Source organism: Rousettus aegyptiacus, unplaced genomic scaffold (genome assembly GCF_014176215.1).
Source record: "Rousettus aegyptiacus isolate mRouAeg1 unplaced genomic scaffold, mRouAeg1.p scaffold_m13_p_12, whole genome shotgun sequence".
In the NCBI taxonomy this organism is placed as follows: Eukaryota; Metazoa; Chordata; class Mammalia; order Chiroptera; family Pteropodidae; genus Rousettus; species Rousettus aegyptiacus.
This window is the reverse complement of record NW_023416287.1, coordinates 39,615,824-39,687,912: the sequence shown is the minus strand read 5'-3', so window position 1 is coordinate 39,687,912 and position 72,089 is coordinate 39,615,824. Positions and strand designations below refer to the sequence as shown.

Here is a 72,089-nt window from a genome sequence, read left to right as displayed (position 1 = left end):
TTGACAGCCAGTTACCTCCTGACTCAGGACGACAAGCACCCTGGGGAAGGAGGGTGGGAGTTTCAGCCTCAAAGTGGGTCTGAAAAACATGTGTGAAACTTTGAGGACTTTAACCATCATCCATCAACACCTGTCCACCCGAGCTGAGGAAGGGCCAGATTTCACTGTGAGGTGATTTTGATCTGTCTTCATTTCCAAATTTAAATTCAGTTCTTTCCAGTAGACAGCGTGGAATTTTTCTGTTATGATTCCCATCTGTCATTTTGATTTGGTTCTCGGGCTTGTCCATTCTGCTATTCAATCTTGGTTGAGTTTTCATGAAAACTATTAAGTATTAAATTTTCAAGAATTCTATCTTGTTCTCTGAGTGTCTCTTTTCACAGCAGTTGGTTCTTGTTTTATGGGTTCATTATCCCCATGGAGATCACAACAGTGCCTACAGCACAGAGAAATTATGTGTTAAGGAGGTGAAAATTTTAAAGCATCTAAAACAGTGCCTAGCACATAGTAAACTTATAAGTATTAGCCCTAAGGGCCTGGTATATAACAAACACTTACTACAGTCACCTACTGTATTAGCCAGCAGTTCACAGACAGTTTTCTGGGGCCGTATCAATGGCCTGGGGTGGATTGCTTGCCCTGGCCTCATGGCACAGTTAAGGGAGCCGCGCATAGCTTGATTTCACCTTTCCTTCCCCAAGTCTGTGCTTCAACTGCCTCAGAAGACCTGTAGTTCAGAGTGCTCTACTAAGGACCCCTGGGACTATTTTAGCCACATTTTTGGTCAGAAGAGAAAACAGACCCATTGTGTGTAGGGACTTGCTATGACCTCTGCAGTTAGAGATGGGACAGGGCTCTAGGTTCTGGGTATCCAGATCCACAGGCAGAGAGACACAAACCCAACCATTTACCTCATGCCTGGACTCTGTTTTTTTTTACAGTAATGGTGGCTCATTCAGTGTAGTTGCCTTGAAGGGCAGGGGCACGTCCTCCTCTCCCTCTTACCACTTGTTACAGACTGGAACGTGCATGTGACTGTGAGTCATCAAGTGGAAGGGGGCAGTGGCCAGCAATGGAAGAGTCTGGGACCCTGGCATTGAGACACACCATACAAGCCTACCAGTCAGCACCTTGGACCGGTGGCTGGGCACAAGAGAGATCCTTCTCTTATTTATTACACCACTATTCTGAGTCTCTGAGGCAGCATAGGCATCTTTGTCCTGACTCTTCACAGTGGACTAACATGCTTGTCTCAACCCCAGGTCTGTGCTGCCTAGGTTGCTGGCCACAGCTTGGATCTCCAGAACTGTGACATTTGTGCCTCAATCCCTAGGCCAAGGTGAAGCATGTTCTTCCAGAGGTGTGTGTGTATGGACAATAAGAACCAAGTGACAGAAGACACTGGACAAATGAATGCCCGGAGTCACTGCCTGAGCTGTGCTTCAGCCATTTCCTGCTCTGGGAATTGCTTGGTGCTCCCATACCTCAGCCTTTCCCCTGTGAGCTCCCATCTCCACCTTGTGGGAGCCCCCTCTCTAGATCCTTTCCCTATCCACCTTTCAAGGCTCTCACGGCCTTCTCCAGGAAGCAGCAGACACCTCCCAAATTCCCACTATTGTATTATTATCTGAGTTGGAATCTGGGCACCACGTCCTGCCAACAGCATGATCCTAAGCAGGTGATCTTTCCATGCCACTGTTACCCCATCTGTAAAATGGACCCAGCAGGAGAGGAGTTACGACAATGAACTACAATAATCTATTTGATGAGCTTAACGCAGCACTGGGCTCACTTTTCTGCCCTCCCTTCTCCCATTTAACTTTTGCCCAGGGGGATTTTGCTCTTTCCAACCATTAAATTCTTTCAGACACAAAGTTGCAGAGTGTTCTCAAGAGGGATCTTTTCTCCTCTACCAACTTTTGGGGCCAGCAACCAGTTTTGACAATGATACTTCCCCTTTCTGTGACATATCACTGACCATTTTGGTGGTCTGATCCGAACTGCAGGTGGAATGAGGTCTTAGGTGGGGCTCTGCCTTCGCTGCATCCAACTGTTCGTACTGTATTCATCCTTACTTTTTAGGGGAAGTCATCTGTGGGTGACAGGGGTTCAGCTTGATTGGAAGGAGTTGTAGGGTGGAGCAGGACTGTGGGCTGGTCCAGAGCCAAGCTCAGCAGCCTGGTGTTAAGAAAAAAGAATGACCTGAGTGAGGAGTGAAGAGGTCTGAGTTCTAGTTCTACCTCTGCTACTGCATTTGCTGTGTGACTTTGGGTGAATTGCTCCACCTCTCTGGCCTCAGTTTTCTTTTCTGTAAGTGGGAAGAATGGAGGCATACATGACTGTCCTGCATGTTAGAGTGCAGGGCCCAACACACAGTGAGCCCTGCCCTTCTGTCTCAGAGGATATGGCTGTGAGGTACTCAGCATAAGCCAGGCACGTGGTGAGTCTAACCTTTCTCTGCCCATCTCTTCAGCAACTGGGAACTGGGAAGGCTGCTTGAGACCCCTGCTGTGAGGCAGATAGGGTTTTCTTCCTTCACCGGTGGTGGTGGGCATCAACAAGAAGTGATGTTTAGGAAAGGGCTGGCCACTGTGATTAGCACTGCTGCCACTGTGACTTGATTCCTCAATATGATTCTCACTGAGGGGACCAGGAGCAGGGGTTTGAAGACCTCTTCTATGTGGTGGCTTGGCTTATGTGTCAGGGATGGGGCACACATCCACGAGATCTCAGCAGACCACAAATTCCTCCATTAAAGGAGAAGGTTGCATTGTGCTACATCCACCCTAAATTTTCTTCTAGCTCTGACATGCACTGTCCAATATGGGGGCCACCAGCCTCCTGTGATGCCATATTGGACAACAGGGATATATAGAACATTTCTTTCATCTCAGGAAGTTCTACTGGGAAGGGTTCTCTAGAATTTTAGCTAATTCCAGGCTGGGTGCTACAAGAATTACTGAAATGACTAAGAAATGGCCCAGACTCCAAAGAACTCAATCATCCATTCATCACACATTAATTGAGGACCTCTTAGGTGCCAGTAGGATGTTGTGATAACCAAGATAGTCATGCTCCTGTCTTCACAGAGCTTCCTCTGCGGCAGATGGAATCATCTGCAATAACAGAGACTCAAAATAATATTGGCTTAAACATACTAAACTTGTTTTTCTATCCTGGAAAGCCCATGCTGGTGAGACAGCTCTGCTCGGGGAGGCTGTCCAGGCCTGTGTTCCTTCTACCTTTTACACACCCCACCCCATCCCAATAGCATTGCCCTTGTCTTTCTGCCCACAGTCCAAGAAGTCTTCCCTGAAGAAGTGATATTTGCAATGTGACGTAGAGAATGAGTAGGAGCTGATGGGGAAGAATGAGTGAGGGTGTCCCCAACAAAGATGGCAGGGATGCAAGGTTCTGTGGTCAGAGAGAGCATCGCACAGTCAGAAAACTCAAAAAGCCTGGATCTCTGCGAGGACAAACAGGAATCTCTCTGAGAAAGGTGGGTGAAATCCCTGAGGCTGGCCCCAAAGGAGGGACACCATGGAGCTGGAAGTCGGATTTGTCTATTCTGTTCCAGGCACTTGTTCAAGGCTCTGTACTAATTTATTTAATCTTTGAACAACCTAAGATATAGCTGTCTGTACCAGTTCTCATCTTCAGAGAAGCAGATGGAAAGAGACATGCAGGAGGCTTATGGGGGAAACATCCACAGAGGATAAAAAGAAGATGTGGAAGTAGGAGGAGGTGGGAAAGCCCCAGTCTGGGTACAGGGCTGACACCTGAAAAAGAAGAGGGGGAAGGAGGAAGGATTGGGAGGAAGAGCCTCAGAGTGTAGTACAGCCTGGAGACACCTTAGCCACATTTATGGGGAGCCCCAGATCCCAGACTGTCCGTGGGGGCCGTGGGTCAGGCAGGAGCGGTGGCGCCTCGGCTTGGATCTGGAGGTGTGGCTGCTGGGGACTGTCAGCCAGCAGTGCTCCTCACAGCAGCACTTTGAGAGGGATTGGGTAGGATGCCTTTCTGGCTAAAGTACTACGGCTGTTGTCCCATTTTATAGACGAGAAATAGTGATAAAGAAGCCTAGCATTGAACAGCTGAGAGGTGGCAGCACCAGGAGGATTTGAGCCCAGACAGGCTGGTCTGGAGTCCTTGCTCTGACCGAAGTGGGCTGTCTAAAACAAGTATGCCCTTTGGGATGAGATAAGTGGGAGCAAGTGGACACTTGGCAAGGGCATGTCACACAGAGACTTGAACACCAGGGTAAGTTAGGGTATGTACCTTTTGTTGTGGCTGTGAAGAGCTATGCTGGGCTCTCAGCCAGGAGACCCTTCTGACTGGCCACCTGCATCCCACCATGGGAGGCCAAGGAGGTGAAACAGGGATAGTGGCAGAGGGGTGACTATCAGTGGATGGTCACATGGATACCTTAGTGGGAGTCACTGGATGTGGCTCTGGGTGAGGTAGATGTGAGGGTGCTATTGATCGAGCTGGCGCACCCCAGGGGGTTATGGTGTTACTGTGCCCCCCTCCCCAATTCACGTGCTGAAGTCCTAATTCCAGTACCTCAGATGTTACCGTATTTGGAGACAGGGCCTTTAAAAATACAATTAAGGTGAAATGAGATCACTACGGTGGCTTTAATCCAATAGAACTGGTGTTCTTATAAGATTAGGACACACACACACAGAAGAATGACCACATGAGGACACAGCGAGAAGGAACCCATTTTGCCAACAGCTTGATCTCCAACTTCCGTCTTCCAGAACTTCAAGGAAGTATGTCTACTGTTTAAGCCTTCCTGTTTGTGGTATTTTTTATGGCAGCTTGGGCTGACTAATACTCCGGGGCAGAAAGGGCAGGCTTGATGGGTTTAACTGGAATCCTTGGGATGCTTTGCGATGCCTGTAAGATGCTCAAGGGGAGTTGTCTGGGGAAGAGTCAGAGGTGGAAGCTGGGGCAAGGAGCGGCGCGCACCAGCGCTGCAGATGCTCTGTGGCTCATGGATGCAATTTATGCAGCAACTAATAGGATCCGGCGGGTGGAGCAGGAGTGGCGGAATTGCTGACGCCTGCGAACATACTCGGGACAGGCCTTGCATGACCATGTGTCTCGTCCAAGCTAACCTGGCTGTGGGTATCCTTGGGCCCGACCTTGGGCTCAGCCGCATGTTCAAGGCTCATCACCCAGGCTTCAGGAGCCCATCAGGGTGGTACTGGTATGAGTCTGAGGGAGCAAGTGCATGAAGGCCCCACCATAACCATGTTATCGGAGCCTACATATGGTCCCTCAAGGTGACTCTCTCTTTGAGTAGCATTTCCTCATCTACAATGCTGACTTCTCAGGCTGTTGTGAAGATAAAAGAGAATGAGTGTCTGTGAAGTGCAATGCATGCACTACCATTATTATGAACCTGTGAGTTGAAGATATCCAGCAAGGAGGGTTGCCCCAGACATGTCTGTGGAGGGGTGATTGGGGTGAGGCTGGAGGAAGTGAAAGGTAGAAGCATTCTGGGCAAAGAGCAGAGGAGGAGAGGCTTTGGGAAGCTCTGCCAAGCTGCCTGGTAGGAGCTGTGGCCGTTGGTTAGAGATTTGTTCCCCACTTCCAGTGACCTGAAGGACACAAATGGAACTTCACATTCCTCACATCCTCTACTCTGTCACCAGTCTGTCGGCTTCCACTAGGTAAACCCACTCAGAAACCAAAGGGCCCTTGTTCGTGGTCTGTGCAGATGGGCTTCTGGGGGCACAGAGCAGATGAAGAGGGCAGAGAGAGAACTGGACTAGTGAACATGGAATCCAGCACACAGGGTAGAGGCCATATGCCTCCTCTATAGACACAAAAGAGACAAGCACATTATTTGTAATTAGGTACTGGGAAAAACGAAATACAAATGCTTAGTGGGACTGGAGTGGGGTAGAATTACTTTCCATTTCATGCCTTTCTGTAGTGTTTGAACTTTACAACAATGTGCAGGTGTTATTTTTAAAAGAATTACTCAAGTAAATGGCCTGGATGTTGCTCTGAGAGGCTTGGGCTGGAACTTGTTGGGGACAGAGGTACCCTTGGTCCCATGGGCAACATAGTCACTGTTTCCTGGGCTTCTTGCATTTTCCTGCTCAGTCTGCCCTGAATGCCTCCTCCACAGCGACCCAGACATGTGCTCCTCTGCAAAGGCACTCCCTGTTCTTGCGGGTGGAGTCCTCACGGTCCTGTTAGAGCTGTTATTCACCCTTTACACTGTCATCATACTGCTGCTCCTGGGACTGTGAGCCAGTGACCCCCACTCTACAGCATTGCCCAGCACTGGGCCAAGGCGAGTGGGGATTGAGGAGCTGAATAAACACTGGAAGGAGTGATAACAGCCTCTTCTCAGTCTCAGTACTTTGCAGCACCTTCTCCCAACAATTACTTTATTTGATCCTCAAAAAACCCTGTAAGGCAAATAGGACAGGGGTCTTGGCACCCATTTTATAGAAGAGGAAACTGAGGCTCTGGCATGCAAGCCGACTCGCTCACTGCCACTCAGCTGGCTAGAAGGACCCAGGACTAGAGTCTGGGCTGCCATACATACAGCTCCATGGAGTTGAGGACCAGGCTGCCTTTCAGTCTGGAAATTTTGGCAGGTGCCAGAAAGACCACCGTTCATGGCAGAGATGAAGAAAAGGGAGGCCAAAGAGCTCTCTGTTCCCCAGAGCGGGACCTGTGTACACAGTCTTGAAATAGAGAGTGTTGGAGGCCTTGCCACAAAGTAAGCCCCAGTCTAGTCCCTGGGGCCTTTGCCACTAGTCAGGACTTGGGGCATAGTCTCCTGGGACTCAGGCCCTGTTCTGGTTTCTTCCTGATAGCGATGTTCCCAGGTCTCTGGGCTGATGTCCCTCAGAGCTGAGTGTGCCCAGGGCTGGGGTCCTGGGACTCGAGCGTTAGCTGTTCTCCGTGGAGCAGAGACAAAACTGGCTATTCTTGCCTACGCATAAACTTCAGGGACTTGTCTGATGGGGAAAGGGTCCAGACCCCTGTCTGTGGGACCCTGCTCCAGTGTGTTTCTTACCCAGCCTCTGACAAGTTCCGCGGCCTTCTCCTTGTGCCTGCCTGCTCTTAGCTCCCACCTTAAAACCGTTTTCTGAGTCTACAACAGATGGGGTCTCTTAGCATCCTAGCCCTTCACTAACCAGAAGAGGTGGACATTGACTAGAGAACCCTGAGTCTCAGCTGGGGGCCATGGGAGCTGAGAGTGAGAGGATTTGTTGCTCCGCACCTGAGAAGGGGGAAGAGGAGTTAATTACTGCAGGAGGTCACAGGGTTGATGGCCTCAGGTTTTCCCTTTGTGCCCAGACCACACTGGCTGAGAGCAGCCTGGGCTCAGCCTGGGGCAGGTGTGAGTTGAAGGAAAGGCTGAAGGTCATGGGGGTGCAGCAGGGAGGGTGCAAGCATGGATATACTATTGGACGCGATGAAGCCAAGATTGCTAACTACGGTGCTGTGGGATGATGCCAGTGCTCCAGGAACTTCTTCAAAGACTCATTATCAATCTACTAGAAACTTTAGAAGGAGAGAACAGAAATGATTTTTCTTCAGTTGACAGATATTTCTGGAGTACCCTAGGTTGTGGAGACAAGGCAGGGAAGAAAAAAAAATCCAATTCCGCGTTCTTAAAGGAGCTTGTCAGCTAGTGGGAGACATAAGCAATAAACAAACAAAAAAGTGAAGAATATAAAATCAGGACTGCAAAATAAAATAAACCAAGGCCAGGGAACAGAGAGCAGTGGAAGTACTGTTTTAGATAGGGTGATCCAGGAAGGCATCTATGATAAGGTAGCATTTGAGCAGAGGCCTGAATAAGTGAGTGAGCAATTCATGAAGATATCTAGGGACAAAGGGGAAGAAATGATAGAAGAAAATTTCCCTGAACTGAAGAAAGACTTGAGTTTTCAGATTATAAATATGCAGCAAGTGTAAAGCGGGAGTAAGAAAGAGATAAGAGTCTATGGCCATGCTACTCTGAACAAGCCCGATCCCATCTGATCTCGAAAGCTAAGAAGGGTTGGGCCTGGTTAGTACTTGAATGGGAGACCAGGTGATGTAGATGTAAAAAATAAACAAAATAAGGGATTGTAAGCTGACAAGGTCCTTGCAATCTGTGAGGTCAACCAAATGTTGCTTCGCCTAAACAAACAAACAAAAACAAGAAAAGAGACAAGAGTCCAGAGTTAGAAGCATTTTGGTAAAATGTGAGAAATCTAAGGGAAGAGAAAAGATCACCCTGTACCCCACCCAAAAGAAAACGCCAAGCCCAAATGGTCTTATAGGCAAGTTCATAAAATATTTAAATAACATAACTTATATCCTTTTAAGGCCTCTTTCTATGTATGACGATGAAGGGAAGAAATTAATTTGTAGGTAAAGGATATTAGAGGTTTCCACAGCTGAAAAGAAATGCTTCTTTTCCTTTGCCATCTCTGCTTTGAAGAGCACCACTTGGCTTCTTTCTCTTCTTCTTGGCAAGGAATTCTAGTAACAGATCATCCCCACTGTATTGGAAAGTTTTTCTCCCTAGATATGGCCTGGGTAAGTGCTAGCAGCTCAGGGGGACTTCCAGCTACTTAGGATAACAGTGTCCCCATTTACTTATTCATTTATTCATTTATTTACTCAAAACAAGTTTATGGAGTCCCTACTATATTCCAGGCACTGTGCATGAAGGACAGGCATGTGAGATCTGATCTGTCTAACCTGGAGGTGGAAGATAAGGTTGGTATGTGCCTAAGAAAGTTAAGTGTGAGATGATTTTTGAAGGATGACTGGAGTTAGCCAGGCCAAGGTGGGTGCTGGAGGAAGGGTGAGAATGAATCAGGTAGGAAGCGCCTGATACAAAAACAGTCCCTGGAAACTAGTTTGGGACTTTCTGGGTCTCTTTTGGAAAAATTATTTTTCTAATTGCTCCAATGACCATCTTCTTTGCCTTTTTGGGGTAGGTTCCTCAGCTCTATTTAATTTCTCTCAAGGGGACCCTCTTTGCTTTCATAAATTAGTTCAATAATTGAGCACCTACTCGATTGGTGATAAAGACAAGTAAACAACTGGATAGAAATCACTGCTTTGGTGGAGCTTACATTCCATTGGAGGAGACAAAAAGCAAATAAAAATAAAATGTAAAATACATAACATATTAGTAGGGGATAAGCACCAAGAAGGTTAAACAGGACAGGAAATAGGAAATGCTAGTGAGAGTGTTAACATTTTAGATTGGGTGGTTAAGGCAGGTCTCCTGAGAAGGTAATGTTCACTGTGAAACAAGTCAATTAAGTATTCTGCCACCTAACGGATTTTTTAAGGAAAAAGAAGGGATTGCAATGTGGTACACACAGACATGACAAGCCATGTGCACAAAGATAGAGGAAATATTTTATAGAGGAGACAAGGAAGATGAGGGGAAGGGCTATTACAACCATAAAGCTCTGTTGTAAATATAGAGTTCTTTCCGTAGGGCTCTCATGATGACATAGCTGTGATAGCTCCTCCCACAGCCCCTCCTGACTGCTCTCTATTTTGTCACTTTCCCCTTTCTGACCAAGATCTTCTTCTGAAAGCATTGCTGATCAACATAGTCAGGTCTTCCAATTTCAGCAGACTTTTGGCCCTACACGTCCCAAAGGATCTCTTCTGGATGTCATGTCTCATGCAGAGGGAAGGTGCATGAATTGAAAACGGGTCATATCCAGGGTTAATGAGCAACAAGTGCAGAACTTAATAACAAGAAGATTACAATAGAAAATATAAAACAACATAATAAAGAGTCCAGATGGTGATTCTACAACAGGAGCTCAAACCTATAGGTAATGAAATAAAGGTCATTATTGTCTTGGACAGATCAAAGTTCTCGATGTCAGATCCAATAACTGGAAAAGTTTCCCCTTTCACATTAGATTGGGAGATGTAAACAAGGGTATTTTTCTTCCAAGAAAGAGAGAGAAATAAAATCAGAAGCAGTAGAAAGGAAAAGAGTTGTACAGACCTGGTCTGGTTGTTTTAGGAAAGCCGTCTCCTTTAGAGGCTGCCTGCTTCAATTTTTGCCAGTTTTAATTTCAGGTCACCGGACTGTGTTTAGTTCCAATGAGGATGTGGTACCTTCTTTAAATGTGACATGTAATCTTGCTATGGGCGGTGAACATACAATGCAAAATATACACGATTTGCTGTTGAATTGTGCACATGAAACTTACTGGATTTCATTAATCAATGTCACCATAATAAAAAATTAAAACAAATAAATAAATGTGACACATGTATCTAAGAGTCTACTCCCAAGAGTTTAGCAGCACAGGGATTACAAGTTGACAGTACTTGATAGGAACTCTTCCAGTGAGGCTGGAGGAAATTTTCTTTTTTAGCATCTTTTCCACCCAAAAGAGGTGGATCTGAGATTTAAAAGGATCAATAGCAATGCTTTTGGCCAAGGTATTTGGAGGATCTCTACAAATTTTGCCATTTGAATCTTAAAAATGCAGTTAGTGCATTCAACTAAACCTGAGAATTGAGGGTCATAAATGCAGTAAAAATGCTGTAACACTGACCAAACAGCACAGACTTGTCAAAGCACCTGACCAGTAAAATGGGGTCCTTCATCACTATGGAGTTTGAGAGGGACTCTTCAGGGAGGGATAATCTTTTCTAACAGGACTTGAGCCACAGAAGAGGGATTAGCCTGTCTACAAGGGAAAGCTTCAGTTCAGCGAGAAAACATAGAGATCATGACTAAGACATATGTATATTTATGAGACAGAGAGAGCTGTATGCAATATGTTTGTCAAGACTCAAATGGTCCATTAGGCAATTTAAAAGATCCAGGACCAGTGCAAACAGTCTTCCCTAGGTTGTACTTTGGACAAGTGGAACAAGTGAGGTAGGTGTTTTTTATGGCCTTTTTAAGATTTCCCCATCAATACTGAATCATGAATGCTATCATTTTGTCAGTGGGCCAATGGTTTGATGCATGTACAGTAGTTAGGAGAAAACATTTTAGAGTCTCAGGTAGGACTGGGTTGTTATTTGGCCCGAACCAGAGATTTCTCTTTTTGTCAAATCAACAATTGTTGGATTTCCGATCTTTTTTTCTTTTTCTGAAGCCAATTGTTGGGCTCCCCTGGCCATTTTTTCTAAGTTTTATGCTGGAGAAATATCTCTTTGGACCATAACGGAGGTTTGACTGCTGCTGGTTCCTTTAAAGGCAGTGTTTCTTACTGAAGGGTCAGCAAGGTGATTTCCCTTAGCTTCCAGAGAGTCAAGTTTAGAATACTCCAGGCTCTTAACAATAGCTAAAGCAATAGAAGTATAACATTCGATAATTCCTGAACATACTGGCCATTTAAAATTTTATTTCCACTGGAAGGAAAGCCATATTGTTTCTACAACACTCCAAAGTCGTGAGCTAAAACAAAAGCATACCTTCTGTCACGAGAAATGTTGGCAGTTTTGCCCTTGGCTAAAATACAAGCCCGAATGAGAGCATATAATTCAGCCTGCTGGGGTAAGGTAGCCAAGATAAAGATGCTGCCTCCTTGACTTCAAAAGAGGTTACAACAGCATAACCAGCACAGTCTTCCCATTTTCATTTTTAAAATATGAACCATTTGTAAAACATGAGAAATAAGCTTTACCCAGAGGAGTTTCCTGCAGTTCATCACGAGGGGTCAGGAGATGATCTGTCATTGTCAAGCAGCCTTGAGGGTCTTTGTCGGAATCAGAGAGAAGAACAGCTGGATTAAGGCTATTACAACATGAAAGAATGATGTGAGGATCAGTTAACAAAAAGACTTTACAGGAAGCCAGGCAACTAACTGCAGATTATGGGTGTCATGAGAATTCAGGAGGGCTTCTACTGCATGGGGTACAAATACAGTTAAAGAGAATCCCACAACAATTTCATTTGTGGCCTTAACCAAAAGTACAGTGACAATAATACCTCTAAGGTGAGTGAAGGGATATCCCTATGCCACAGGGTCCAGCTGCTGACTATAATACCCTCAGGGCCCATGTTTTGGGGTGAGTACCACAATGGCATATTCTCTCTCTCTATCTCTCTCTCTCTCTCCCCTCATAAAATTGGATCAAGACTGTCATTCTTTAGTAAAATATACAGAGGTTTTTCAAAAGAGAGATATGTGGGATCCAACTTCGGCAACGGTCGACTAGTCCAAGAAAGCTTTGAAGTTGATGCTTAGTTTTGGGCCTTGGAAAACTTAGGACACCATGAAGCCAATCTGGATCCAGGTGCAATGCTTGTTCCAATATCAGATGTACCAAATATCAAACGCGAGTTTAGACAAACTGCAATATTTCTTTAGAGACCTTATGCCCCTGGAAAGCCAAAAATTCTAACAGGTAGATGCTGTCGTCTTTTGAAGAAACCTTAGAGAAAGAGTGAAGAAGCAAGTCTTCCACATATTTTAACAAAGTAGAACCTTTAGGGAAGTTTATCTCCAAATCAGCCTTAAGAATTTGTGAGAAATAAGAAAGGCTCTTCATAAAACCGTGAGACATTACTGTCTAGGTAAATCGTTCTGCTTCCCAAGTGAAGGCAAAAAACGTATTGGCCAGCTTCATCAACTGGAATTCTAAAGAATGCAAGGCATAAATCCATTACAGTAGAGAATTTACTTCCAGTTGAAATGGATGTTAGTAGTGTACGAGTGTTAGAAACAACAAGATGTTGAGGGATAATGATGTAGTTTATTATTTAAAGGTCCTGGAAAAACCTTCTCCCTTTTCCTTTGGTTTTCTCTCAGATAAATTGTAAGTGTTACAGTATTACAGGTTCTGAATTGTGTAATGTTCTATTATGGACTTTATACCTTTAAGAGCCTCTTTACTTATGGGGTATTGATAAATTCTGGGAAGGGGTTTTGAAGGATCTATTTGAATCTTGATAGGAGGTACACAAAGGACAACAATTGATCCAGTGGAGACAATTGATCAGTGCTCCCGGAATTCAGCTACAGTGCTATCAAAGATAAAATAAATAAAAGATGTTGAAAGGTTATTTAGTTCACATAATCTGTTATTTTGATAACTACTGTTAAATTCTAGGATTATTTTCCCCTTTTGGGAGGAAGAAATTCTGCAATGATACTTCTCTAGGAAGTCTCGCCTTAATAAATGAACAAGTCAGAGGAACTAAGGAGAAAAAGGTGAAAACTCTCAAAGAGCCTAACCAAAAAAGGATCAGTTCAAAGACAGGAACCTGCTGAGGTTCATTTGAAATTCATACTATTTGAACTGTTTTAGTACTCCACAGCAGGTGCTAGTGTCATAAGGACATTGAGAGTCATCACCAATTTGAAGAAAAATTTCTCCAAACTGATTAAGAGGGACGAATTGGGAAAAGCCCTATAGTTCCTTGGAGCCTGTCATTGGGGATTAGGAGACCTCAGGAAGGCTGGTGAAAAGGCTGAGGGGTACCTGAAGCGCTGAAATTTGTGACACTCCCTTTCTTAATGTTCTTGCTCTTTGCAATGATAGCAGAAGCTAGGAGACATTTGGTTTTGTATAGGGAGGGACCTTCATTTGTTAGGGCTGGAAATTCAACATTCTGCCAATCTTCTAGGCAGCTCATGTAGAGCACAAGCAAGCTGATTGGCTGAATTAACCAAATCTGGGTGGACATGGTTTCCCATTTCATCCTGGTCCTTTTATCTAAAAGGTAAAGAGCGCAGTTCAGTCCATTAGTCAACAAAGGTTTATTGAAGGTCACTTTAGTGTTATCAAATCTGAAGGAAGACAAGAATTTTCCTAATACACAATCTGAAGTCAATTATAATAGTTGTAAACAGATTTCTCAGATTTTTATAAGCAAGTCTGAATTTCACTCCAATCAACAGGCTTTGGAAAAGCTTCTGTAAATGCTCAGGGAAGTTCTCGAGAAGTCCTCTAGCTTCTTTCCAAAAATTAGAGGTTTGTCTAAATCCCTCCTGGGATGTTCCCATTGAGCAATTCCAAACCAATGTTGTGGCTGGCCTCCACCAACTAACATATAAATTAGCTGCCATAAATCAGAAAGCCCAGGCTGATAGTTCTGAATAACTATATCAAACTCGGCAGCAAATATGTGAGGATCCTCAGTTACCTTAGAGAATTCTTTAAGTATGGCTTGTAATTCAGCTTTAGTCCAGGGAGCACATATAAAACTTGAGGTCCATTGGGATCCTCGGAGGGCTTAACTTTAAAGGGACAGTTACTGATATGTTCGGAGGAGAAGGAAGTGAAAGTTCAGAGGAAGATGGCACCAAAGATGAGAGAAGGAAGCCAGATAGTGGAAAGCCATGTGGCTTCTGAGATGCAGCTTAAAACAAAGTTGAGGGAGAAAGGCAAGACAGCACGGAGGTGAAGATCATGAAGCTTCACAAGCCATCTTTTCTCTCTTTAAAAGTTCAGTAGCCTCAGTTAATTCTAAAACTTTATTTTGCAAAGAGGCAACTTCGGATTCTTAGTACCGTTTGGGAGCCTCAAAATAGCACTTGAAATAGGCATTCCATTCCTCTTTGCCAGTTTCAGTACTAATATTGTCCAATTAGATTTTAAGAAAAGTAAGTTTGGGAATTTCAAAAGTTCCCCAGGGCGGCCGTTGATATTCTGAATTACTTTCAACCAGATCTGCCCATTTAGTTAAATATGCACATGAAGTGCGACTGTGGCTTTTAAACATGATTTCAACTGGAGACCCTGAAGGAGGGACGGTCTTGAAATATTTAGATAACTGAGATCCCATTTTTTAGAGAATTTTCTCTAGAGCAAGGGCTCAAAATGGCCTAAATAGCTTGAGCAAACTGCAGGTTAGATACCAGCCAGTCTCATTCTAGAACAGCCTGATCACAGAGGGGTCAGGTCAAAGTTAAAAAGCCAGTTCCAGTTGGATAGCCAGATCTCAAAAGAGAAAAGTCAAAGGCTGATGAGACAGAGCTTCCCAACAGAGCAGTCTAGTTCCAGAATCAGACCAAAGCCTAGCCTCAGTTTCCCGGTTCCAGATCGAATCTGTCAGGAAGCTAGTGCAGCTTGGTGAAGCAGCCTAGCGCCTTGGGGTAGTCAGGCCAAAGTGTCAGCTGAGCTCACAAACACACAAACTAACAAGCAAGGCCCTTTAACAACAACAGCAACAACAACAAAAAATTCCCTAAACAGTTCCAGAACAAAGCCTGGAGAGCTTCAGAATGCAATATCAATAGCTGGATTCCAGAAGAACGAGCTAAGCCTCCAAGCCAGAAAGCAGTGAGCCCACAGTGGACTCTGTGGGGTACCAGCTGCTGGTTGCTCACCTGCTCTAAAGCTGTCAAGGTTACTTCTCTGGATACCAGAGGGACCCCAAAAATGTTGACCATGAAACAAAAGTCAACTAGGTATTCTGTCACTAAAAGGATTTATTCAGGAAAAAGAAAGGATTGGAATCATGTACGTGCAGACATGATGAGCCATGTGTACAAAGACAGAGGAAGTACTTTACAGAAGGTTTAGAAAGTTAAGGGGAGGGGCTGTTATAACCATAGAGCTCTGTTGTAAATAGAGTTCTTCCTGTAGGGGTCTCATGATGACAAAGGTGTGATAGCTCCTCTCACAGCCCCTCCTGACTGCTCTCCAGGTTAAGGTCTCTGTCATAAATTTTAATAGTAAGTATAAAATAAAATCCTGAGGGAGGTTATAGAGCCATGTAATATGTGGGGGAAGAGATTATACAGGTAGCAGGAACAATGAGTCCAAAGGTCCTGAGGTGGGATTGTGTACCTGGTGTGTCGAAGGAACCACAAGGTGGCCAATGAGGCTGGAATAATGAGAAGAATAAAGGATAAGGCCAGAGAAGTAATGGGGGCCGGATCCTGTAAGGCATTACAGGCTGTAGTCAGGTGGGAGCCACTGGAATGTTTTGAATCAAGAAGGGACATGATCTGACTCTGTAACAGGAGCGTCTTGGCTATTCTTCAGTGTTTTCCCTCAGTTTTATTGAGATATAATTTACATACATCATTCTATAAGTTTAAGAAATATAATTGTTTGACTTATGTATATTGTGAAATGATTACCTCAGTAAATTTAGTTAGCATCCATCATCTCATATAGATATAATAAAAAGCAAAAAAAAAAATTGTTTCCTTGTGAAAACAACTTATGATTTAACAGCTTTCCTGTATTCCATACAGCAGTATTTAGCTGTAGACATCTTGTTGTACATTACATCCTTAGTACTTATGTATCTAGTAACTGGATGTTTGTACTTTTTGACCACCTTACTCCAATTCCCCCTCCCCCTTCCCCCACTTCTGGTAGCCACAAATCTGATCTATTTTTCTATGAGTTTGTTTGCTATGTGTTTTTTGTTTTGTTTTGTTTTGTTTTGTTTAGATTCCATGTTTAGTATTTATCTTTCTCTGTTCCTCAGTTTCTGACCAGCCATATGCTGAAGCTTCCTTGTGTGTTAAGCTGCTATGGATGCATCTTTGTTTCCAAGCTCCTGATGTTTCAGTGTGGCTTTTACTCAGGTGATGGGGAACATTGGGCTAAAATATGTGAGGAGCGAAGGACCAATGGTAGGTAGGGCGGATGGAGAAGTGCTAAGGATGTGCCCAGTTCCCATCTGCACAGAGATAAGACAATGAGTCACTGAACCCTCCAGACCATTGTCTTTTCTTCTGTAAAAACGGGTGAATTCCACCTGTTTTGTCAATGCTGGCCAGGCTGCAGTAAGGTTCAGACAGTGCCAAGCCTTCATCACTATCCTTGTCCTCAACATGAGTCTCCTCTAAACCCTCAGGTCAAACCCAGGTATGGCTCCTGGTGTCAGCAGGAGCTGCATCCCTGGCACTGACTAGGTGTACAGGGAGGGCCCTAGGATCGAGGGGATGTGCACTGGCATGGACTTAGGAGCCCAGACCCACAGCATACCAGAGAATCCTAGCTACCAGTCCCAGCTCTAACAGTGCTCTCAGAGAGGAGCAGGGGACAGGCTCTACCTCCCAGGCCAGTGGGGGAAAGGATGTGAGCTCAATAGAAGGAGCTAAGTTTTCCCGGGCTGTCTGGAAGATGTCCTCCCTGCCTCATCACCCCCTCTTCTCGCCTTACCAGCAGTGTGACCCTGGGAGGACCCAGTGGTCCCTTAGGGTCTGTTTATTCATTTGTAAAATGGTTGAGAGAGGATCCAACAGTAGTGTGGGTTAAAGGGCATAGCAGTGTGCCTGGCACTCTCAACTCACGTGTTTCTCTTGGGCAAATCACTGAGCTTCGTTCTACCTGAGTGGAATGAGAAGGCTTCCTGGGACTGCTGCAGATTACAGCAGTCTGTGAACACCTTTGTACATTGTGAAGCACTGCTCAGTCCTCAGGAAAGTGCCCGAACCGGGGTGTCATTGATTTGGGGCAGGGTGTCAGTAGGGCTGCAAGCGCGCACTTTCCCAAGGGTAACTGTGATTGCTCAGCTATAAGACCGTACCATATTTCTCCAAAAATACGTTTCCCAAGGCAAACCCCCTACTTTATCTGGCACTCAACCGGGAGACGCAGCGGCCGGTACCAGGCTGCAGGTGAGAATGGGGATGGAGGGCATACCTGGCCAGGGCTGCCCCACGCCTCCCCGTGTACCGCATTTCCGGCGACCTCGGGGCTTTTCTTAGGTCCCGAGGCTTGTCTCACTTTCTCAAGTGGGGACCGAGCTTTAGACGCGGAATCCCGCGTACGCTGTGACTCCAAGGCTATGGCTAGGGGAAGATGGGAGGTGGCTGCTGGCCCCCCGCGGGGCCTGCGGCGCTTGTGGCTTAGAAACCCGGAGGCGCCGGCGGCACTGAGACCCTTGCAGCCGGGGGCGGGGCCGAGGGAGGAGCGGGGCGCGTGACGCGCGGCGCGGGCCAATGGGGCGCGCGACCGGGGCCGAGCCTCCTGCGAGCCTTCGCCTGCGCCGGAGGCATCACGTGAGCCGCCGGGAGCCAGAGCCCAGCGAGCCGAGGCGGGCGATTGCTCCGCCGCAGCGACCCGCGGGCCAGCGGGCGAGTGAGCGAGCGCAGCACCCGCGGCTCGGCCCGCGGCCGCCGCCGGACCGGGAGCCAGGCCACTTTTCCCAGCCCAGCCCGCTGGGCCTCAGGACCACCGGTGCCTGGCCGCGGGCCGGGCGTGCGCCAAGTTCAGGTGGGAGAGACGCAGCCAGGCCGGACCGCCGCGTGGACGCGGCCCCGGGCACCCAGTGAACTGGGCCGGACCGGGGTGGGGGGTTGGCGCTGGCTGCCTTCTGGGCGTGTGGCTGGGCGCCCGCGCGGCTGTCCCAGGCTCTGAGCAAGTGTCCGAGGAAATGTCGGAGGAGCAGGGTGAGACGCCAAGGGGGGCAGGGGCGGTCGGCCAAGCCCGTGGGAAAGTGACACCCCCCCCCCTCGCCGCCGCATTTGCCCACCGGCACTTTCCTCGCACAGGTCCGGGCCGCCTCCTGGGCGCCTGGCCGCGTGTGTCCCTGCCTGCCTTACAGGCCTGCCCTTCCATATGGTGGGCGCTCGGTGGGGCCTGGCAAGAGGAGCGGCTAGGCGGACAGATCCGCCGGCCGGGGCTGGGGAGGCGGGGAACAGAAGGAGGGCCTGTGGTGGAGGGGTTACTGTCGGTCAGCAGCCGCGGCCTCGGGTGGAGGAGGCTAGAGCCGAAGGCATAGTGGGGCTGCCCACGCCTTCCTTTCCCATGCAGTTCCCACACGCGCGTGGGCACCTACACCGGCTCCACACGCGAGTACGTCGCGGACACCTTCCAGCACAACCACTCTGGCCGCCGCGCATCACGCCCCTCACACGCAGTCACACGACATGAACTCACACCCCTTCGCGCACACCCACACCGTTCACACGTCTCATACTCCGATTCCCCACTCAGAGTCCCCTGGCCGGTTCGACTGATCATTAGCAGAGCTATGACCGAGGGTTGTCGGCGATTTGGGTGGGGGGGTAGTGGGGGTAGATGGCACAGAGGAGAGGCGGGTTCCCTCTCCCCTCTCCAATGTAGCGTTCCCTAAGGAACCTCTTCCCCCTCTTAGGGGAGAGCACAGAGGAGCCGTTTTCTCGCCCAGTCTTTGGGGGGGATGGGCATGTGTGTGACAAAAATCACCAAACACCTGAGCCCTCAAATACCCCGCAAAGGACTGGGTGGTTCGTGGGGCTCTCCGGACTCCCTACAGGTGTCATGACGCCGGGGCTTGGCCACTTTTGGGTCTGCTGGAGGCACGGGTAGCAGAGACTCTTATTTTGAAGGGCGTCCGCCACCCCCGTGATTTGCACGCTGACCCAATGGCAAACCCTTGGCCGGAGCTGGGCTTGTTATCAATTACATGTTGTTCCTGCAGCCGTTGTGTCCCCGGGAGGATAAACAGCAGGCCGGCCGGGGGTGGGGGGGTTGGGAGGGCGGAGTCTGGTCGCCTGCCGGGGCAGGGGGGGGGAGGGGAGGGACAGAGCCCAGAACAGTGCGTCCCCTCCCCCTGCAGGCTGCACCCCTTGCCGTGCCACGTGCTGCTGTGTTTTAGGGGCCAGAGCCGGCTCCTGATGTGTTCTCTCTCTGATGCCAGTGCCCCTTTTAGGTTCTCAGTGCCTCGGCGTCCAGTCTAGGCCACTCAGCCCTACATTAAGACCTTGCTGCCTGACCCTGGTGATTCTCTTCTAGGTCTCATTCCACTCCTCACTCCCTTACTCCCTTTTTCGATTTCCATAGCAGCACCTTTCACCCAGCCCATCAGCAAATTCTACAGGGTTCTGTTTTAGACTTGAATATAGAGGCAAACCTAATAGTCAGAACAGCTTATATTTTGGTGAGGAGGTAGACAGAAAATAAAGTACATAAACACATAACTGAATCTCCCCCCACCTCCCCACCCCCTCTCAGTGGCAGCTGCTAGGAAGAATATACTGTAGGATGATATAATGGAGGGCTGTCAGGGGAAGTCCCCCATCCCCCTCTCTGGGGTGGGGCAGTGACTTCTAGGCTGAGATATAAATACAGTACTCCCAGGAGGAGGGAGGCTGGTGAAGGGAAGAGGGATCCATAGAGAGAGACTAGCCAGAGTAGTGGCTTGAGGCTCATGAAGCTGGTGAACTTGGTGTGCAGCTAGTGCGGAGTGGAGCAGATGAAAGAGGTCTGGGAGAGATGGGTAGGGCCCAGGTGCTGGGTGCTGGGAGGAGGCTGCGTCACATTTCATTGGGAAACTATAGGAGGTTTCTTCTCACCCCATCCTACTGTACTTATTTCCATCACTCTTTTTTATATCATTTCTTCTGTGAATATCTTAGTTTATATCTGGAAAAGGAAGGCCTTCTTTAAAAAGACTCCCGCCATAATAGCATCATCACACTTAAAAATTTTAACAGTAATTCCTTGATATTATGGACTATTCAGTTGGTGATCTCATTGTAGGGAAGAGTTTTAAGTCGCATTGCGTGACCCGATCTGCCTCTTACCACCAGTCATGGCCTTTTCCTGGGTTCCTTAGCATCACAGCAGAGAGGCAGAAAGACCACTTATTCCCCCATTTGTAGGCTAATCCTAATTGCTGGTACTGACCAGTGCTTGCATGCATGCCAGCCCTGTAATAAGTGTTCAGCATGCGTTAGCGCATTAGACTCTTACAACCTAGGAACAAGGCACTGTTAGCAGCATCCACATTCAACAGACTACGACAGACATGAAGACATTGTGCTCCTTGCTTAGGGTCATCCAGCAGATAAATTGCAGGCGCAAGAGCAGAGCCCACTGCTCAGAGGGCCAGTGACGAGGGTGGAGGAGGCCTTGGACCAAGTGTGGGCTCTGCCCAGCCTCATTGCTCTTTACATTATCTGGTACTTTCTCATTCCTTCTAGAACCCGATTTGATGAATAGCGTGTATTTTAAAAATCCCAGTTCTAAGTCCATAGCCGAATATTTAAAAGCCAAATGTTCTGGCAAAACTACACTGGGGAGTGTATACTTCCCAAGGACATTCACCTTGCCTTGTTTCCTGGAGCTCTGTGAAGCTTCCCAGATGAGTGGGGAACTGAGGTCAAAGGTCCTTTGGCCACAGGAGGCATGGAACAGATGGGGAAACTGAGATTTGGGGGCGAACCAGGAGTTGCCCAAGGGCAAAGCTGATGATAATCCCGGCCTTGGGAGGTCTCTACCCACGGGGCAGTGCTGGGTAGCAGTCCCAGGAGTGGTCCTGGAGACAGAGCACTGGGGCAGGTACAGAGGTGATGCCAGGCAGCAGAGAATCTCTGGCTTCAGGTACAGAACATACCCTTCCCCAACCTCAGTAAACACCCAGCCGTGGTCACTGGGTGGGGACAAAGGTCCACAGAGGTAGCTCTGTCACAGCCTGACACTGTTGACTCTTTGGACACTGTACCTAGCATGGCCTTCAGAGGACACAGCTTTCCCCTTTCGGTTAACATTCTCTGAGCCCCTCCTGGGTACCAACTGCCACACTGGGAACTGGGGACACAGTGAACACCATACAGCCCAGCCTGCCCTCATGAAGAGCATGGTCTAGTGGGGAGACTGGAGTTAGCTGGGCCATCTCGAGGTGGTGAGTGCTCCTTGGGTGCGGGCCAAGGGGGCCTTCTCTACCAGCTCACTAGGTGGTTGTGAAGTCACATGAGGTAAGAACTATGACAGCAATCTGGGTTCTGGGTCCACCTCTGTTCTCCTGAGTTCTCCCCCTGGGCAGGGCCTTCTCCACCCAATGGTAGAGCCTCAGTAAGGTGTCCATTTGTTCAGGCTTGTCCTGCTTGCCCCGTTCACAGAGGAGGCAGTCAAGCCCAGAGGGGTCTGAAAGCTGGAGGGAGGATAACTGCCCCCTTTAGATGGAGAAATAGGGCCTTCCAGGGCAGGCGCACTGGGTCTTTAATTTTTTGCCACAAACTAGACTTGGCTTGATTAAATTATAGATTGTCCAGTTAAATTTGAATCTCGGATAAAATAATTTTTAATATGAGCTGTTCTATCCAAAATTTAAGAATACTTATGCTAAAAGTTGTTCATTTTTTAAATCTGAAATTCACATTTAACTGGGCAGCCTCTATATTTATTTGCTCAATCTGGCAACCTTACCCAAGCCCTAACAACACAAGGGTCAGAGGGCAAATGGCCATTTTCTTCCCCCCTCCAGTGACTCAACAGGAATGAAGCTGAGGTCAGGTTGCCTCAGAAATGCAATGACTCCAATGGACAGGGTTCTCTAGCCTTGGCTGTTTTGAGGTGCAGAGAACTTACTCACATATGCGCTTTCTCACTTACATGCACTTGCACTCAAATCATTCACAGGCACATGCATGTTCTTTCCCAGAATTGTTCTGGAAAATCTGTTTGAAAGCAAAAGTGCCCCAGGTTGTGCAATGGGCTTGGAGAGCACTCTTGCAAACAGGTGGTGCAATTTCGGAAAACACTCTTGCAGACGGAGATCTCTTGAGGGACAGATTGAGGCAGGATCCAGGCATTTGGCATTGGGAGGCTATGGGCAGGTTGTGGTGGTGGGGCACAGGCCCATGAGCTGGCAGGTAAGTGTGCTGTCCTCCTGACTGGCCCTCCCCTGTTCTTTTCCACAGCTACCAACCGCTCAGCCAGGCCAGCATGGTGGATCACTTGCTTCCAGTGGACGAGAACTTCTCGTCACTGAAGTGCCCGGTTGGTTATCTGAGAGATAGGCTGGCAGGTGGGCAGGCATACCACATGCTGCCCTCACCCCTCTCAGAAGATGACAGCGATGCCTCTAGCCTCTGTTCCTGTGCCAGCCCTGACTCACAAGTCCTCTGCTCCTGCTATAGTAGTGGCCCGGGCACTGAGGGCCAAGACAACATCTTGGACTTCCTGCTGTCCCAGGCTACACTGGGCAGTGGTAGCAGCAGTGGCACTGGAGCCAGCAGTGGCCCTGTGGCCTGGGAGGCCTGGCGAAGGGCACCAGCACCTGTGAAAGGGGAGCATTTCTGCTTCCCTGAGTTTCCTGTGGGTGACCCCAATGATGTCCCAAGGCCCTTCCAGCCCACACTCGATGAGATAGAAGAGTTTCTGGAAGAGAACATGGAGCCGGGAGTCAAGGAGGTCCCAGAGAACAACAGCAAGGACTTGGGGGCCTGTAGCCAGCTGTCAGCTGGGCCACACAGAAGCCATCTCCATCCTGGGTCTGGTGGGAGAGAACGCTGTGCTCCCCTTCTGGGTGGTGCCAGTGCAAGTGACACCCAGGGTCCAGATGTGGGGCCTGCATCTGAAGGCCCTATCCCCTTGCTGCTGCAGATCCAACCTGTGCAGGTGAAGCAGGAATCAGGCACAGAGTCTGCCTCCCCTGGGCAGACCCTGGAGAGTGTAAAGGTAGCCCAGCTCCTGGTCAACATCCAAGGGCAGACCTTTGCACTCCTGCCTCAGGTGGTACCCACCTCAAACTTGAACCTGCCCTCCAAGTTTGTGCGCATCGCCCCTGTGCCCATTGCTGCCAAGCCCATTGGGTCAGGACCTCTGGGGCCTGGCCCCACTGGCCTCCTCATGGGCCAGAAATTTCCCAAGAATCCAGCAGCAGAACTGATCAAAATGCACAAGTGTACTTTCCCTGGCTGCAGCAAGATGTACACCAAAAGCAGCCATCTCAAGGCCCACCTGAGAAGGCACACAGGCGAGAAGCCCTTTGCCTGCACGTGGCCAGGCTGCGGCTGGAGGTCAGTATGGCGGGTGACAGGCTGGGTGGTGAGTGCAGCCCATTCATCTCTGCTCCCCTAGATGTGTGGCCAAGGCCGAGTTCTCCACTCTTAGATGAGGCTGATTAGGAAGTGGAGAGGGGTGGGCAGGTTTCCTTGTCCCTCCTGATTACTAAAGCCAAACCAGTTGGTCTCCAGGGCCTGAGGCAGGGCAGAAGGGCTCTCATAGTCATAACAAGCACAGTTGAGAATGCTGGGGCATGGGCTGTGTGCCCAATGGGACTACCACTGTGTACACTGTTCCCTGTGCCTTGTAGTACCCTACAGGGTAAGTACTCCCATCTTACTCTTGAGCGAACTGAGGCTCAGACTGGCTAAGTAACTTGCCCAAAGTCACACTACTTTGTAAATGGGATTTGAACCCAGCGGGTCGTATAAGAACAGTCACATCCTGAAAATCCTGTTCCCTAATCAGAGGGACCAGCTTCATTTAGAAATGGTTTTGAGTGTGCGAGCTGGGCCTGGCCCTTGCTCCCCACTGGGAGGCTGGAGGTGTATTTTAGAAGCTGCAAAGACCAACCACAAGGGAGGACCTGGCTGGAGTGCTAACCCAAAGGTGGAAGACTCCTTCCAGGCTCTACTCTACGTGGCACAGGGGGAGAAACTAACTCTCAAAGGACAGGGCTCTTGCCGGGGTTACCCAGACGAGGGCTGCACAGCTAGATGAAACCCCCATGGATCACCCTCCCCTGGGCCCTGGGTGCATGTCCACCTTTTCCTGAAAATCAAGCAGCTGGCCAGGAGCACAAATGCTCAGGTACATTACAGCTGGGCTCGCCCCAGTTTAGGACACCCACCTCACTGGAATATCCAGCCTGCCTGGGAGGGTGGCTTATGCTACTGGCACATTCCTGGGCTTTGCTACTGTGGCTGCTGCTACATGTGTGAGTGTGTGAGAGAGTGACATGGCATGCTTGTCTGTGCAGAACCAGATCTTGCAAGCGGCTGTAGCTGTATGTGGGCACATGTGTGTGCATCTTGCTTCCTTCATATGTGTACCCATGTGCTACATGACCATATGTGTCGGTGTACCTTATTCATTCTTGTGTGTCTGTGTTGGTGTGGCACGTGGGGCCATTTGCAGCTTTGGTTTTTTGACCAGACTCTCAGGTGAGAGCACGTGAGAGTTGGTCCAAGGATGGACAGCGCCACTCCTGGAGTTCTGGCTGGCCCATGACGGGAGCTGTGCCTAGAATGTTTGATGTGATGCTGGCAGCCCCTTTCCATGGAGCACTGAGCTGGCCAGGGAAGGCACTTGTTCCAAAGAGCATCTTGGATTATGAAGGCTTTTCCTGAGTGAGGGCATCCTTTACCTCCAGTGACCCGAAAGTGCCCATCAGCAGACCTGCAGGGCTTCTGCGAGAGCCCGTGCCCTAGCCTCATAAGGCTGGGTGTCAGTACTTGTGTTGCATGCCTCTCCGAGCCTTGTGCTGCAGTCTGCCAAGTGGGCCCTGTGGTAACAGGTGAACTTGCAGGGAAGCTTGTAAGGCCTGGCATAGTAGCAGGTGTGCAGTGTTGGGTGGTCAGAGTTTGGGGTGGAGAGAAGCCTAGAGAAACATGGGGCCTTAGAGGCAAGTGCTCAGCTGCAGAACGGAGGGGCATTGAGATGACTTGGGTGAGGTGCTGCTGGTAGCAGTAGTCAGAAAGCCCAGTCCTGGTCAGCCTCTAACTTATAGTGTGCCCTTGGAGTGGTCCCCGTGCCCAAGTCTCAGTTTCCTCATCTGTAGAGGGCCTGCTTACTACCTCTCCCTAACAGGGCCAGAGGTGCTCAGCAGCACCCATTTCTCATCAGTGGTATTATCATTCTCATACAAGGTTATAGTCAGAGAAAGGAAGGTGTTCTGCCCAGCCTTCACATGGGTGGTACCCCATCTCAGAGGTACCCCTAGACTCACAGGGACTCCTTTTGGATACATTCTCCTTTTGGTGGGGGGTAGGGCTAGGGAGAGATTGGGCAGGTGGCTTGGCAGAGCACCAGTCCGACTCTCATGATGAACTCATCTTCCTGGGCACTGTCCCCTGGCTGTTGCTCACAGTTGGCAAGTGGTCCCTCCGATTGGGGTAGGGATAGGTGGGGCCACAGAGAAGAAGGATGTGGTCCTTGGCGAAAGCTGCCCACTTGGCCCACTCCCCAGGGAGGAGGGGCCCTGGCTTCTTCCAGGCTGTCCTAGAGAGCAGATGGGACCCTCAGCCCAGAGTATGTCTTAGGGAGGCAGATTCAGCTCCTGATATGCTGGCCTCAGGAGGTAATGAGTTCCCCATGGCAGGAGGTGTGGAAACAAGAGTGGGGTTTGTGTAGGGGATTCACCTCTGCCACTGTCTTAAGTCCTGGCCCTGGTCATCTTGCTCAGGACCCACTTGGCAGGGAAAGGCATGGTGGGTGCCTGGCGTGGTGAGGTCCTTATAGAGTTGACCGTGGAGCCATTCCTGTCTCCGGCCACTCCTAGGGCTTCAAAGGGCATTCCCAGCTTCTTCCAAGGTCTTTCAGAATGGGGTCTGGCTTTGGTGAGGCCACACATGGCAGAGGCCCTAGGAGCCAAGGGTACCTACTGAGGATTTGAGAGTCCCCAGTTGGCCTTCAAAGATCCTGAACCCCTGGGGATGTACATGAGATATGCATGTTACTTAAAAGTAGCATTGGCCTTCAACCGAGGGTCAAGAGTGGAGGGTGCCCTTGCAATAGTCGGGCAGGAGTACAGACCCAGCTTTGGGGCAGCTTGACCTGAATAGGACGGAGGAGCAATAATGATGATGACAATGAGGTGTCATTGTCATCTGTATGCTAGGCTCTATTCTAAGGTTCTAAGAGTTGGAATCCCCTCCACAAATCCCCACACTTGCTTGCATACCTTCTGCCATGGGAACTCATTACCTCCTCAGGCTACTCTGGCCTTTATGTGTACTTTGGTATGCTTAAATTCCTATTCAAACTTCTCATTCTGGTCCACGGGCCTGCACAATCTGCTCACTGACCTCCCCTCCACAGGACAGGTTCCCATTTGGGCCTCAGTCTTCTCTGTGCCCTCTGTCTCCAGTGCTTTCCCATTAGTGGTGGCTATAGTTGGTCTTATGATGGTCCCTGCTTTATTCCTCACACATCACAAGTATTAGCTCACTGAGGTCTTACAATAGCCTTGGAACGAACAGGGACTAGTTTGTATTTTACAGAGGGGAAAACTGAGGCCCAGAAAGCCCGCAGGGACAGCACTAGCAAGTGTGGTTCTGGATGCAGCAACAGACAGCACCTCAACCGCATCCTGACCCTGGGAGCAATTTGGCAGGCATGCCTCTCCAGCCTGGAGACGCCTGCAGGTACAGGCTGGCTTTCCCCTCATCTTCTCTCCCTGTGTGCCTGGTATTATAATGGCTGGGTGTCCTCTCCTCCCCACAAGGCCATCAGCTCTTTCAGGTGTTACGCCATGGCCTAGGGGAAAAGAGCTAACAACAGCAGCAGTGATGATGATAGCTCCTGATGTGTGCTAGGCACTGCTCTGAACGTGCCAAACTTGGTAACTTTTTTAATGCTCTGAATAAGTCCATGAGATAGGCATCAGTATGTTGTCCCCACTTTACAGAGAAGGAAATGAGGCACAGGGCATTTAAGTAAGTTCTCCACAGTCACATAGCTAGTAGGTAGCAGAACCAGGAATTTACCTTGGACTATCTGGCCCACCCCCCAAACTCAGGCCCTCTCTCCAACCCCTTCTGCAGGCCTCCAGCACGGGGGCGGGGGTAGGGGGATGGCCTGCTCGAGTGTTGAGAGGATCTCTACTTGCTATGGTCTTTGGGGTGGTCTTTGGGGTGGCACCTGTGCATGCTTGCTTGCCTCCCTATGTGAGGAGCTCCTCACTCCCAAGGCCACCTCTCCTCTTCCTACTGGCCCTGGTGAGCAGTTTCCTCTTATTCCTACCAGGCTGCTTCTGACCCAGGCACTGTGTCCTGGGCCCAACCCTGTTAACTTCTGTATGCTGAACAATGACCCTCCCCATACCCTCCCACCCCCGTGTTGTCACTTGTACAGGTAACCAGCCTCCACTTTCTTCTGCTCTTGGTCTCGAACTCAGTGTTCCCTCTTGTAACATGGTTCCTGCACCCTTGGCGGGGCTGAAACCAGACTTTCCCTATTCTGAGCTGACTGTCTGGGAAGTGGCTGTTTGCCTGCCTTCCTAGAAGTTTCCTTATTTCACTCTCAGACACAGGCGTCCTTTGTTCCCTGCAGTAGAACATCCTGTTCCAGAATTGCTAAGCCGTTCTGTCCAGAAAGAATCCCCTCTTGCTACAGCTAATATGAATATTAACTTTCAGCAGCCCTGTGTGGCAGGTACTGTTTTCATCCCTGGTGGACACAGGAGATCCAGAAAAGGGGAGGTACAGGCCTGAGGCCACAGTGCCAGAAGGTGGCAGGGACAGGATTCAAGTCCAGTGGTCCGGGGTTGGCCTACTCTCTTGGCCCCGGACAGTGCTAATCCCTACTCAATGAGGCATTCTCTGACCCCATTCCCGCAGTCGGCAGAGCTCCTAAGTGTGGTTGGACAGGTTGTGGCCTGTACAACTCTAGGAGGTGCCATTACTGTTGTAGTCCTTGAGACTTGACTATTTACAATCATGGCTTTCTGGCTAATGGAAGGGTGTCTTCTCACAAAAGTGCTGTGTGTGCCAGTGGTGGTACTGATGTTATAGGCTGCTCAGCAGAGTCACCTGGACCCCTGTGTTTCCCTGTCCTGCACCTCAGCAACCTGAATCAGAGTAATGACCCACACACTCCAGGACCTCACCAGGGCCAGGCCCTTTGCTAAGCTCCTTGCAGGTAACAAGAGCTCACAATTGTTGGATAATTGCCATGTGCCAAACACTGCTATAAATACTCTTTGCCTTTTATAGTCTCCTGATGCAGATCTGTCATTTCCCTATCTCTAGGTGGGGAAACTGAGCCTCAGAGAACTTGGTGGCTTGCACAGCCCACCACTGGTCAGTACACGGCAGAGCTCACTACCTACAGAGGCTGCATTTCAGGCACTTGGTCCCACCCCATGTGGCCCCCAGACCCCTCTGGTAGCTGCCCTTTGGGACAGTGTGGGTGAGGGTGTGAAGCAGGAATCTTCTGATGGTTCACTTCCCAGGGACAGACCCCTCAGGCTACAGGACCCTGAGGCAACAGGGAGGGGACTTAGAGGTGGGGACACCTTCTTAAGTCTAGCTCTCCCTTAGTGTTTCCATGATTAGAGGGTCGCTGTGAAAAGTTCCAAAAGGTGGACAGAAATCCCAAGGTTTTTGTTGTATAAGTGAGGAAACTGAAGCCCAGGGTGGTTCTTGAGTTTGCTCAGGACCCTGCAGGGCTCCTGGTGTGGTGGGGACCTGAGCGGATCCTGCCGTCCTTTGGCTGTGTGACCCCCACAAGCCCATTGTCCTGTTTGAGCCCTTGCTGTGGTATTGTCGGTCTGACAGGGCTGACCCTGGCTCCCCAGAAGGTGTATGTGCCCCCAGTGCCTGATGCATGGGAAGGCTCCGGCACTGCCAATGGCATTTTCTGTAGCTTTCTGCTGGCCCCTGCCTTGGGCAGGCCCACCTGCTCAAAAGCTGTGTGCTTAACGCTCTGTGCAGGTGGCCTTGGCCAGAAATCACAAGTCCAGGTTCTGCCAGGGTGTGTTGATGTCACTTCCTCCTTGGCACGGGGCTCCAGTGGCATACACCACCCATCTAGGCTCTGTGGATAAAGCCAGGCCCCTGTGGTCACCATGGTGGGCCGAACATAGCAGGGAACTGTGCCAGGACCTTTGCTCTGGCCTCAGCTGTGCTATCTTGCTGGTGGCCCTGGATCAGGCCCTCATCATTCTGAGCCTCAGTTTCCTCATCTGGTAAACGAGCAAATTGGTCTTCCTGTGTTCCAGAAATATGCTGGGAGTACTGTTCTGTGCCAGATACAGTTGGTGCTCTGTGATGTTAGGTGGAAGAAACCCGACTATGCTCTGGGGACAAGGCCCTGAGTGCCAAGGGCTCCTGAGCCAGACTGAAGCGTTTGTCCTTCTGGCCTGGCTCCCCATCTGTGCTCGGGCCCTCCTGCTACTCACCTGAGCTTTCCTCGGGGCTTGTTCTACTGTGTCCTCCTGCTCCTTAGTAGGCTGTGGGATTGAGGCCTCCACCCATGTAGTCAGACCAGAGGTGGGCCAGCCGCCCCTACCCATAGACTGGGTTGGGGACAGCTGTTCCAGGGGTACCGCCCTCCCTACCTCTTGCTGTGTGGCCCCAGGTCAGGGGCTTTTGGCCTGGTACTCCTGTGTGTGTGCATGTAGATGCATGTGCATGCCTGTGTGTGATATGTGCATGTGCATACATGTATGCACTGTGGAATGGAGTGCACATGCATACACACATGCATGTGCACATGTATGCAGTGCACCTATGTTCATGGTATGTACATGTATATGGCATGTGTACACATGTGAGTGTGTGTCCATATGAGTATCTATGTGTGAGTCTATGTGGCATGTGCATACATGTGGGCGCATGCATGCACTGAGACTGGAGAGGACTGTCCCTGTGACAGCTCTGTATCCGCTTGTGGGTGCCCCTTGTGTCTACTCTTTCATGTAAATACACTTACTGGGCACCTACCATGTACCAGGCAGACATGTCTTTCCTCATGGAGCTGATGGTCCAGTGGCACCCAAACTGACATTCATCAAAACGTTGAAAATAAAATTAAAATTGCAGTGACAATGATAGGGGCATTGTGCTGTGGCAACTTAGGTTGGGCTGCTGTCCTGGAGGGCTTTCTTGAGGAAGTGATATTTGAGCTGGGCTCTAAGGAATAGGTGGGAGGGAGCAAGGAGAAGGGGGAAGGGAAAGCATTCTGGATAGAGGGAGAAGTATGTGCAAATGTCCTCTGGCAAGGAGGACCAAGGACAGACCAGCATAGGTGGAGCACAGAGAAGGAGAGTATATGTATGTGTACGGAGTGGGGTCTCATTGCCAGGACCAGGGTCATGGGGTGGACAGAGCCTCAAATCCCTGAAGTCAGTGTCAGCTGTCTGAGCCTTGTGGTCTAGCTCAGTCCTTACCTCTCTCATTAGCAACTGCTCCTTCCCAGCAACCTCTGGACTATAGGAGCACTTGCCTCTGGACAGGCTGAGGCCAAGAGAGGGAGGTAACAAGGGAACCATTTAAACTCTCAGAAGTACCTCCAAGGGTTGCAGTTTTGTTTGGGGACATCTTAGGGAGCCCAGCTTTCAGGAAAATAGGGTCTGGGAGTGAGATGGGTCACAAATCTGAGGACCCTGCCTCTGCTTTAATGGAGGCAAAAGAGAGGAGGAGCCAGGAACTCCCTGCTGAGCTGAGAAAAGAGATACCTCTTCCAGGCCTCAGTCTTCCCCTCCAGTTAGGCTTCTCTGTTCAGACCTCCACAGAACCCCCAAGTTCTGGCCTAAGGTGGGGGCATGAGGCACAGCCACAGTCAGGACAAGGGTCCTCTCGCTGCACACTATGAGGTTTGGGGTTTGTGGGTGGAGAGTAAGTCAGGACTCTGGTAGGCTTGAGAGTCTGTCCCAATACTTGCCAGCGGCTCTCAGGCCTTGATGCATGAAGTTAGCCCGCTCTTTGCTAGTAGAGCCTTTTATTTGCAATTCTTGCTATCCTGAAGGGACGATGGGAACACGGGGGAGAGGGACCCAGGACAGTGGATTCAGAAGCAGTTTGATAAGTGAAGCACTGCAGGGCCACCCTACCAGGCTGGCGGAGCCCTGGGGATCTGCAGCTGGCCTAGGGGTGGGGTGGGGGGTACGGGGTGGATGGGGGCAGGGCCAGCCTCGCTGACCTCAGTGTCCTGTAGGTTCTCACGCTCAGACGAGCTGTCGCGGCACAGGCGCTCACACTCGGGAGTGAAGCCCTACCAGTGCCCTGTGTGCGAGAAGAAGTTCGCACGGAGTGACCACCTGTCCAAGCACATCAAGGTGCACCGCTTCCCCAGGAGCAGCCGCTCAGTACGAGCTGCCAACTGAGCCCCCCCACCCTGACCCTGCTCCCTCGGATTTCCCCAATATTTTGTAGCAATAATTTATTTGCACCCTTCAGAAGGACATGACAAGGTTATGATCCCACCTTCTGAAGCCTGGGTGGGGTGGGTACAGGGCGAAGGGGGCTGGCCCGGGAGGCCAGAACCCAGAGTCCCCTCCTACTGCCTCTCTTGGGGCGACCCAGCCCCCAACCTGGAGGCTGTTGTTTGTGCCTTCACGCCTTCGCCTTCGTGCCTTCCTGCGTGCCCACCTCTGCTGCAGTGGCCTGTGGGGGGCCTGGCCCTTCTTCCACTGGGCTCCCCGCCGGGACCAGGGCCAGGGCCAGGGCCAGGGTCAGTGCCAGTGCCAGCACTTATTGCCCAGGAAGATGAAATGTACAGTTTTGAAATGTCAGTTCCCAGAGGGAGCCACGCTGGGAAGAAGGAAATAGGCCAAAAGTCCTGGGCTGCACTGTGGCATGTGGGTAGCTTTGTCCAAGATGCCTTGCTCAGCCTGACTACCAGAAGGTATGAGCAGAATGGCTAGGGGTGCAGGACCTGGCTTCTGGGTAGCTGTGGGGTTGAGGTGAAAAGGTCCCCCTTGGTGGTGGTGGTGGGGAGGGGGCTGCTGGCAGTGCATGTGCTTGAGTTAAATGTGCAGAGCAGGCAGACAAATGTAGGCTGGCCCGGGATCGTCTCTACTCAGCGTGGCTCATCCCCTCATCCTGTTTCCAGACAAATCCAGCCTCCAGGGTCATCTTTGGGAGGAGAGGGGAGCAAGCTGCAGTGCATGTAGAAGAACCAGATAGAACCCCCCAATCCTGATTTAGAAATGCATTCCTTTTTTTGTCTAGAAATTAATATCAAATGAACTAGCTTGTTTTGACAGGTTTATTTCACATCCTATGAATGTATGTAAATAAACTGTACATAGGTACATCTACATAAAATATCTTTTAATAACATATCAGCATTTATGTAAATTTGAAATTTGAAATTTTGAAAATCTATAAAGCTGGTGTACATATGTTACAATTATGTATATTTTATTTGGTCCTTCATAAAAATATATTTACTTTGCCAATAAAAGGAAAAAAGAACTCAATAACTACGACATTCATGTGCTGTTTTCCTCCACTCTGTAAGGAAATAGGGGCAATTCTGGGGGCTGAGTCTCAGGACACCTTGGTTTGTACCTGGAGGGGGGATACAAAGGCCCCTTTGGGGTCAAACCCCTGGCCCAGAGATGCAGGCTTCCTACACAGCCTCACTTTAGCCTGGCTGTTGGGTGTTTGCTCATTCTAGTTTTCTGGAGGGCAAGGAGCTTCCTCTCCTTTTGGCTGTAAACCTCAAATCCAACCCCTTTCCCGTGTTACCTATGGGATGCCACCATGGGCTAGCCCGGGCCTACAGGGGTCACTACTCCTCTGATTTACTGTTGGAGACTTGCTTGACACTTTGCAATTCCTACCCTCTATGCAGTCCATCAAGCATTTACTGTGAAGCCACTGAATGCACTATGTAGGAGTGGGAGGATCAGATAATTTCCGCTCCTGGACTTCCCTAGGTAATGACATATTACTTCCCACTTGCATGGCTGGTCATGAATGGATTAGGAGTCTTGGCCAGACAGATAAGACTCAGAGGGCTGGTGTATGGAGTTTGGCCACCACCTCCATCCTCCCCTGCTACTCAGAGCTTTGGGGAGACAAAGCTTCCCCAAATTCCCCAGATGCGTGAGGTCTCTATGAGCACGTGCACAGTTAGAGCACTTGCATACCTTGGGCAGGCTGGGAGCTAGGGTGGTGGGGACCAGAGAGTCAAGAGAGGCTGTGGGCAGGGAAGGCCAGACTCAGTGGCTATGGTTCTCCTGTGATATTAAGTGGCAAGGGAGGACCTTCCAGAGGTGATCCTCTCTCCAGGAGCCTGATGCAAGTTGGGGCAAGTATTTCTCAGTGATACCCTCAGAGACTGGCCCTGGTCCTGGGTAAAGGATTCGACTTCGACTTTGTGACCTCTGCCCATTTCTCCTGACTGGAGGTACTCTCTGTGTCCAAACATGCCCTGGGGAAGTTAGGCATTGATTTCTAGACACGTTAACATAGTCTCTCTTTGCCCGTAAACAAGCAATGCTGCCTAGATAAGAGGGACACTAGGGGTCAGGACAGTCTCTTTGCAGGAAACTGTGAGCACATGTATCCATGGTGCAGGGTACTAATCTGGGACACCACTCCTTACATCTTAGTGGATGGCCCCAACAGCCCATTTACTCTGAGCCTGCAGGCCCCTGCTGACCCTATGTCTGGGCCAAGACTAGGATGGCTGTGTGTGGTGGGGTGATCCGGATCCAGACTCCTCACCTGATGAGTAGTGTGTTCACATCCTTGCCACGCACCTTCCTTGGGTGGGCAGTACAATAGAGTGAGGAGGTGTGAAGGGAAGGGCCGTGAGTGAAGGGGACTGCCTCTTGATCCTTGCTCCCCCCACTTTGGGTGGGTTTCTTAAACTTCTCTGGTTTTGAGCTTTTACACCCTGCAGAACAGGGATGAATATCTCTAGTTCACAGCATGGTGGCGAATGGTAAATGAGAGTGCATGAGTGACTTTGAACAGCAGCAAAGACTCTTTCCAGGATGTGAGCTTGCCTCCAGGCCAGATGGAGAGCCTGGGTAGACAGAGCCTCTGGTCTTCTGCTGCAGCCAGTGCCACTGCAATGGGACCTATGAGTGCACTGGGAATTTTGTTGAAGCGCCTAGCTTGTTTCCTGCCTCTGGGAGACCCCCATGCCACCACCTTTGTAACCCTTTGTTACTTTTGTGGCTGGAAGAAGAGTGTTTGTCTTGGCCTGATAGCCAATAAAGCAGGTAGCGATGTGAGCCAATGGGCCCACAATTGTTTGTAATAGGGGATGATTCTGGAAGGTTGTAGACCAGAAATCTAGCCTTAACACCCTGGCACCCTGCCCTGCATGATACCCCTTTTTAAAGACACACAGAGGGGAGGGAAGTACCATTTATTGAGCATCATATCATGCAAAGTATAGGCTACCATAACAAAGAAACCCCCAAATACCATGGCTTACACAAAGTAGAAGTTTTTCTCTATTTAAACAGTCTAAAAGAAAGCCGTCCAAACTAATATGGTGGCTCTAGTGTGGGGCACCTGAGCTCCTCTCTCGTTGCCCTCCATGCCCTAGGATGTTGGTCCGTGATGGCTCACCAGGGTACTGGGCCAGCCTGTGGAAAGCTGGTGAGGGGTCATGTGTTCCCTCCCTCCCTGCGAAGGCATGGGCTGGATCTGCACATGCCTGTCTACTCATGTCCCATTGGCCATAACATAATTTGCTTGGCCTCATCTACTGCAAGGAAAGATGGAATATGTGTCATAATCTGAGAGGTTATGGACACAGTTAAAATTTGGGGGTTCTATTCAAGGATAAAAGAGGAGAGAGTAGGAGTTGAATTTCCATTGTAAGAAAACCCGTTGTGGTCTGGCCCCAAGCCTGGTGCCATACACACAGCATGCCATTCACCTCCTAGAACCTGGCAGATAGGTGCCCGCGCAGCATGCCCAGGTCATGGTGGAGCTACATGGGTTCAGCTCACCCATAGCTTTGTCCACATTCTCGGAATGGGTGTCACTGGCAGGTATGGGACCAAAGAGCAGGCTTCCAGGATCCACAGCAGGGTATCATGAAGGGAAACCCTGTAGGAACAGAAGAGCTATGACACTTTGGCAAACCAAGGCTGCAAGTGACAGAATCCTGACTCATAGAACAAAAGTAAAACAAAACCCTTATAAAGCCATTAGTGTCTACTCTTGAATAAGACCTAGAATCCTAATAAGTGCCCGTGGAGCTAGAGAGACAGAGCAGAAAGACCTGGGGTCAGGGCTTTTAGGGAACTGTAACTTTTCTTATGTTCTGTTGGTTCAGAGTATCAAAGGCCTGGGTAATGGGTATGAGGAGAAACTGTTGGGAATGGGCATGTTAACCTGCTGTCAATGAGATGAGGGGCTTGGAACATCACATTAAGGGGCCCATCATGGGGACAAGATCAATCCTCTTTGTGACAAATACCAAGTCTAAGCAGACTTTGCTTTATTTAAAGTTAGGTAAAGATGACTAATGTCATGGGGCCTGTTAAAAGACTGTAGTTAGAGGCAAAGGGAACAGCATTCAGAAGACTCAAAGAAAGTGCATACCTCAGTGATCTACTGCATGACCCAGAAAAGCATATTTTGAAATTTCCTGTTATCTTTGACAGATGAAAAATTCCTTGTGGCTCCTGGGAGGCCACAAGGGGGTCCTAGCTGAAAGAGAAGAGTGACAGGACCAGGTACAGAGATGGATAGAAGAGATGAGAAAATATCGCAAGGGAACAAAATCCGCAATAGCAGAATTAAAATCTGCCTTGGAGACAGCAGGGAAGGGATAGGTGGTGCAGGCTTCCAAGAGCTGCTATGGAGGACAAGCTCACATGGATTTTCCAGAACCTAGCCAAGAAGGAATATAAAAATGGAATAGATAGGTATGGAGGGCAGAAAATGTAAAACCAGTACCTAGATACTGGAGTTTCCTGATCAGATTCCAGAACAACTAACATAATACTAATACTGTACATAACATATGTGACATATTTAACATACTAATGCATATAATTATAATACAATGATATAATACATCACTAAACAATATAATATTCAATTATAACTATATACACACATGACGTAAGTGGAAGACTGGGAATATACCCCACCCACGGAGGGGAGGAGAGCATGCAGGTGGGTCTTGGAGGCAGAAACTTAGAATTGAGCCCACATAAGCCTTGTTGGCCTCTCTGAACCTCAGGGTCCTTATGTAAAACCAGTGTGACTACACTGATCCCTTAGGTTGTGTGAAGACAGAGTAAGTTCGCATTTTGAAAATAGCAGACTCATTGCATAATGGAGGAGAGGTGACAAGCTTTAAGGCAGAAAGGAGAAAAATGCAGAAATCAAAGAAGTGCATCCCACCAGAGAAACATATCTGAGATAAAGGCTAGGAATCTCAGACATAGCTCACACCTCATGAAGTCAGGCCTACCCAGGAAGGGCACCTGGGGGCCTTGCAAGGAGACTTTCATGGAGTGAGGTCTGGACCCTGAGACCAAGTAAGCTTCCAAGTAAGCTCAGTTTATCTGCTCTAACTCTGGGAGCTTTGGAGGCCTGAGGACCCACTGGCATCGCTGTTCCTGCCTGTTCCCAGCATCCAGTTCTGTGAACTGGGCCTTGACTCTGAGTTGAGCTAATATTGAAAAACATGAGAGCAGTCTCAGAATGGGGTGGTACTGGTACTGGAGAGGAGAGGGATCGCCACAGCTCTCATCAAAAGATTACATCAGAGACATCAGCTACCTGAATGAGAGATGAGAAGAATGAAGAGCCAGCTCAAGAGCAGGGCAATCAGAGCTGGAAATGTCAGACTACAAGAGTGAATATACGTTTATGTAGACATGAATCTAAAGTATGGCAACTGAGTTTTAAAATCTAAATACAGATGCCAAATATGGTCACAGAAAGAGAAGAAAGGTTTGCAATATACAAGTAATAACATAATACCAGTCTGTACAAATAGACTAGCTTTGTGCAAATGCTTGAAGTGTCCCTCTGAGGACTTCCCTTTTTCCCAGAGAAGTCTTTGCCTTTTAAAAGAACAGTTTAGACTAGGCACACTTCTTGATGTCTTATTTTGTATTTCTCCCTTCCCTGAGAAGTCTCTGTCTGGTGCAAAAAAAAATGAAGAAATTAGGCTGGGTGCCTCATTTATATGGGATAAATTGGTAACTCGTTGAACAGCTGTCCTCAGAGGACTCAGCTGGAAGGAGGAATAAGGCCATATGTCTGCTCCCACAACAAGTGGTCATGGGTGTTCCTCATCCCACTGAAGCCTTGGACAAAAAGTAGACACTTACACTGGCTTAGAGATGCTGGCAGGACAGATAAGTGGACGACTGCTCCCTCAGAGGACACCCAGGACCCATGAATGCACCACGCAGAGGAGTTCTGGGTCCCACTTTGGAGGCTGAAATTGTGGCCTTTCTGTGCATGTCAGCTTGAAGGAGGACTTGGGGGTGGTGATGTGGTGAGTGGTAGGAGCTCTTCTCTCCCCAACTCTCCTGAGCTAATGGGCTTTGCTAGGAATCTGGGTGCACAGCTAAAATTCATGCCCCATCCTGGGCTGAGGGCTACTGGCATCCTAGTTTCACATCAAGGAACATGTTTTCCAGGTAGCGATGACACCTCTCATCAGCCCAGCAGGCTCTGATTTCTCCCACAGACCCAGTTTTCACACTTGATCCCTCCACTGGTCCTGAGAGGCCAGCCACTATGGCAAGAACCATCTGTGCCACCTTTACTGAATGTTTGTGGGGCCCCACGGCCCAGTGGTTTCACTCGGAAAACCCTTATTTGATATTTCTGTTGAAATAATATAATAAAATAATATAATTAGAATATCTACTAAGTTTTATTTTAATTATATAATTTATATGTACATAATATAATTATAACATAATATATAATATGCTAATAAAAACACATAAATTATATAACATATATACTAATTAAATTATAATACAATAACATAACTATAGCTAAGTAGCAGACTATACACACACTTATAGAGTTTAAATTACACAACCACCATATATACTGTTATGTATGATTTAAATAATAAAACTATATTATATATAATATAAGTAAAGATTATAACTGAATCTAACTATCACCTTCTCTGCGAGGCACCCTGGGACTTGTTTTTTGTGTTTGTCCCTTCTGTCCCCTTCAAACTTCTCCCTCTTCCCCTTAGAACTTTGAATTCCTTGCTTCTTTAAATACACAGAATTTAGAGCCAGACTCCCTGGACTCACATAACCTCTTCCTGCCTAAGTTTCCTCATCTGTACAGGACAATAATGGCATCTTCTTCATAGGATCAGTGTGTGGACTAAATGAGTTAACAAATGAAATGCACATAGAACAGAGACTTGCAGGTAGTAAAAGCTATTATCATTGGCAGCATTTTTATACTACTCGTTGTTACTTGAGCATTCCCAGTAAACCCACCCTCTTAACCTCAAGAGGCATAATAAACATTTTTGCTAAATGAATACAGTACTCTCTCCACAGACATTTTATCAGGTCAAATGTTCTCCAGCATTGGTACTTGGACATCTCTTGCTTGCAGGCAGATCTCTTAGAGAGCAAGTCCATTCCCTTGACAAAAAAAAAATCAAGGGACCCTATTTAAGTAGCTTCTTCTCAGTGTTCATTCACAGATAATTACACACTTAACAGTAGAGAGAACTAAAATCCAATGTGTTCAAGCCACTGCTGATAAATATCAGGTGATAAATATGATAAACCCAATTGGGAAGTTCTAGGCAAGATGATAGAATAGGTAAACACTGTGCTTGCCTCCTTCCATGACTGCATTAAAATTACAACTAAATTATAGAACAATCGGCCTGGAGAACCATCTAAAGACTAGCTTAACAAAACTTCTATAACTAAGGATATAATGAAGAGGTCACATCATGACTGGTAAAAGATGTGAGAGGGGCTGCCCCTACACCCATTTGGGGCATTGTGCATCAGGAGGGATATCTGAGCTGTGGAGGCACCCCCAGAGGAGTGAGGGACCCCAACCCCACAACAGGCTCCCCAGCCCAGAGTTCCAGTGCTGAGAAGGAGTCCACAGGCATTATGTCCTACACAGATAGTGACCAACCACAGATAGCTTCGTACCTTTGACCAGGTAGCCCCTGGATGGTCACAGGCGGTGGCTGACCTTGGCCTGCAGGGAAGCCTCTCCCAAGAGACTCCAGAACCAACAGACCTGGAGGCTGGCTTCAAACAACAACAGAGAACTACCTGATTAGCCCCATAAGTAGCAAACCCAAAGGGTGGCCTCAACAAGTATATGAGTCAGCTTGAGCGAATTCCACTCTGTGGGGTCAGCTTCACATGGCAGCTCAAATGCTGTGGGCCAATACTCACTGCCAATCAGCCTTAGAGTCAATCCCACCCACCGACATACCAACAACAATCAAAGCTCAACTACAACTGGAGGGAACACAGAACCCACATAAGGAACACTCTTGGAGTACTTGAAGCAGATGATCAGGAAGACTGACACTGGGCCACATAGGACATCTACTACATAAGGCCACCTGACCAAGACTGGGAGATGTAGCAAATCTACCTAATACATATAAACAAACACAGACAAAATGAGAAAAGAAAGAAACATGTCCCAAATGAAAGAACAGGAGAAAACTCCAGAAAAAGAATTAAATGAAATAGAGGCAAGCAACCTAACAGATACAGAATTCAAAAACACTGATTATAAGGATGCTCAATGAACTTAGGAGAAGAATAGATGATCTCAGTGAAAGATTCAACAAAGAGATAGGAAACATAGAACCTTACATAAAAAAAGAACCAGTCAGAAATGAAGAATATGATATCTGAAATGAAGAATATACTATAAGGAATTGACAGCAGATTAGATGAAGCAGAGGACCGAATCTGCCATTTGGAAGACAAAGTAGCAGAAAAGTTTAAGGAACCTCTGGGACAAGATCAAGCATACCAACATTCACATGATAGGGGTACCAGAACGAGAAGAGAGAGAGAGCAAAGGATTGAGAACCTATCTGAAGAAATAATGACTGAAATCTTCCCTAACCTGGAGAAGGAAATAAACAAAGAAGTGCAGAAAGCACAGAGAGACCCAAATGAGATGAATTCAAATAGGCCCACACCAAAATACATCACAAATAAAATGGCAGAGCTTGAAGACAAAGAGAAAATCTTAAAAGCAGCAAGAAAAAGGAAGCTAGTTGCTTACAAGCTCCCATAAGACTATCAGCTGATTTCTCAACAGAAACTTTCCAGGCTACAGGGACTGGCATGAAATATTTAAAGTGATGAAAAGCTACTACCTACTACCAAAACTACTCTACTCAGCAAAGCTATCAATTAAAACTGAAGGTTTGAGATTAAGAGCTTCTCAGACAGAAAAATGCTAAAGGAATTCATCATCCCCAATCCAGTATTATAAGAAATGTTGAAAAGAGAATTCTTTAAGAAAAAGAAGGAAAACATAAATATAACTAATAAAATGGCAATTACCATGTATCTATCAATAATCACTTTAAATGTAAATGAATTAATTGCTTCAATCAAAAACCATAGGATAGCAGAATGGATAAGAGAACAAGACTTATATGTATGCTGTCTACAAGAGACCCATTTCAGATTGAGACACACGCAGACTGAAAGTAAAGAAGTGGAAAAATATATTTTATGCAAATGGCAATAAAAAAAAAGCTGGGGTCACAATACTTATATTAGACTAAATAGACTTTAAAACAAAGGCTATAATAAGAGACAAAAAGGGCATTACTTAATAATAAAGGGATCAATCCAACAAAAGGACATAACCCTAGTAAACACTTATGCACCCAACATAAGAGCATCTAAATATATAAAGCAAATATTGACCAACATAAAGGAAGAGATTGACAATAGTACAGTCATAATAAGGGACTTCAACTTCCCACTGACACCAAGGGATAGATTTTCCTAGACAGAAAATCAACAAGGAAACAGTGGCTTAAATGACACATTAGACCATATAGATTTGATTAATATTTTTAAAGCATTTCATCTAAAACAGCAAAATATACATACTTCTCAAGTGCAATGGAACGTTTTCAAGCAAGACTGCATTAGACCACAAAACAAGTCTTAATAAATTTAAGAAGATTGAAATCATATCAAGTATCTTCTCCGATGGCAGTGGTATGAAACCGAAAATCAATTACAAGAAAAAAACTGAAAAAAATACAAACACATGGAGGCTAAATAGCATGCTAATAAATGATGAATGGGTTGACGATGAAATCAAGGAAGAAATCCAAACATACTTTGAGATAAATGAAAATGAAAACAGAACAACACCGTGAAAGCAGTCCTAAGAGGCAAATTCATAGCAATAGAGGCCTACCTCAAGAAATAAAAGGGCCCTGTATGTGCTGGGGACATTCGGACTAAGTCCATTCAGTGACCTCTACTTCTTGGGATTGTGGGCATCATTGTCCAGGGCTTCAATGCCCTGCTTCCTCCCCATGCAGACACTGAGGAAGAGCCTGGGCAGGGCCTCCTGTCATTTTGTCTGTCACTGTCTATGTCTAGAGTAACAGCTGTGCCCTGTGTGCTCAGCATCCTATAGTCCCCACCCTGTACCAGAGGGCCTCCACCCTGTTAGGAACAGGTGACCAATGGCCTGGGACACTGAGTAGTAATTTCAAGTCCTCCCCAGAGCCTCCAGTTCCCCATCCCTGGGGAATGCAGTAGCCCCCAACCCCTAGCTGCTCTCTGTGTCTGGGCTTGGCCTCCTTGCGTGCTTGCCCAGCAGCGACAGCACTCCCAAACTGCACTGGCAGCCACCCCTCATGGCAGCCAAGTGATTCAAGTAGTTCCCCTTGAACCTGAAGACTGTGTAGGAGCAGGCCAAGCCAGGCAGCGCTGGGGGCAGCAAACTACACAAGAACTTGGAGGCAGACAGTGTGGGGGCCATCATGGGCAAGGGCTACAAGAACTCAGCGGCTGAGCTGGGGTGCGGCAGGGCCAGAATCAGCCCCCATCCCCACAAGGGCAGTCAGCTGTCACCAGGACAGCCTGCAGGGACTAATTCAGGTCACCACAGGCAAAGGCCACTGGAACACCTGGGCCACCAAAGATGAGTCCCACTAAAGTGCAGGCAAGAGCTTAGGCTGCAACACCTACATCAATAGGCTTATCAAGGTGGACACTGGGGAGAAGAATGGAAGAGCAGCAGTAGCAGCAGCAGCTCTTCCTCTATGTCCTCTTTTTCTTCTTTCCAGGGTCCTGAACTGGACAAGGGCAAGACTACTAAATAGCAAAACATGGTCATCATTTTAGAAGACTATGGTGACCTGTATGAGGCCAAAAGGAAGAAAGATCAAAGGGATAAAGAGAGTAGGAGAGAATGATGGTTACATGGAACCCTATGATGCACAGCAAATAATAACAGAAATTAGAAGCTGAGGTTCCAAAGATCCCCTGGTGAAGATGCTTGAACTGCTCAACAGCCTCTGTGAGCCTGGGGAGACTGGAGTGAATTTGGAGGCACTGGCCAAGGGTTGAGGAAGCTGCAGCAGCTGTATGGCACACCCTAAAAGCAGGCCACCTATTGTGGAGTGGTGGCAAGCAGAAGGTGCTGTCTGTGGACATTCTTGGCTGGCTGACCATGGACAAGTGGCCTGTTGCCAAGTTGAGCAGCCCTGAGAGTGGAAGAAGGAGTAGATTATGCGGGCGCTGTCAGTTCATTTTGAAGGCTCTGAGCAACCTTCCATGAAGGGGGAGACTCAGCACTATTGACAGCAGAGCTGTACTCTGATCTTGAAGTCAACTCTCTTTGACCATAGTGAGTGGGAAACAGTAGATCTGGTCCTGCCTCTGGAGAAGCAGCCTTGGTCTCACGGTGTCATCACCAGTGCCAAGGCTGAGAGTAACTACATTCATGCAAAGAAGCTGGTTACCTGGTTTGAAATAGCAAGTCAGGGACCAGTAGGTACTCCATTGCATTAAAAACTAGTCAAGGATATATCCATATCACAGTGGCTCAGAACTAAGACAACGAGTATACACTGAATCAGATGAACACAGTCTTTGACAGCATTCTGGAAGTGGTACACTATTATTCCAATGAGAAGTTGCCTTTCAAACAAGCAGAACACATGACTTTACTCTACCCTGGTGCACGGCAAGCTGCACTGAAGTCAGCCACCAAAAGCCCTCGGCTTGGTCTCTCACACCTAAGAGGGCATCAGCACCCAACCAGCATCTCAGGGCATAAGACTGGATTATGCCATAATAATTGGTAGGAACTGGAGGGTCTTCATTGAAAAATCAAAAAGTCTTTGGCCTTGAATCCATTCCATGACACTTGCTTACTGATCTCTTTTCTCCTTGCTAAGTAGTTCTACAATAAGTAATCATAACTTACCAGTTGCCTCCACTCTCTGGAGTAAAGGTTTCTATTTGCGGTATGATCCTCAGGAAAGGTAAGTCAAGAGTCCAGGAATATTAAAGTTCTCCAGAAATGTGTTAGTTGCTACCTGGAATACCTAGTCTCCAAATAAACCAACAAAAATGAGCTTGACTTTTACTTAAGACAGCTCTCCTGTGGACAAGGAGAGCATGTTATGTCAGATCCCTTCTTGGGGGAAAAGATGCACAGTGGAAAATAAGCAAATAATGGGCACCTTGGAGAAAGCTGTTTCTCTTGAGTGTCCTGGTTCAGCTCTGGAGTCCATGAAAAGTCATAACTTTAGGGTCTGGAAAAAGGATTATTTTGTTGGTCAGCCTTTTAAGAAGGTGTGTGTTTTTTGTCTCTGTGGACTTTTCATCAATACAGCAAATCAGTAATATAAACATAAATAGGAAGGAAGGTTTAAGAATCACCACTATAATTAAACATTGGCATCATTATTATAATTCTGAGTTATAGAATAAAACACAAGACAGATTTCATTTCTAATTTTTTTAAATCTGAAAATTTACAAAGTTCAACAACTGTTTTTTTAGTGTAATTATGCAGAACTTCTGATAACATTGGTTTCATCTTTGTGCATTCTAGTTGTTATGGTACTATATTTAACTTTGTCCCTAAAATTTGATTTGCTTTGAATTTTTAGAGTAAATTAAAAATATGTATATTTGTATAACTCTAGGATTTGATTATATAAACTGGATCTCTAAAGCCTGCAGTTTCTCTCACACTGTATGAAGCAGACCAGTTCACACCGTATAAATATATTTTTAAAAATATACCATACCACTTAAGATATGAAATTAATATTCATAGTATTGTTATCTTTATGATTTATCATTGTGAACTTATATCACCAATTTACTTACTGTGAAAAAAAATATGGGAATGGCATACTGTGAGATGAGTGGCTGTGTAATTACAGCCAAGCAGATGTTTCTGTGTTCTAGGGTTTGTAATTTGGTTCTCAAAACAGGTCCAGATGCAACTGTGTTGACAGTAACCAATGGAAAGTTTAACTTTTGCGGCTTCTTTAAAATACACAAAAAGTGTTGATTTGGTTAATTTGAGGGAAAGCATATCTTTCTAGTTATTAGTCATCATTTCACTATTATGATTTAGAGGTTAGTAAATATTTGCTTTGTTATTCAGTTAAGATTGTAGCTAAAAAGTTGTATGATCTTTGATTTAAAAAATTTGAGAAGAACTTTTTCTCACTGGATCCCAATGATTTTATTAATAAAGAGTGTTCTGTTTTTCAAAAAGAAGCAATAAGAAAATTCCAAATAAACAATTTAACCTTACACTTAAAGGAACTAGAAAAATAAAAGTAAACAAAGTCCAAAGTGAGTAGAAGAAAGGAAATGATAAAGATCAGAGTGGAAATAAATTAAATAGAATCTAAAAACAAAAACAAACAAACAAAAAAGATCAATGAATCCAAGAGCTCGTTCTTTGAAATGATAAACAAAATTGATAAACCTTTAGCCAGACATATCAGGAAAAAAAGTGTTGGGGTTGAGGGTAGGATACCTCAGTCCAGGTGAGAGCACCATAAAGTCATATGGCAAAGGGCATAGATAAACAAAGGGGATCATCATTGGGGCCAACAGTGCAGTCAAAAAGCTATAACAATAAACAACATTCCTGACTTTTATGACAGCAAGAAAAGTCACAAACAACATGACAGTAAACGAATTAAATAGGTATAAGAATATGATAAAATTTTAATGGAAAACATAAAAGACTGAACGGCATTGCCTACCATTTTTCCTGTATGGGAGTCTCAGTGTTGTAAAGAGTCCACTTTTTGTCTTAGTCTACAATTCAATGCAATTCCAGAACAAATCTTAAGGGAATTATTTTTAATTGAACTTGACTTGATTTTAATGTTCATCTAGACATGGAAATGTACAAGAGTGCAATCTAATTTTACATAATGGTGGTGGTGGTGAGAAGATGGCCTTACAAAGTGTGAAAACATCCTATAGAAGTAAGAGAGTTTGAAAATGTGATATTAGAACAGACCAAAGTAAATGAATCATGAAGCAGAATAAAGATTCTGGAAAAGGACCCACATCTATTTGAGGATTTAATGTAAAATACATTTTATACATGGCAGTGGGACAACTGGGTATTCATATGACAAAATAGGAAAAATAGATCTTTACCTCACACCATACACACGAAGTTTATTGCAGATTAAAGAACCAACCATACATACCTGATTATTAAAGTACAGGAAATAAATAACAAAACAGAAGCCTTGATGGAAATGACAGATATGTTTGACACCAACATTTTAAAATCTTGTTTAAGAATAAACATGGATTAGTTAGAAAAACAAGCATTAGACATGGAGATATATGTATGAGCTAACAAACCAACCATATCTAGAATCCATAGAACTGTTTTATAAATTAGTGAGTAGAAGATAAAAATCCCAATAGAAAAATGAGCAGTGTATCTAGACTAGTAACTTACAGAAAAAGAAATGCAATTGGCAAATAAGTACATGAAAAGATGCTGTAAATATACAGGAAGATTTTCCTTGTAAATATACAAGAAAATAAAAATAACAATAGATTTTATTTTGCTGGCTAAATTGAAAACAATGTTAAAGATTGAAATTATTTAAGGTGGGAAAATGGCCGTTGCCATCACTGTTGATGGCAGCTCAATTGTTATTCAGAGGATAAATTGGGAGAATTGATCAAAATTTAAAATGTGCCTGCTCTTTGACCCAGAAAATCTATCATTAATAATCGTGTACAATTTTGTTCTATTTAGCATTATTTATAGTAGCAAAGAGTGGGGAACAATTTAACAATTTACTGATGAAGAAATGGGTGGATAAATTATGCTGTACAGAAACTAGTTCTTTACTTGTCTGGCAGTGAAATGGTCATGATTATATAAAATTTACATTTGTATAAAAATTGTAAGGTTTTAATTTTTAGAATCACCTATGTGCAGAGGACAGAAGGCTTGGTTAAGGTGGGATGGGACAGAATGCAGGTGTTAATAGCCTTGACACTCACTCATAGAGCTGATAGATATGCAATGGGAATATGAGAAAGAACACCTGAATAGCCATAGAGTGTGTCCAGTCCATGAGGAAAGGTTTTATGCTTTATCAGCAAGATTTACTTAAAATCTAATCCCTCTTTCCCACCCCCTGAGGCCCACGCTGCCCATGACCTCTTACCTAGACTACTGTAGTAGCTCCCACTGATTTCCCTGCTCTGGCCTCACTCTCAGCACAGCAGGAGCCAGCTAAAATCTGATGGTGCTCCCACCTCTGCTTAGAACTGGTCAGTGGGGCTCCTCCCTGTTTCACTCAGAAGAAAAGGTAGACCTTGTAAGGCTCTACAGAAGCTGCCTGACCCGTGAACCTCACTACTTACCACTCTTCTAGTTCAGCAGATTCCAGCCAGCTCTGCTGTACTGAGGAAATGCCAGGTAGCTCCTACCATATGGGGTTTGCACTGGTTATTCCCTCTGCCAAGAACACTCTTCCCTCCACTATCTCATAGCTCTTTCCTTGCCTCCTTCAAGTCTGATTCAGATGTTATTGTGTGAGAGAAGACTCTAGTTAATAGTTTGTACCTACCTTTATTTCCTAGTCTTGATAAATGCACCCTGGCTATGTAATGTGTTAACAGTAGGGGAAGCCAGGGGAAAGGTGTTTCAGAAACCTCTACACTATCTTTGCAACTCATGTAAATCTAAAGATTTTTCAAAACAAAATGTTTAAAAACAAACAAAAATTGCATCTACCAGCACTTCCCAACTCTTCTCCTTCTTAATCTTTCTCCACAGCACTCATCACCTCCTGTACCAACAAGATCTAGTTCTTTTGTTCAGTGTGAGATCTTTTTTGCTCTGCTAAGCTGTGCTCCATGAGGCCAGAATTTGCTATAAACCCAGATCCTGGAATAAAGAGCATCGCATGAATCTATAAATTCTAGTTTCTGGGTACCACAATTTATTTACCCAATTCTCCATTAATAAATTTTTAAATTATTTCCAAATGTTTACTGTCATAAATAATACTATAAAATACAAAAGACTTGTACACGTATCTTTGTATATGGATTTCTAATGGTGGGTTTGGTGGGTCAAAGAGCAGACACATTTTAAATTTTGATAAATTTTGCCAATTATCATCCCCAAAACAATTGTGCTGGGAACATAATTTACTCATTTATTCAGTTGATTATCTGTTCTTCCACAATAGAACATAAACTCTTTGGGAATAAGGGTTTTCCTTGTTTTGTTCAGTGCTGTAAACCCAACTCCCCAGAACAAATATTCGTTGAGCGAATGACTTGGGGAGGCAAGAGCCAGTGCTAAAATTGATGGCATAAGATATAGAGGTTTAAATATATTATTTAAAGCTATGGAGTTAGTGTGGTCAGTAGAATAATGTCCCCCCAAAGATCCCATGTCCTAATCTCCAGAACCTGGGAATGTTTCCCCACATAGCATGAGGAACTCTGCAGGTGTGCTTAAGTTAAAAGTTTTAAAAAAACTTTTTTCATGCTTCAATTATAGTTGATGTTCAATATTATATTAGTTTTAGGTGTACAGCGTAGTGGTTAGACATTTATATAACTTACAAAATGATCCCCTGGTAAGTCTTGCACCCACCGGACCCCACCCATAGTTAATAAAATGTTACTGAATATATTCCTTAAGCTATACTTTACATTTCTGTGAATATTTTATAACTGGTAATTTTTTAAAATATTCTTTTGTAAAATGTTATTGAAAAGCTTTAAAGTTATCTAGAAAAAGGAGGATCAAAGAAAGATCCATTTTGGGGGGACACCTCTAGATCCTCCCTGAGGAGGGGTAGACCCAGGACTCAGAGCCCTGCATTCAGACTCTGGACTTGAGCGCTATGCGCTGAGCTATGCTGTGAGCAGCCCTCTCCTCGCCAGGCAGCTCACACCTGGGAGCCTCTGGGTGGACTCAGCTGGGAGGAGGGCAGGAGGGTCCCTGCTGACACAGGTTTCTGTCCCCTGGGAGATGCCCAATGTGTCAGGCTCTCTGATTGTCCTGGGACTTTTTAATCCTTTCACCTTTTTTCCCCCCAGATTTTTAATCCTTTCACTTTTTTCCTCCCTCAATTCCCCCTCCCATCTGACAACCCTCAGTGTTTTCTGTTTTGTTGGTTTGTTTATTTTGTTCTTCAGATTCCACATATAAGTGAAATCATATGAAATCTTTCTCTGTCTGGCGTATTTCTCTTAGCATAATACTCTTCTCTTTCTTTCTTATTCACTTTCTATCTTCTTTTGTATGTTGATGACTTTCTGTAGTGTTATGTTTGGATTACTTTCTCTTTATTTTTTGTATATCTCTTGTAGATTTTTGTTTTGTGCTTACTTCATATATACCATGACATATTTATAGCAATCTGAGCTTATGGTTGCTTAAGTTTGAACACATTCTAAAATCACTACCATTTTTACTCACCCTCTTCATGTTTGTTTTTATCATCATTTTTTAATTCTTCCATGTGTGTGGATGTATGTGCATCCCATAATTTACTGTTGAAATTACACATGATCTTCCTACTTTTGCCTTCTAACCTTTGTTATAGCTTTAGTGTACTTTGATTCACTACTTTTACTATGTTTGCCTTTTTCAGTGAGACTTTTTTCCTTTGTGACTTTTTTATTCATTTTTTTAAATTTTCTTTTTCTTTTTCTTAAAGAAGTCTAACATTTTTTGTAATACTAGTTAGGTGGTAATGAATTCCTTCAGCTTTTTTCATCTGAGAAATTATTTATATTTTCTTCAATTCTAAATGATAGCTTGTCTGGGTAGAGTAATCTTAGTTGTAGGTCCTTGCTTATCATCACTTTGAATATTTCATGCCAATGCCTTCTGGCCTGTAATATTTCTGTACAAGCAAACAAACAAACAGACAAACAGCTGACGGTCTTATGGGAGCTCCCCTGTAAGTAACTAACTGCTTTTCTCTTGCTGCTTTTAATATTCTCTTTGTCTTTAACCTTTAACATTTTAATTATGATATGTTTTGGTGTGGGCCTCTTTGGGTTCATCTTGTTTGGGACTCTCTGCACTTCCTGGACTTGTATGTCTATTTTCTTTACCAGGTTAGGGAAGTTTTCAGTCATTATTTCTTCAAATAAGTTCTTAATACCCTGCTCTCTCTCTTCACCTTCTGGCACCTTTTTGTTGTTCTGATTGGGTGATTTCTGCTACCTGTCTTTAAATTGTTGATTTGATCCTTTTCTTCATCTAATCTGCTGTTGATTGCCTCTAATGTATTCTTCATTTCAGTTATTGTATTATTCATTTCTGACTGGTTCTTTTTTATGTTTTCTATCCCCCACCCCTTTTATATATGTTTCTTATCTCTTTACTGAAGTTCTCACAGAGTTCATCTATTCGTCTCCCAAGTTCATTATACATCCTTATAACCAGTGTTCATCTGGTAGATGGCTTATCTCCATTTTTTTTCTATTTCTTTTCTGGAATGTTTTCTTGTTCTTTCATTTGGAACATGTTTCTTTGTCTCCTCATTTTGGCTGCCTCCTTGTGTTTGTTTCTATGTATTAGATAGATCTGCTATGTATCTCGGTCTTGGCAGAGCGGCCTTATGTAGTAGGTGTTCTGCGGGGCCCAGTTAGGCAGTCTCCTTGAATACCTGAGCTGTGTGCTCCAGCAGTGTCCTTTGTGTGAGTTATGTGTTGTAGTTGAGCTTTGATTGCTGTTGGCATGTCAGTGGGTGGGTTTGATCCTCAGGCTGACTGGCTGTGAGGACTGGCTGAGAGTACAGCAGGCAAGCTATTGTGCAGGGGCTGATTCCACAGAGTAGGATTCACTTTAGTGAGATCCTGGTGCCTGCTGAATCTGCCCTTTGGGTGTGTCACCTGTGGTGCTAATTGGATGGTACTCTGTTGTAGTCTGAAGCTAACCACTGTTTTGTTGGCTCTGGTGGAAGCCAATGTCATCTGCTGTCTATGTCCTGCTCTGGGTCACCTTTTGGGAGCTACAAAGTGATCTGTGGTTGATAGTTAGGCTTAGAGGCACCTGGGAACAGTTATGCTGTGAACTGAAGTCATCTGCCACTAGTGTCGGGCTTAGAGTCACTTAGCAAAAGGTATAGGGCAGGCCAAGGCCAACTGCTATTTGTTTGGGGTTTGTGGGCCTTTGAGAGATTTATAAGAAACTCAACAGCATTTTCCAAGGTCAGCCGTTTGTGAGGAACAGCCAATAAAATAGGTTCAGGCTAGTGTGTGAGTTAGGCAAGACAGGGTTTCAGGGAATCACAAAGGTGAGATGAGAATGGTGTTAGTAAGGTAAATGGAGACTCATATTTGATGCCTGCATCTGCCGGCTGGGAGTGGGGAGGGCTCAACAAAGGAACAATGGCACTTGCCAGCACTTCAGTCTTGGATGGAGCTGTCCCTCCAGCCTTCACCCTGAAGCCACACAATTCAGTTCCTCTCCATATGTCCCTGGTGCTTTTCAAGTTGCTATCTCTTTGGTGGAGCTTGGGGAAAGTGTGAGTGAGCGAGTCTGTGCTCAGGCCCTTTAAGAGGATGCTTGGGTTTATAGCAGCACTCTGTCTCACATGGACAGAGTCTCTACTGATTCTTATAGCCAAATGTTGTGGAGACTCCTCTTCCCAGCACTGGTGCTCTGGGCTGGAGAGCCTGATGTGGGCCTGGGACTCTAGCTTCTCAGTGAGGATCTCCACAGCCAAAATATCCCTCCAGATTCTTAACCACCATATGTGGGTGTGACCAGACCATTTTGTGTCTTGACTCCTCCTATCAGTTTCAATGTGGCTTCTTATTTATATCTTTTATTATAGAAGTCCTGTTCTGCTAGTTTTCAGGTAGTTCTTAGGGGTGGTTGTTCTATAATTTAATTGTAATTTTGATGTGGTTGTGGGAAGAGGTAAGCACAGCATTTACTTACTCCACTATCTTGACCACAAGTTCTTAAGAATCTTGACCTGGGGAGATAATCTTGGATTATCTGGTGGGTCTGATGTCTTTACAGGGGTCCTTATAAGAGGGTCAGAAGGGAGTGTTACAATGGAGGCAAAGGTCATAGAAAGAGTGGAAGATGTTATGCTGCTGGCTTTGAAGATGGGGGAAGAGCCACACTCCAAGGACTCCAGGTGACCTCTGGAAGCTGGAAAAGGCAAAGGATTCTGTCCTAGAGTCCCCAGAAGGAACATCATCCCGCTGACAACATGATTTTAGAATTTCTGGCCTCCAGAACTGTAAGAGGATGAATTAGTGGTCTTGCTTTAAGCCACCATGTTTATAGTAATGTGTTACAACTGCAGTAGGAAATTAATCCAGGTACCGATAGAAGAATTTTTTAAAATGTAAATCCCAAACCTGATTTGTAAATGAGATGGAAGGAGAGGGGAGGAAGAAAAGTAGCTGATGCCTCATCTTTCCTAACAGGGGATCAGACACAGGGTATTTCAAATTTTAACTACACTTATGGATAGAATCATTGGAAGAATTAAAACCAATCACTGGAAGGATTAAAAGAGGTTGCCCCTAGATGAGTGCTAGGTAATGCTGGTGGGACTGTCACCAGACCTCGTTCGCTCTTAAGTGCTCATAGGTCGGTTATCATGGGCACATCTGACCTCCATAAAATGCACTAGTGCACTGAAGATGTGCACTGTGTGCTTCCAGCAACAGGTCCATTTGGCGAGGCTGACACCTCTCTTCTCTCCTGTGGAGATTTCTGTCTCCACCCGGATCCAAGGGGCCAGAGCTGGAACCAGGCCCCAGCAATCTGTGGCTCACCTGGCCCCACGCTACCAGGTGCTCCTTGGCTAATATTCTAGAATTATGCATGCATGTTTTATATCTCTCCAGTACTCATTCTAGATCTCTGTGCATGCTGGGCAGAGCCCTGGCCAGAGCAGGAGACGAGTGTACCCCAAGATTAGGTTTCTTGAGTTTGTCTCTGTCCCTCAGAGGCTTCAGTTTCCTCATCCGTCAAAGGATGGGGGGATGGTTGACAAGAACCCTTAGTGATATAAGCTTTAGGTTCTTGGGGAGTCAAATGAAGATTATTCCTCTGTGGACCTGCCCCGCTCCCCAATACATATTGAGGGACTCAGCTGTCACCTGGGTGTCCAATGTTGAAAGTTCTATGAAGACACAGACTGAGGCTTCACCACAGCTCCCACTCTTTTTGGTTGTCACCTGGATGGGACAAGTATCTCCCTGAGTCCTAGTTTACTCACTTGTCCAATAGGATACTGATAATACTTTCCTGTCTTTATTATAGGGCTAAGGGTCAAATGAAAAGATTAAAGTCCTGCCAGGGTACACCAGAGGTCTGTGTGAGCAAAGGGGACCAGGTGTCCACCCATTATCACACAAGTTCACAGACTGACCTGTGGAGGGTCTGAAGTGCTGTTTGATCATATCCTAGATTTCATCAGACTTGTTGCCAAATTCTGCTTCCGGAAAAGCTAGGAAAGACCAAGGAAAGTGGCCCCAAAAGATATCTCTGGCTTTTCCTCAATATTGCTTAAGAAAAAGGGTCCAGCACCCACTGGGTGGCTTCTCTCTAGGCCTCTGCCAGAGTGTTCCAGTACAATGCTGCATGCATGTATGTGGATGTGCCTATGTGTGTGCAGTACTTGTGTGTGTGCATGTGAATGCATGTGTGTGTGTGACTGTGTGCACGTTGCCGCCAGGAGATCTCAAGCATGTGTGCACAGGCATACATGCTTGTCTGTGTGTGGGCACCCATGGCCTCACTGATTGTGCATAGTATGAATACATGTGGGTGTTCACAAGCTCTCATAAGGGTGCATGAGCATTCATACAGAGCATGGAAAGCATATGGCACCCTTGCTGCCAATTTCAGCTCATAGCTACATTTTCTTTGGCTTTCGTGATTTAAAAAAATCAGAACCAACATTTGAAAATCAGATTTCACAAAAAATCTATGTGTTCAGCTTCTTTTGAAAAATAAGAAGGCAGTTCTGGGTGCTGTTCTTGAAGGGCATCGACTAACTATAGCCCATAGGCTTTGGTCTGTTCTCTAGAGGGGTTATGTGACCTCCAGTTTGTCAGAGTCCTTGCCACTCCCTATTCCTCACTCATTGATGTTATCTCCTTGCCCCCTATAAGAATTTAAATTGGGAGATAAAGTTCCAATGATTTAGTAGCAAGCTTAATTTTTGTCTGCAGCATGTATCTTCACTCCAACCTGAGCAGTTTCCCAACCTTGGCCTCCATTCACCTTCAGCTACTTTGCCCATGTGGTCATTCTGTCCCTCTCCATCCTTCTGATGCTATCTTCCTTGCCCTCCTCACTCTCTGTCTCAGGTGGAGTCTGACTCTTCCTTGAGTTCCACTTCAGATGTGCCCTCTCCTCTGAGAGGCCTGTTACGATCTCCCCAATCATCAGTCACAGCTTCTCTGTTCTCCCTAGCTGGTTGGTTGTGCTTCATTACTGATTGGACTGCTGGCAGGTGTATGTGAAGAGGTTATTATCTTATGTACTGGGACTAGAAGTCCTCCAGAGAAAAGAAATATCTTAGTTTGGTAAGTCTATGGTGTAAAAAAAGGAAGGTATGATTGTGATCAGTATCTACATTACTAAAATCAAATAAAGTACTTTTAAAACTTAATAATAAAGAACCAGAGAAAATGGCAAAGATGATAAAAGCTTCATTCATTCCCTCTTGCAACCATATCAAAGTTGAGATGTAAACAGGAAGCAAACAGCAAGCAGAGTTGCCTGTGGATCTAGGTGAACAGAACCACTACCACTAGGGAGAGAACTAAGAAATCACCCTGCAACGATAGGAGGTAGGAGGGGGTGAAGGCGCAAGGCTGCCTGGTCCCCAGAGGTTGAGGAGGACAGAGGTTAAGGCAGTTGCAGGGGGCAGCTGCAGACGCCACTTAAAGGGGGCATGTCTGCAACTGGACTTTCATGGTGACAGATCTGCTCACTCTGAGCACCAGTGCCAGCTAGGCTGCTTATGGGGCACAGGGACTTACAGGGGGACACTGAGTTTTTGGACCAAGGGTTGGAAGTGAGGCTTTCTCCTGGGAAGAAGTGCTGGTGGAATCTATTGCTCCTCTGTTGAGCCCTCCCCTCTCCCAGTGTGCAAACACATCACTGCCATAGCTGAGAAGTCATCAAAGAGGTCGCTCTTCCCACAGGACTCTCTGAAACTCCACCTCCCCCAACTGGTGGCCCTACCCAAGCCACACCCAGTTGTGTCCTTGGTGTGTCCTATGCCACTTGCTGAGTAGCTTCACAACCCACACTGGTGGCAGCTGACCTCGGTTTCTGGTGTGGCTTCTTGAGGCAACTTACAAGCACAGCATCTATGGATTGCTTGCTGAATCTTAACAGGTGGCCCCAGAGGGGTACAGGCTGGGGCTAAACTTGGCCTGCAGCCAAACTCCTCTCAGGACTGTGCTGCTGGACACCTACTGCACAAAGCCACGCTAATAAGACTGGGAGACTTAGGAGCTTTGCTTAGTACACAGAAACAGACACAGACAGGCAGCCAAAATGGGAAGAGAAAGAAGCAGAAACCATATGAAAGAACAGAACATAGATCGAGGAAAATTGGAGTCAAGCAATCTTAACAGATGCAGAGCTCAAAACACTGGTTATAAAGATGCTCAATAAAATTAAGGGAAGTGTAGATGAATTCAGTGAGAACTTTAACAAAGCGTTAAAAAACTTAAAATTGGAAATGGGGATTATAAAGGGGAACCAGTCAGAAATGAAGAATACATTACCTGAGATGAAGAGTATGTTAGAGGGAATCAACAGATGGAGGAAAAAGAGGATCGAAGCACCAGTATGGAAGATGGTGAAGCCAAGGTCGCCCAACCAGAATGGCAAGAAAAAAGTAATGAGGACTGTGATAAAAATTTAAGGAGCCTGTGAGACAAAATTAAGGGCCATAGGGGTACCTGAGAAAGAAGAACAAAAAGTCAAAGAGCTATTTGAAGAAATAATGATGGAAAACTTTCCTCACCTGATGAAGGAAATAGACATACAATCACAGGAAGCTCAGAGGGTCCCAAGAAAGAGGAACCCAAAGAGGCCCACACCAAGACACATCATAATTAAAATGCCCAAGTTTAAAGATAAAGAGAGAAAAGCAGTTAGTTACCTATAAGGGAGCACCCATAAGACTGGCAGCTGATTTCTCAAAAGAAACTACACAGGACAGAAGGGCTTGGCACAAAATATTCAAAGCGTTGGAAACCCAGGATCTACAACCAAGAACACTTTATCCAGCAAAGCTATCATTTAGAGTCGAAGGACAGATAAAGAGCTTCCCAGACAAAAATAAGCGAAAGGAATTCATTGCCGTCAAGCCACTATTACAGGAAATGTCGGAGGGGCTTCTTTAAGAAGAAAAAACATGTATCAAAGTCATGAATGAAAATTGGTAATAACTACATATCTGTCAATGAGTAATAACTACATATCTGTCAAAAAGATATTGCCTTGATAAACCTAGAGGGTATTGTGCTGAATGAAGTAAGACAGATAGAAAGATAAATACCACATTATTTCATGTATACGTGGAATCGAAAGAACAAAATCAACAACAAAAGTGATAACAAGCTCATAGGTACGGAGAATATTTTGAGGGCTACTAGGTGGGAGGAGGATTGGGGGGACAGTGGAAAAGGGCAAAGGGATTAAGTACAAATGGATAGTTACAAAATACTAATGGAGATATAAGTGATAGCAAGGAAAATAGTCAACAGTGTTGTAAAAATATGTGAGAGAAAGAGGGATACCTAATTTAGTGGGGTGACCACTTTATGAATTATATAGATATCTAATCACTATGCTGTACAACTGAAATGATTATGTTGTATTCTAGCTATAATTGAAAAAAAAAAACTCATTGAATTTTACAATGTAAATATGAGCAACTCTATTATATGTCAATAAAGATGGGGAAAAAAAGAAGTACAAATTGATATTTATAAAATAGTCATGGGTATTCGGGGTATAGCATAGGAAATATAGTCAATAATATTGTAAGAACCCGGTAATAGTGCCAGGTGGGTACTAGACTAATCAAGGGATCTCTTTGTAAATTACATAAATGTCTAACCATTATGCTGTACTCCTGAAGCTAATACAAAATACAAAATAATATTGAATGCCAACTCTAATTGAAAAATTAAAAAAAAATTGTTACATCCATTTTTCAAAAAGCTTAATAATAAGAAAAAAAATTTTAACTGATTTTTAAAATGAGTCAATGACATGAACAGGCACCTCATCAAAGAAGATACAGAAATGGCAAAAATCATATGAAAAGATCTTCAACAGCATATGTCATTTGGGAAATAAAATTAAAGCAACAATGAGATATCACAACCCACCTATTAGAATGCCACAAGTCCAGAACACTGACAACACCAAATGCTGGACAGGGTGTGGAACAGGAACTCTCATTTATTGCTGGTGGAATACAAAATCGTACAGCTACTTTGGAAGACAGTTGACAGTTTCTTACCATATGATCCAACAATAGCACTCTGGTATTTCCTCAAATGAGTTAAAAACATGTCCACTCAAAAGCACGCACTTGGATATTGATAGCAGCTTTATTTATATTTGCCAAAACTTGGAAGAAACCAAGACTGACCTTCAGTATGTGTATAGATAAACAAACTGGTACGTCCAGACAACGAAATAGTAGTGCTAAAATGAAATAGACTATTAGGGAATAGAGGCAGAGGGAGAGATGAATAGGTGTAGCACAGAGAACGTTTTAGGGCAGTGAAACTATTCTGTATGTTACTATAATCATGGATATGTGTCATTATACATTTGCCCAAACCCATAGAATGTACAACACCAAGAGTGAACCCTAATGTAAACTATGGACCCTGGATGAAAATGATCTATCAGTATGGATTCATCAATTATAACAAATGTACTACTCTAGTGGGAGATGTTGATAATAGAGGAGGTTATATGTATTCAGGGGATAGGGAGTTTAGGGGGAATAGCTGTACTTTTTGCTCAATTTTGCTGTGAACCTAAAATTATAATAAAAATAAAAGTTATTAATTAACTAGCCAGTGACTGGAGGGGCACTTCCTATATTTCAGGAAGGGCTGGAATACAGCATGTGCATAAAACATAGATCCAACCAAGAGGAGAGGAGGTCAACCAAACTATTTATTGTTGATAGGGAACTGGTTGGACAAGCTGCTGCCCCATTTTTGAGCCAGCTGATAAGCAAGGGACTGAGGGTTGGGCCACTTTTCTGGCTTACTCCAGACCCCTTAGTAAATAGGAAGGGGGCTCCACAAACACTGAGTAGGCAACAGCTTAAGCTGGGAGGAAGGAGTGAACCGTACTTACTTGTATATTCCTATCTTGTCTACTGCCCTTTGACCTGGCTGACCTTCTCCGAGGTTAGTGAAGGTCAGAAGAAATAGAGATCTGAGCCCAGGGGGAGAAAAGCATCAGAGTATCGGGGGTTCTCTCCCTCTAAGGGGAGCTTGAGAAGAGAGGTGGAAAATATATGCCATGATCAGGAGCATGGCCTAGAACAGTGGTCCCCAACCCTATTGGCACCAGGTACCAGTGCTCCTATGAGAATCTAATGTCTAATGATCTGAGATGGAGCTGAGGTGGTGATGCTAGAGCTAGGGAGCGGCTGTAAATACAGATGAAGCTTCGCTCCTTTGCCTGCTTCTTGCCTCCTGCTGTTCGTCCTGGTTCCTATGAGGCCACAGACTGGTACAAGTCCATTGTTTAGATCAGTTCCAAGGTTCTTTCCCCCTCTCTGAGTTGGGTTGATGAGAGATGATAGCTCGGGAAGGGATGGCATGATTTTATAAGGTGGGAGGTATGTGTGGGAACTTTGGGCTGGGAGAGCCCAAGAACCCAGATGAAGCACCTTTAGCTCTTTCCCAGGGTCTAACTTGCATCTGCTTGTAGACAGTGGAGCTCATGCATCCCTTCTGGGGGGAGACCTTTGACTTGGGAAGAGAGTGAGAAGGAGGCAGCAAAGGATTCTCTTCTCTAAAAACCCCTTGGCCTGGCTCAAACTTCTGGAATCTGAGGAGAGGACCATCTCTGGTGTGGATGAAATTCTGGAGCAGTTATTGTAGCTGGAAGTGAGAGACATGCATAATAGGAGTTCTGAAGATGTGGGCCAGGCGAGCCATTGTGAGGCCCATGATACAAGCAGCACAAGGCCTGTGGGAGATCATCCTCTCCTCAACCTAGGACTCAGGGCTACCCTGGAACCCTGAGGAGGGTGGCCATTGGAGGACGTGGACACCTCCAGCAAAAACTGGCCTCCTGTGATGGGCTTGGTGGTGGTAGACAGGGGGAGCTTGAGCAGGGGCAGGAGAGCAGGATGGAAACCACACTGGGACTTGCCCACAGAGGATGAGTGTGTGGATGGCTCCCAATATGGGCTAATTGTGCCCTCTCCCCATTCATATGTTGAAGTCCTAATCCTAGTCCTTCAGATATGACTATATTTGGAGATAGGGCCTTTAAGGAGGTAATTAAGTTAAAATGAGGCTATTAGGGTTGGCCCTAATCCAGTAATACTGGTATCCTATAAGAGAAGTTTAGGACAGAGATAGGTACAGAGGGAAGATCATGTGAGGACACAGGGAGAAGAGGGCAGTCTACAAACTAAGGAGAAAGCCCTCCGAAGGAACCAACACTGATGGCACCTTGATCTCAGACTTCCAGCCTCCAGAACTGTGAGAAATAAATTTTTACTGTTTAAGCCTCCCAGCCTGCGGTGTTTGTTATGTAGCTTACAATGACTGATACAATCCCTGCAAGAACTCTTTGAGCATGGTAGGGCACTAGGGAGGGGCTGTGGGAGTGCCTCCCAAGCTCTCAAACATTGGAGTTACCTTGCTCAGTGGCCGGTGTAAAACGACTCCCAAGTTTGTTGTTAAAGGCAGAACCTGCAGGCCCAGGGCAGGAGAGTTGTCTGCAGCATGAGTTCCAGGACTCACAGGTGTGTATTTTATACTCTGGTTATAATCCAATACTACATTATTCACTTTGCTGGTCAAATTATTCCAGCTTTGGCCATTAGGAGCAATTTCAGTTGGTTCCTGGGTCGCTTTAGTATGCCCTTATCATTGTGGCTTTGAGTTGTGAGCACTTACTTTCATAAGAGTTCCCAAGGTCACTCTTTACATTTCCTGCCCTGACTCTGGAATCAGCCATTTTCCCAGGGATCCCTGTTCCTTGTGTTGGAGAAGAAACTAAAGTAGGGTCTTGGCTGTGCTAATGGAGTGTCATTGCTTCTAGGCCCTTCTAACTAGCAGAGCAAAGAAATATACGCATTTCTATTACCCAGGGCATATAGACATACCTGTAAGTATTTCTACATGTGGCCATATGTATATTAAGCTAAAATGACTTCATCCTTATGTCTCCAACTCTAATACATTACACATGTATCATTCTAGCTTATTCCCCTGGTTCATCTATAATCTCTCAGTGAAAAACTTGACTTCCATAGTCTGCTATCCATTTACTTAGTTAACTGTACATTTCCAGGTACGTGTGCAGAGAGGTTAGACTTGTTCACCTATACAAACAATATCAACAACTGACTACAGTGCTAATGTGCACTCTTGAGACTCTGAGTCTCCACTCATTTCTAAAGTTACTTAGGCCAGTACTACTTCCCTTATTCCCTTCTTGAGATTTTTTCTTTCATTACAGAATATGTAATTAATTCATTAATGTTATATATTACCTCTCAAGTCTATTCCTTTAAAATTTTTTTTCAATTAGAGTTGACATACATTATTATTTTATATTAGTTTCAGGTATACAGCATAGTAGTTAGGCATTTATATAGTTTATGAAGCAATCCCCCTGATAAGTCTAGTACCTACCTGGCGCTATACATGGTTATTACAATATTATTGATTATATTCTCTATGCTGTATTTCACATCCTTGTGACTATTTTGTAACTGCCAATTTGTACTTAATCCTTTTTTACCCCGTGCCTGAGCCCTCTCCCATCTGGCAAACCATCAGTTTGTTCTCTGTATCTATCAGTCTGTTTCTGTTTTGTTTGTTCAATTATTTTGTTCTTCAGATTCCACATGTACGTGAAATCACATAGTATTTGTCTTTCTCTGTCTGTCTTATTTTTATTAGCACAATACCCTCTAGATTCATCCATATTGTTGCATATGATAAGATTTCATTCTTTTTAATGGCTGAGTAATATTCAATTGTATATATGTACCATTTCCTCTTTATCCATCATTGTTGATGGACATTTAGGTTGCTTTCATGTCTTGGTTATTGTAAATAATACCATAATGAACATAGGGGTGTACATATCTTTTCAAATTAATGTTTTGTATTTCTTCAGATAAATACCCAGAAGTGGAATTTCTGGGTCATAAGTTAGTTCTATTTTTACTTTTTTGAGGAATCTCCTTACTATTTTCCACAGTGGCTTTGCCAATTTGCAATCTCACCAACAGTGTACAAGGGTTTCCTCTTCTCCATATACTCACCAACATCTTTTTTAAAAAATTTATTTATTGATGATAGTCATTATGACAGGTGTGAGGTGATAACTTATTGTGGTTTTAATTTGCATTTCTCTATTTCTCTGATGATTAGTGACATTGAGCATCTTTTCATACATCTATTGGCCATCTGTATGTCTTCTTTTGAGAAATGTCTGTTTAGGTCCTCCAACCATTTTTTAATTGGATTGATTGTTTTTGGTGTTGAGTTGTATGAGTTCTTTATAAATTTTGGATGTTAATCCCTTATCTAATGTTTCATTGGCAAATATGTTCTCCCATTCAGTATATTGTCTTTCCATTTGTTGATGATTTCCTTTGCTGTGCAAAAACATTTCAGTTTGATGTAGTTCCATTTGTCTGGTTTTTCTTTTGTTTCTCTTTTCTGAGGAGATATAGCAGGAAAAAATAACTCTGAAAGCAATGTCAGAGTTTACTACCTCTGTTTTGTTCTTGGAGTTTTATGGTTTCAGATCTTACATTTAAGTCTTTAACTCATTTTGAGTTTATTCTTGTATATGGTGTAAGAAGGTGGTCCAATTTCATTTTTTTGCATGTATCTATCCAGTTTTTCCAACACCATTTATTGAATAGACTGTCTGTACTCCATTATATGTACTTACATCCTTTGTCATAGATTAATTGACCATATAGACATGGGTTTATTTCTGGGGTCTATGTTCTGTTCCATTGATCTATGTGTCTGTTTTTATGCCAGTACTATGTTGTTTTGATTATTATAGCCTTGTAGTATAGTTTGATATCAAGTAGTGTGTTACCTCCAACTTTGTTCTTTTCCCAAGTCTATTCCTCATGCAATATTTCTTATGTGAGTCAACGGTACCCACTAACCCCATTGCCTGGGCTGGTGATCTCCTCTTTGATTCCTGCTCCCACACACCTAAGCAGGCTGTGAGTCCCATACCCCTTTCATATCCTCATCTCCCTCTCCCTTCTGTCACCTCTCCCTGGATTTCAACACCTGCTTTCTGGCCAGCCTTGTTTAAATCCAACCCTTTCCACCTCACCATTCTGCAGTGAAGTTAGTGCTCTGATTCTATCTCTGTGTCCCCATGTTTCTCAGAGGCCTGACCCTGTCTCCCCAGCTTGGAACAACTCTGCAGGCCACAAGCTCTAGAAACCCCACAGTCTAGCTGAAGCCTGTGTCAGATCTGTACTGTAGCTAAACTTGTCTCTCCACCAATGTTTGTGCAAAGGGCTACATGCCTATGTTCCCCTGAAATTCATATGTTGAAGCCCTAAGCCCAAGTGTGATTGTATTAGGAGATAAGCCTTTTGGAAGAGATAGGTTACAATGTGGGTGCTCCCATGAACAGGATTAGTGCCCTTTTTAGAAGAGACACAGAGAGTTGATCTGCTACATGAAGACACAGCAAGAAGGCATCTGTTTGCAAAACAGAAACCAAATAGACTTGTACCTTGATCGTGGACCCTCAGCCTCCAGAACTATGAGAAATAAATATCTATTTAAGCTTCCCAGTCTGTGGCATTTTGTTACAGCAGTCTGAGCTGGCTATGACAGTTTGCCTCCTTCTGTCTTCCATGGGTATTGATCTCCAGGGCAGCACATGTCCCATATATCGATGTCCATCTCAGAGTCCACTTCTGGTGAGATCATATTATGCCTTAAACAGAAAGCCAGCCAGAGAGTGGCATATCCCAGCCAGGCTCTTCCTCTCCTTATGTTTTGGACCTCAACATGGGGGCTGGTTTGCTGGTTTTCTCCCCTTTATTTAGCTGACCAGTCTGTCTTAAGGCTAGGGCCACAGAGCAGGAACAGAACAGCTTAGCAGGCTGGGAGTCCCATACCCTTTTCATGTCCTCATCTCCCTCCCTAGGGAGACATGGGATGTCAGACAGACTGAGAAACACTGTCAAGTCCATTGTTGGGTTGTTGCTGGGATCTAATGCTCAGGTGGCCCATCTGAGAAGTAAGTGGGTAAAGCTGATGACTGATGAGAGAAAATTTATGCTGGGGGCACTGGCCAGCAGGAAAAGGAGCCCAGCTACAGGGACAGGTCCTTCTCAGCTGCAGTTGATTGCTGCTGCATTGCCAGAGCTTCTGATTGTTAAAGACATGCTAAAGATGCTGACTTTGGGGCTAAATATTCTAGGTTTTGAAGGTTGGTTCTACTCCTCAAAAACAAACAAAACCTACATGCAGCTGAGTCTTCTGGCTGTGCTGCCATCAGTGGCCCTGCTCAGCAATGAGGCGTTGAGAGAAAATATGTGGTGACTGGGCTGGGTGTTTAACGATCCACTTTAGAAGCTTGCCTATGACCATGACCATGCTTATCTCATCCATTTCTTCAAATTGGCAACCATATGTCTGGTTCGACAGCCTGTGTTACCTCCCAATGTCCAGCCTCTTCACTGGTCCCATCAGCCTCCTAAAGGGAATTTCTTTGGGCCCTGTTGGACTTTGTTCTATGTCCAGATCCTTTAGCTAGAGGCAAGGAAGAGCTAAAAGTGCCATGGTGGAGAGTGAGGAAAAGAAGCCTGTGCTGTGGAAAGGATGAGAAAGGGCAAGTGTGAGAAACAAATCCTCAGTCGAGCGTCTGGCCAGAGCTTAAAGACTGGATAAGCACCAGTCAGGGCCCTGGAGTTGGCACTGCTCAGGGGAGTTTGTGCCCCTTGCATGTGTAATGAAAGTGGAAAACCACCGGATTTACTTTTAGAGAGGAAGAAGCATTTATTGGAAAAATATCTTGTTAAGAATAGCTTGGGGTACGAGAAGAGAGATATTTTCTGGAATAATTCACGTACATCTAAATAGGTAGTAGAGAAATTTCTGTCCATGAAGCAAGGCAAGAAGATGGCTTTAATGCATAAGGAAGAGGTGAGAGGAAAGAGGAAAGAAAACAGGGACCCAGGAGCCAGAGAGAAGGTGTAAGGCTGGGTAACAGGAGAAAATGGTGTAGGAGTTACAGGATCAAAGGACTATGGAGAAACTGTGGAAGGAGAAGACTAAAGAGGCTCTTTATAATCAGCCATGCCCACTGATGGTGGTAGCTGTTGTTTTTAGCTCATACACTCTCTTGGTCTTTCACTCTGTGTCTTAGTCAGCCCAGCTGCTTTAACAAAATTCCGTAAATCTAGTGAATTATAAACAGCAGATATTTATTTCTCACAGTTCTGGAGGCCAAGGATTCAAAGGTGTCAGTATGGTTGGGTTCTAGAGAGGGCTCATTTCCTGACTTGCACCCTGCTGTCTTCCCATTGTGTCTTCACGTGGCACAAAGAGAGAAAGCTAGCTCTCTGGCTTCTTATAAGGGCATTAATCCCCTTATAAGGGTTCCTCCCTCATGACCTAATCACCTCCCAAAGGTCCCACCTCCAAATACCATCATACTGGTGATTAGGTTGCAACATATGACACAAACATTCAGTTTATAACACTCTCAGAGCTTCAGGACACTAGGCTTCACATAGGTTGTATATATGTTTGTATGTGTGTACACATTCTGTGTGTACATTTGTGCATGTGTTTTAATGCATGTGTGTGTGTGTGTGTGTCTGCACTTTTTGGTGTTTATGTATGTCCACATGTGTATTTGTGTGCATATGTGTGCATGTGTTTATGTATGATTGTGTGTGTTAAAGAAAATGACTATTTAATACCAAAGTGAGAGACCAAGGTTGCCATGAGACCACAGACCCAGGCGAGCTCACTGAGGCCTTTGGACTTCAGTAGGGCATGGAGTGAGGTTCAATCAGTCAACATCTGGGTTACACATTTATTTTCATGGAGTAAATATTTTGAGGGTAAAGGTAAAGCTGTCACAATGTGATTTTTTTTTCTCACTATGACTCCTAAGCAACATTCATCAGGACTTCTACTCATATGCTTCCAAGGGGAATAAGGATAACAGAACTGTGATTAGCCTTTTGAAAGAAAGTGCAACCTGAGTAGGGTTAGAATACCTCTGACGCTCCTTTATGTCCTAAATAACCAATCTCCCAAGTCTTTTTTGATTCACAAAGTACAAAATAGGAGAAGAAAGTTTCTTCTGAAACTGAATGAATACCTGAGATCTTGTAGGCCTAGAGTTTAATGAAAAAGAAGGTATATGGCTGCCTCTTACCTAGCATATATAGTCAAAGTTATCCATGTAAATCTCTTCAGCCACTCATAAAATACAAATGCTTTGATTTCTCCACACAAATCCTTTGCACACTCAAATTTGAGAATTACAAAGATAGTCTGAAAGATACATTACCCCTTCTTTCTTCTTCTCTTCTTAACCTCTCCCCCCAAAAAGTGTGTACATTCAGATGTCTGGGCTTTCAAACCTTTGCCTTTTAGATGATTGTAATCTCTATCATGTGGGGTAGACATTGTTGGGTTGCCCAATCGAATAGCCATACCCAAACACTTTCTCCCTTGCCTGCTCCCCATGACAGAGGCTAGAAAAGCAGATAGTCACTTTCTCAGCCTTCCTTGAAATAAGGGTGGCCAGGTCCCATGGTCCTGAGTTCTGAAGTGTAAAAGGCTTTATTTTTTTCTTGATAAAATAGACTGATGTCAGATAAGAATGGTGGGAACTGCTCTTCTCCTATTTTGTCTTAAACACAAATGTGATTCCTGGATCTGTAGCAGCCATATTGCAATTATTAGAAAAAAAGTCAACATGTTAAGAAAGGCAAAGCATAATTCTGAAATGAGTAGGTTTCTTGATAGTATTTCTGTTTCATGGACCAACTCTGAGATTCATTTGCCTTTGTAATTTTTGTTTATTTATTATTATTATTGTTTGTTGGTTTGTGTGTTCATTTATTAGAGTGACAGAGAACCCAAATTAGGTATGTTAAACAAAAATAAAACTTTATTGTTATTAAAATTTAAAAATACATTTAAAATAAAAAATATGTAGCTGGAAACATAGCTCCACAGATTTCAAGGATCAGGTTCAACACATGACTTTTTTTGTGGTCTAAGATGGCTGTTCCAGCTCCAGCCATCAGACTTGGTTCCACCCAGAAGGATAGAGAAAAGGAAAGGAGATGAGTGGGTCTTCTCCCTGTAACGAAGCTTCCTGAAAGTTGCAAACACCATTTTCATTTCAGTAAATTTACCAGAACTTAGTCACATGACCACACCTAGTACCCGAGGGACTGAAAAATGGAATATATCTAACTAACATTTATGAGTTATACTGAGAAAAGAAAGGAGAATGAAATATTGGGTAATGACTAGCAAAGTCTACTTCATGATTAAACAGTAAATGGTTTAGGCATAATCACATTTTCTGTTACTTGTGGCCACTAGTATCCTTAGCTCTTAGTTAATGAAAGGATGGGCAGACATTTCAAAAATATTTCTCAGACTTTCTTTCCAACCAAGATGGAATAACAGGGAATAATTTACCCTACTGCATAAAATAATTACAAACATAGACTAAATATAAGAAATAATGGTATTTAAGACACTAATATCAAGTTGTAAAGGACAGTGAATTCTAAAAGATGAGAAACAAATGAAGTAAGGCCAGCCTATGGCCTTGAGAGAATTTCCATGCAGAGATGCTGGGAGGAGGAATTCAGATAGAGGGCCACACAGACAAGAACCCTGAAGATTGGCAGAGGGTCTTTCCCCAGTCCTCAGCAGTAAACTGGTCAGTGCATGAATGTGAGGAAACTACCTAGGGCTGGGAGGAGAACCAAAAGAAAGGACTAAAGGTCTAGGATTAGTGCCTATTCCCACCAACCAGACGGAAAATCTAATAATTAGTGAAGTGTTAGGCGCTATACTCAAAATGGTCTTGCTTCAGTAGATTAAATGCTGCTCTCGTTCCACTTAACAAATCTAAAAGACCATGTCTGAAATAATTAAATTGTTTCCAAATAAATTAACTCAGTAACAGAACAAAGTTTAAGAATATTTTTAGAATATAATCATATCCAGCAGTAACATGAAAAAATTCGCGATGCCTGGTACCCAAAAAAAGATCATCGGTCATGCAAAGAACCAAACCAAACCAAACAAAACCACACATTGCTCTCTTAATAAAGAAAAAATTGCCAATCAAAACCAATCCAGAACTGACACAGATGTTAGAATTATCAGATCAGGGCATTAAAACAATTACACAGTTGACCCTTGAACAACACGAGTTTGAATTGTGTGGGTCCACTGATATTTAAATTTTAAGATAAATATGTTGGAAAAGTTTTTGGAAATTTACAACAACATGAAAAACTTACAGACAAGCCATGTAGCTTAGAAATATATAAAAAAAGAAAAAGCAGGTATTTCATGAATGCACAAAATATATGTAGGTACTAATCTATTTTATCATTTACTGTCATAAATATACACAAATTAATTATAATAAGTTAAAATTTATCAAAACTTATGCACATAAACATGGATTGTACATGGCATCATATAGTCAAGAGAAATGTAAACAAATGTAAAGATGCATAATTGAATCATAACTATGTAAAATTAACTATAACACATATGGTACTACTGTAATAATTTTGTAGTTGCTATTTCAGTGAGACTGTGTTGTGAGAATTCACTTAAAACACTATGTAACGCTAAGCATTTCTGTGTAAGCAGTTCATCTCTAGTAAATCAGGTATGAAAGTAAAAAGTAGTCTCTGGCAATTCTTGCATATTTTTTATCATGTTTAGTGCAATACCGTAAACCTCGAATAACACCTGGGACTCATACGAACTGCCACTAATGATGCTGGAAGCAGAGGAAAGTCATAAAGTTAAAATAAAATGTTGAATTGCTTGATATGTACAATAGTTTGAGGTCTGCAGTTGTGGTTGCCTATCGTTTCAAGATAAATGCATCCAATATAAGAACCACTTAAGAAAAAAAAGGAAAGGAAATTCATGAAAACCTTGTACTTTTTGTGAAATATGTTTTATCTTGTATTGAAAATGCAGTGTTTGTGCGGATACAGGATTGCTATAAGGAAGGCATGCTATAGACTTTAATATGATTTGAGGAAAAGCAGTCTTTATATACCAATTTAAAGCAAAAATAAGGTAAAAGATCTAAAGCTGGAGAATTTAATGTCAGTAAAGGATAGTTTAATTGTTTTAAGAAAGAGGTTTGGCTTTAAAATGACAAGATAATAGGAGAAGCTGCTCTGCCAACCAAGGGTTAGCAGGCAAGTTCCCAGACACTATTAAGAAAATCATTGAGGAGAAAGGATATCTGCCTGAACAGATTTTTAATGTAGATGAGTGTGCCCTATTCTTGAAAAAAAAGCCACAAAGAAACACTTATTAGTAAAGAAAGGAAATTGAGCACCAGGATTTAAGGCAGGAAGGGATAGACTAACTCTTATTATAAGGAATGCCCTTATCTGTGAAGCTGCTAACCCCTGGGTCTTGAAGGGAAAACGTAAATACCATCTGTCAGTCTTTCAGTTGTACAAGAATGCCTGGACAATGAGAACCCTTTTTCTGAATTGGTTCCATTGATGTTTTATCCCTGAAGTCAGAAAGTACCTTGCCATTAAGAGACTGCCTTTTAAAGTACTTCTGATATTGGATAATGCCCATGTCTACCCAGAACCCTATGAGTTCAATACCGAAGGCATCCAAATGATCTATTTGTCCCAAATACAATGTTTCTAATTCAGATAAGGAGGTCATAAGAGCCTTTAAGTCTCATTACACATGGTACTCTATGGAAAGGATTGTCAACACTGTGGTAGAGAACCTCAACAGAGAGAACATAATGAAGTACTGGAAGGATTACATCACTGAATATACCATTGTTGTCATAGAAAAAGCTGTGAAAACCATCAAGTCTGAAACAATAAATTCCTGCTGGAGAAAACTGTGTTCAGATGTTGTACATGGATTCACAGGATTTACAACAGAGCCAATCAAGGAAATCATGAAAGAGATTATGGATATGGCGGGAAAAAAAGAGGGGAGTGAAGGGTTTCAAGATATGGGTTTTGGAGAAATTCAAGAGCTAAAAGACACCACACCAGAGAAATTAACAGAAGACAGCTTGATGGAGACAAATGCTTCCAAACCAGTGCCAGATGATGAGGAAAAAGATATGGGAGAAGCAGTATCAGAAAACAAATTAATACTAGATAACCTGACAAAAAAGTTCTGATTATTCAAACTGCTCAATTAAACAAAAAATAAATAAATAGATGAAACAAAATGAAAATGTGTAGCAAGATGGTAGGATTAAACATACTATATCAATAGGTACATTCAGTGTGAATAGTCTTAACATGCCAATTAAAAGATGGAGGTTTCCAGATTGGATAACAAAGCAAGATTCAGTTATATGCTACCTACAAGAAATCTACTTCGAAATGTAGAAAAGATAAAGGGGGTCAAATATATGGTGACGAATGGAGATTTGACTTCGGGTGATGAACACACAATGCAACATACAGATGGTGTGTTATAGAATTGTACATTTGAAACCTGTATAACATTATTAACCAATATCTCCCCAATAAATTGAATTAAAAATATAAGGGCAAATAAGTAAATCAAAAGGATAGGAAAAGATATACCATGCTAACACAAATCAAAAGAAATATGAAGTAGCTGTATGAATATGACAAAGTAGATTTCAGGACAATGAACGTTATCAAGAATAAAAAAGGTCAATTTATAGTAATAGAGTCAGTTCATCAAGAAGAAATAATCTTAAACATTTGTATACTTAATAACAGAGCCCCAGAATACATAAGGCAGAAACTGATAAAACTTCAAGGAGAAATAGATAAATTTATAGTCACAATCTAACATTTTAATGTCCCAATCTCAATAATAAATAGAATAAGTAGACAAAATCAGAGACAATATAGAAAACTTAAATATCAAAAACTTTGACTTGGTTTACATTTATAGAACATTAGACCCGATAGTAGCAGATACATAATCTTTTATAGTACATATGAAACAAGATAGACCATATTCTGGGCCTTCAAATAGTCACAATAAATTTTAAAGGATTCAAGTCACACAAAGCACATTTTCAGACCACAGTGTAATTAAATCAGAAATCAATAACTGCAAAAATACCTGGAAAATCTCCTAGTACTTGAGAAGTAAATAACACATTTTTAAATAATGCATGAGCCAAGGAAGAAATTAAAAGGGAAATTATAAAGTCTTCTGAACTGAAAAAAAAAAAAACGTAGCATTAAAAGTTCTGGAACATTAGTAGAGCAGTACATAGAGGTAAATTTATAGCACCAAATGGCTATATTAGAAAAGAAAAATGGTCTCAAATCAATGTCCTTGGTTTTTGCCTTAAGAAATTAGAAAAAGAAAGCAAATTAAACCCAAAGGAAGCAGAAGAAAGGAAGTAATAGAGATCAGATTAGAAATAAATAATATAGAAAATAGAAAATCAGTAAAAGAAAATCAATGAACTCAAAAGTTGATTCTTTAAGATTAATATTACATTTTTTTCAGGATTTGGCCAAGAAATAGAACAAATAAGAGATATATCTATATCTATAGCCATAACCCTATCTCTAGATCTATATATCTATCAATATATATTTCTATTGTGTCTGCAAGATCCTTCCCATCATCACCTAGATTAGTGTTTGATTAAATAATGAGAGGTGTATATATGCTGTAAAATGGCCACTATTATCTCTTCTTTGCTAGAGAACATCTCTTATAATATACCCTAACTGGAAATTCATTAGAAAAGAAATTCTAGGGAGTAGAGGTTAGCCTAGCCCAACTGACATAACAAAACCCATCACAAACAAGTGGGTTTTATTTCAGGAATGCAAGATTAGTTTACATTTGAAAAACACCAATCAATGCAATCCACTATATTAATAGATTAAATAATTTAAAAAAAACTATGCTACCATCTCAATAGAAATAGAAAAACTATTTGGGAAAAAAAATAACAACATCCATTCTGATAAAAAAATAATCTTAGGAAACTAGGGAAAACTAGGGAACTCCCGTAACCTAGTAAATGTGTCTATGAAAACAACCTACAAATAACATCATATTTAATGGTGAAATACTGAATATTTTTTTCTTAAGACCTGTGACAAGACAGCATATTCACTTTCATGACTTCTATTTCACATTGTACTGGAGGTTCTATTCAGTTCAATAAAGCAAGAATAAGAAACAAAGTACATCAAGATTGGAAAAGAAGAAGTAAATATATTTTTTATTTGAAAATCACATGGTTGCCTATGTGGAAAATCCAATAGAATCTACAGGAAAGCTACTAGACCTAATAAAAGTTTAGTAAGATTCCAGGATACAAGATTAACATATAAAAATCAATTTCTCCATATTAGCAAGAGTCAGCAACTGAAATAAAAATCAACACCATTTATAGTAGAACAAAAATATTAAACTTAGAGATAAGTCTATGAGACCTATAGGCTAAAAACTATAAAATATTTTTAGAAAAATCAAAGGATACTTAAATAAATAAAGATTCTTCTTTTTTCTTTCATTGTCAAAATTTTATTGGTTGTTTTGGGGATGAGTACACAGACATTTCAATTTGTACACAATTCTTAAAATATGTACAAAAAACCTAAACATTCACGTAGTTGTGATTTTTTTCTAAACAGTTATTCCAGTGACTTTCTAGCTTAAAATTTGGAGGCTAATTTTCCTTAATAAAATATCAAATACCAATATCTTCAAATGTTAATATGCTATTACATCTAAGTCC

The 72,089-nt window shown here is 44.5% G+C and overlaps 1 protein-coding gene and 1 pseudogene across 3 annotated transcripts; both read left to right on the top strand.

Moving 5' to 3' along the window:
- Positions 1–17,991: 17,991 nt before the first annotated feature.
- KLF15 (Kruppel like factor 15) lies at positions 17,992–32,799 on the top strand. Of its 3 annotated transcripts, none has more exons than XM_016160551.2 (3): positions 17,992–18,156; positions 22,569–23,669; positions 31,534–32,799. In XM_016160551.2, the coding sequence occupies exons 2-3, from the start codon at positions 22,594–22,596 to the stop codon at positions 31,700–31,702; spliced, it is 1,245 nt and encodes a 414-aa protein (XP_016016037.2). In that variant the 5' UTR covers positions 17,992–18,156; positions 22,569–22,593; the 3' UTR covers positions 31,703–32,799. The 3 variants fall into 3 exon arrangements, with proteins under 3 accessions (XP_016016037.2, XP_016016038.2, XP_016016036.2); XM_016160552.2 differs by lacking the exon at positions 17,992–18,156 and adding an exon at positions 18,184–18,332; XM_016160550.2 differs by lacking the exon at positions 17,992–18,156 and adding an exon at positions 19,424–21,623.
- Positions 32,800–42,085: 9,286 nt separating this feature from the next.
- Positions 42,086–45,125, top strand: LOC107518673 (annotated as a pseudogene).
- The last annotated feature ends 26,964 nt before the right edge of the window (positions 45,126–72,089 follow it).

What these genes read in the sequence shown, in the direction of transcription:
- KLF15 (XM_016160550.2), top strand. An exon ending in TGGCCAGGCTGCGGCTGGAG is followed by an intron (nt 23,670 to 31,533) that starts GTCAGTATGGCG and finishes AGTGTCCTGTAG; the next exon opens with GTTCTCACGCTCAGACGAGC.